This window comes from Oryx dammah, unplaced genomic scaffold (genome assembly GCF_014754425.2).
Source record: "Oryx dammah isolate SB20612 unplaced genomic scaffold, SCBI_Odam_1.1 HiC_scaffold_2, whole genome shotgun sequence".
In the NCBI taxonomy this organism is placed as follows: Eukaryota; Metazoa; Chordata; class Mammalia; order Artiodactyla; family Bovidae; genus Oryx; species Oryx dammah.
The window spans coordinates 80,981,580-81,053,668 of NW_024070186.1; the positions used below are offsets into that span (position 1 = coordinate 80,981,580).

At 36.9% G+C, this 72,089-nt stretch overlaps 1 protein-coding gene across 1 annotated transcript; it reads right to left on the bottom strand.

Moving 5' to 3' along the window:
- Nucleotides 1–35,827: 35,827 nt before the first annotated feature.
- On the bottom strand, nt 35,828–36,973 carry LOC120872736 (probable protein BRICK1). The gene has a single exon (XM_040253346.1). The coding sequence runs from the start codon at nt 36,958–36,960 to the stop codon at nt 36,508–36,510; it is 453 nt and encodes a 150-aa protein (XP_040109280.1). The 5' UTR covers nt 36,961–36,973; the 3' UTR covers nt 35,828–36,507.
- Nucleotides 36,974–72,089: the final 35,116 nt, after the last annotated feature.

A 72,089-nucleotide genomic window follows, 5' to 3' on the forward strand; every position in this document is an offset into this window, starting at 1 on the left:
TCTGAAATGCACTTTTCCACCATAATAAAATTTTGTTTCCTTTCCTTCTAGGAAGATGAAAATACTTCCTTTCTTCACGATTTGACAATTCCCTGAGGTAGAATTTGTAGCAGTCCTAATTCTTGAACATAATAAAATATTACTAGAAATGATAACAAAACAGTTACCAAAACAGCAAGAAGCTTATCCTCTTGGGATTTATAATATTCCCAATAATACTAGGGATTTAGTGATTCCTAATATGTAATTCAGAAAAAGTGAAATATGTAATTTGGGAATATTTACTTCTACCTATGACAGAATATTTTGCAACTGACCAACATTCACACTGAGAACGAATAGAAAAACATCATCAGCAACACTTCTGTGCACAGATTGGATAGTTTCAGAGGCACCAGTGTTTGAAGGGACATGAATCCTTAAAGAAAGGAATTCCACTAATGTGAGCTCAGTGTCATCACTTACACCTTAAATTGTAGATAGTGACAGCCTATAAAGCTGTAGAGAAGGAGTTTGATAAGGGACTACTGAAATAAGAGAGATGTATGTGATTTTATTAAACTGGAGACAATTAATGTTGACAGTTAGAATTTGAGGAACAAAGACTTTGGAGAGAAAGAAGTATGTAGAAGTAAGCCTACAGCTCTGAGCTCTATTTTTCTCTGGAGCTTTTGAAAATTCTTAAATTGTACTGGATACTAAAGTCATAGGAAAATAGAAAACTCAGAAGGACTTTTGGAAGCCTTAAAGTGTCAATGAGTTCTGGCTCTCCTAAAGTGAAGAATCATGATAAAAACCCCACTCATTCACTCTCACAATCCTAGGGAAATTAATCATTAAAAGTAGAGGATAAATCAAAGGTGACTTTCCTGGTGGTTCAGATGGTAAAAGCATCTGCCTACAATGTGAGAGACCCAGGTTCAAATCCTGGATCGGGAAGATCCCCTGGAAAAGGGAATGGCAATCCACTCCAGTACTCTTGCCTGGAAAATCCCATGGACGAGGAGCAAACCATTCCAAGGCAAACCATTCAATATCACAGTAATCCAAGCCTATGCCCCAACCAGTAATGCTGAAGAAGCTGATCTTGAACAGATCTATGAAGACCTACAAGACCTTCTAAAATTAACACTCAAAAAAAGATGTCCTTTTCATTATAGGGGACTGGAATGAAAAAGTAGGAAGTCAAGAAACACCTGGAGTAACAGGCAAATTTGGCCCTGGAGTACAGAATGAAGAAGGGCAAAGGCTAATAGAGTTCTGCCAAGAGAGTGCACTGGGCATAGCAAACATCCTCTTCCAACAACACAAGAGAAGACTCTACACATGGACATCACCATATGGTCAATATTGAAATCAGATTGATTATATTCTTTGCAGCCAAAGATAGAGAAGCTCTATTAGGTCAAGAAAAACAAGACTGGGAGCTGACTGAGGCTCAGATCATGAACTCCTTATTGCCAAATTCAGACTAAAATTGAAGAAGGTAGGGAAAACCACTAGACCATTCAGGTATGACCTAAATCAAATCCTTCATGACTATACAGTGGAAATGAGAAATAGATTTAAGGGACTAGATTTGATAGACAGAGTGTCTGATGAACTATGGAATGAGGTTCGTGACATTGTACAGGAGACAGGGATCAAGACCATCCCCATGGAAAAGAAATGCAAAAAAAGCAAAATGGCTGTCTGAGGAAACCTTACAAATAGCTGTGAAAAGAAGGGAAGCCAAAAGCAAAGGAGAAAAAGAAAGATATACTTATTTGGATGCAGAGTTCCAAAGAATAGCAATGATAGATAAGAAAGCCTTCCTTAGTGACCAATGTGAAGAAATAGAGGAAAGCAACAGAATGGGAAAGACTAGAGATCTCTTCAAGAAAATTAGAGATACCAAGGGAACACTTCATGCAAAGATGGGCTCAATGAAGGACAGAAATGGTAGGGACCTAAGAGAAGCAGAAGATATTAAGAAGAAGTGGCAAGAATACACAGAAGAATGGCACAAAAAAGATCTTCATGATCCAGATAATCACGATGGTGTGATCACTCACCTAGAGCCAGACATCTTGGAATGTGAAGTCAAGTGGGCCTTAGAAAGCATCACTACGAACAAATCTAGTGGAGGTGATGGAATTCCAGTTAAGCTATTTCAAATCCTGAAAGACGATGCTGGGAATATGCTTCACTCAATATGCCAGCAAATTTGGAAAATTCAGCAGTGGCCACAGGACTGGAAAAGGTTAGTTTTCATTCCAATTCCAAAGAAAGGCAATGCCAAAGAATGCTCAAAGTATGCACAATTGCACTCATCTCACACGCTAGTCAAGTAATGCTTAAAATTCTCCAAGCCAGGCTTCAGCAACACATGAACCATGAACTTCCAGATGTTCAAGCTGGCTTTAGAAAAGGCAGAGGAACCAGAGATCAAATTGCCAACATCCACTGGATCATGGAAAAAGCAAGAGTGTTCCAGAAACACATCTATTTGTGCTTTATTGACTATGCCAAAGCCTTTGACTGAGTGGATCACAATAAACTGTAGAAAATTCTTCAAGAAATGGGAATACCAGACCACCTGACCTGCCTTTCAGAAACCTGTATGCAGGTCAGGAAGCAACATTTAGAACTGGACATACAACAACAGACTGATTTCAAATAGGAAAAGGAGTACGTCAAGGCTGTATATTGTCACCCTGCTTATTTAACTTCTATGCAGAGTACATCATGAGAAACCTTGGGCTGGAGGAAGAAGAAGCTGGAATCAAGATTGCTGGCAGAAATACCAATAACCTCAGATATGCAGATGACACCACCCTTATGGCAGAAAGTGAAAAAGAACTAAAGAGCCTCTTGATGAAAGTGAAAGTGGAGAGTGAAAAAGTTGGCTTAAAGCTCAACATTCAGAAAACAAAGATCATGGCATCTGGTCCCATCGCTTCACGGGAAACAGATGGGGAAACAATGGAAACAGTGTCAGTCTTTATATTTGGGGGCTCCCAAATCACTGCATATGGTGATTGCAGCCATGAAATTAAAAGACGCTTACTCCTTGGAAGGAAAGTTATGACCAACCTAAACAGCATATTCAAAAGCAAAGACATTACTTTGTCAACAAAAGTCCATCTAGTCAAGGCTATGGTTTTCCCAGTGGTCATGTATGAATGTGAGACTTGGACTATAAAGAAAGATGAGCGCTGAAGAATTGATACTTTTGAACTGTGGTGTTGGAGAAGACTCTTGAAAGTCCCTTGGACTGCAAGAAGATCCAACCAGTCCATTCTAAAGGAGATCAGTCCTGGGTGTTCTTTGCAAGGACTGATGTTGAAGCTGAAACTCCAATACTTTGACCATCTGATGCGAAGAGCTGACTCATTTGAAAAGACCCTGATGCTGGGAAAGACTGAGGGCAGGAGGAGAAAGGGACGACTGAGGATGAGATGGTTGGATGGCATCACTTACTCAGTGGACATGGTTTGGGTGGACTCTGGGTATTGGTGATGAACAGGAAGGCCTGTTGTGCTGCAGTTCATGGGGTCGCAAAGAGTCAGACACGACTGAGCAACCGAACTGAACTGAAATCAAAGGTAGTTAGAATCTTAAAAACTAGAAGCAATACTTAAAGATACTCCTATTACAACAACCTGCCAGAAGACAGAGAAATTGACCGTGGAGGAGGCCTGTACAAATTTTATACATGTCTGAAATTCAGTAAAAAGTCACCAGGCATACCCAGAAAATGGATCAAAAATGATGAGAATGGAAAGAAGAAACAGATCTGCAGGTGACCTATAAAAGTTTTCAGATAACTATTTCAGAATAGCTGTGATAAATATATTCAAAGAAATAGATGTTTAGAACTTTTACCAGAAAACTGGAAGGTCTTAAGAATAAAATGGAAATTATGGAAGTAAAACTGCAATCATTGAAGGTAACAATTCAACAGTAGATACATTCTTAGTAAGACAATTCCTATTCTAGGACCTATTCTAGTTACTGTCAAAAACATTAGACACCTGAGTTAGAGATGTGACTACTTAGCCCTTGGAAATTGGCTATTTCAATTTGAGATGTGCTGTGAACAGAACGCACACATTGGATTTCAAAGACTTCATACAGAAAATAATGAAAAGTTTTAAATTAACTTTAGCTGCTTCTTTTTGGCTTTTTAAAATATAGCTGAAAGAGGATTTGAAATTACATATGTGGTTTGAATTATATTTCTATTGGAGAACACATTTAAAAGGTTGAGTTACAGAAAATAATTAGATTGATGTATACAGAGAGAAAAGAATGGAAAACCTGAGTTTAAGATACATGTAGGACATGAGGTAATGTCAAAATGTGTGTAACTGGAAATCCCAGAATGGTAAGTAAATAGAGAAAAAAAATGGTACAGAAACAATACTTGAACAGATAATGACTGAGAATTTTCCAAAACTAGTGAACGAAATTTATGGAATCAAGAGTTATAGGAAACCCCTAGCGAGAAATAAATTACTTAGGTGCATCATAGAAAAACTATTGATGACTGAAAATAAAGAAAAAAATTTAAAGAAACTAGAATTAAAATATTTTTAAAGGAGCGACAATGGACTGATGGCTTACTATTCAGTAGAAATAATGGAAGTTAGAAAACAATAAAATCATATCTTTAAAAATTGCTGAAAAGGTAACTGCAAACCAGATTTTTATATTAAGCAAAAATATTCTTTAAAAAAAGAGGGCAATGTAAGAACACTTTATCAACAGTTGCAAGCCAAGTTGTATTAAAAGAAGTACTATGGGGAACATTTCAAGTAACAGAAAATCACAGAAATGTAGAAAGTAATAAAGAACAACATAAAAGGAAAAAAATATGAGAAAACTAAACATTGACAGTTGAAAAAAACAAGCAGAATATCTTATGTGGTTTAGTTTCAATATATGCAAAATTAAAATGCATGGCTATAGTGATGAAAAATGGAAGTTGGTAAATAGAATTGGAAAGTGTGAAAAGTCCTAGCATTATTTTCAAAGTGTATTGTAAATTAATACTAAATGATCAGACCATGATAAGTCAAGGATGAGATTGTTATATCTTGGATAGTTGCTAAAAGTATAGCAAAATAATGTATAATTAACAATCTTATCTAAAATGAGATAATAAACAATACTTGATTAGTCCATCAGATGGAAAAAAATGAAAACACAATGAAGAACGTGTATGGTTAAAAGAAAAGTAATAAAATATTAGATATAAAATTAACATAGATCAGTAAATTCATTAAATGTTAATGGAATGCATACCTTAATTAAAAGACAAGAATTTTCAGATTAATTTTAAAAGTAGTCTGTGTATTTTTTCTTATAAGAGTAAACAAAAAGTTTGGAATGAACAGGTAGAAAAGATATACTTTAGGAACACCAACCTCAAGGAATCTGCTGGAACTATACTAACATATTGGGCTTCCTGTGGTGGCTCAGACAGTAAAGAATCTGCCTGCAATGCAGGAGACCTGAGCTCAGTCGCTGGGTCAGGAAGATCCTCTGGACAAGGGCATGGCTACCCACTCTAGTATTCTTGCCTGGAGAATTCCATTGACAGAAGAGCCAGGTGACCTACAGTCCATGGTGTTACAAAGAGTTGGACTCGACTGATTGACTAACACTTTCACTTTGTTTTATGGTAACAGTACAATGTAGCCTTTAGCCAAAAAAAAAAAAAAAAAGCATTAATTGGAATAAATAGAATGCTTCATAATGACAGAAGTTTAAGTACATAAGAATGATGTAAAATTTTATTTACTTAAAATGATGGCTGCTTAAAATGAACAGGAATAAAGTTGAAATAGACAGACCATCCATCAGTGGAAGATTTTAAGACCCCTAACTGCAGACAAAGAAGAAGGGGACAGCAGATGATGAGATGGTTAGATAGCATCACTGACTCGATGGACATGAATTTGAGCAAACTCCAGAAGATAGTGGACAGAGGAGCCTGGTGTGCTACACTCCATGAGGTTCCAAAGAGTCAGCCATGACTTTGTGACTGAATAACAACAATAAATTGCAGGAAAAATATAAATCCTAATAAAGGTATAGCATCATCATGCTATTTTCAAGTTTTAATCTTTAAAAAACTGAATTTGACCACTTATTAAAGTTCTGATAGGAATTTTACATGCAAAATCAAAACAATTATCTCCAGCAAAAAATTTCTGCTTACTAAACTCCATTTCACCTTTTAAAAGTTTCTCAAAAATTTACTTGTGGATACAAGAAATGAAGAAACTAATTTCCATGAATCAGGCACATGATTCCAGCTTCTTGGCAAAACTAACACAAAATATGAAGCAGGTAGATCTTAAAAATTCCTAGCAGAGCTTTAATAATATTTGGGTAATGACTAACTTTAGATATATTTTACATTTTAGAAATAAATTGTGATATAGATTTTTTTGTGATTTTTCACTATTATTATATGGTTACTTTTATTTTTACAGTTGCTCTGGATGCTTATATTGTATTGGCTGACTTGAAATTAATGTTCTTCTCTTCTAAAATTCTTCCTCCTGCCTATTGGTCTACAAAGACTTTGAATTTCTTGAGGCAAGAATTGCAATCATCTGAATCATCTGTTTTCTTCATTGCTTAGCATAGCGCCTAAAAATGGCAGATATTCAGGAACTTTTTGAAGAATAAATAAATTATATGCTGTAATAATTAACTGTGAAATAATTCATTGTTTTGATATTATAGGTATCTTAGTAAATTGTTGTTTAGTCACTAAGTCGTGTTTGACTCTTTTTGACCCCATGGACTGTGGTCTACCAGGGTTCTCTGTCCATGGGGTTTCCCAGGCAAAAATACTGAAGTGGGTTGCCATTTTCTTCTCCAGAAGATCTTCCCTACACAGGGATTGAACCCACATCTGAGCTACATTAATGCCATGGGCCTTCCCAGGTGACTCAGAAGACATGGGTTCAATCCGTGCATTGGGAAAATCCCCTGCAGAAGGATATAGTAACCCACTCCAGGATTCTTGCCTTGGAAATCCCATGGACTGAGAAGCTTGATGGGCTATAGTCTGTGGGGTTGCAAAGAGTGGGACACGATTTACAACTAAACAAAAACAACATTAATGACATATAACTTTTTGAAAAACTCTGATCCACTGGCATTAGTGTTACAAAAGAATTTTGCTCAAGCTGTGGATTGCTGATATTAAGATTAAACCTCAAATAACTGGTTTTTATTGATAGTCTTTGCTTTTTATTTATAGGCCTTTTAAGAAAGCATATTGATATCAAGAGGGAGAAAACTCACAAATTCCAAAACATTGGTCAACACCAAAGCAACTGGCTGCTTTGATAATAATATTTTAAGGCAATTATCCTAGTGGTAGCCTATTGTCATATTTTAGACTCTTTTCAAGGAAAACATCATTTAATTTACTCAGGAATCAAAGAGAATCTTTGCAGATACCAACAGATGTTTAAGTGCTAACAGAAAAAACAGTATGGAATATTTTTAGATGTAATTAACACAGCAAATGTTACAACTAATTTGTACTTTTAAAAATTTCTTGAGCAGGTTTCTTTTTTTATAAATAATTTGACCTTGAATAACACAATTCAGTTCAGTTCAGTTCAGTCGCTCAGTCATGTCCAACTCTTTGTGACCCCATGAATCGCAGCACGCCAGGCCTCCTTGTCCATCACCAACTCCCAGAGTTCACTCAGACTCACGTCTATTGAGTCAGGGATGCCATCCAGCCATCTCATTCTCTGTCGTCCCCTTCTCCTCCTGCCCCCAAACCCTCCCAGCTTCAGAGTCTTTTCCAATGAGTCGACTCTTCGCATGAGGTGACCAAAGTACTGGAGTTTCAGCTTTAGCATCATTCCTTCCAAAGAAATCCTAGGGATGATCTCCTTCAGAATAGACTGGTTGGATCTCCTTGCAGTCCAAGAGACTCTCAAGAGTCTTCTCCAACACCACAGTTCAAAAGCATCAATTCTTCGGTGCTCAGCTTTCTTCATAGTGCAACTCTCACATCCATACATGACCACAGGAAAAACCATAGCCTTGACTAGATGGACCTTAGTTGGGAAAGTAATGTCTCTGCTTTTGAATATGCTATCTAGGTTGGTCATAACTTTTTTTCCAAGGAGTAAGTGTTTTTTAATTTCATGGCTGAATTTTTGGGGTATAAAAACTTATAAATTAGGGGAAGATTTAACATTGGGTTTCTCTATGCGTTTTTGTTTGTTTGTTTTATTTGCTGTACAAAACAGCTACTCTCAAAAATGATGACAATTCATCACAAGAGCAATTTACAGCCAAGAAAAAGTTTCAGATATTTTAGGTAATTAAAGTTGATCAAACGCGGCCGAGAGGAGCTACCCCACATCTGAGGTCAGGGGCAGAAGCCGGGAGAACCCCATGCCTGAGGGGCGGTGGCCAAGAGGAGCTACCCCACGTCCAAGGTCAGGGGCAGCATCTGAGAGTGCCAGACTGCGATGGTGCAGGAATGGCTGAGAGGAGCTACCCCATGTCCGAGGTCAGGGGTGGTGGCTAAGAGGAACTACCACACGTCCAAGGAGCGGTGCCTGCGTGGGCACAGGAGGACCTAGAGGAGCGACTCCACCTTCAAGGTCAGGAGGGGTGGTGGTGAAGAGATACCCTTCATCCAAGGTAAGGAGCAGCGGCTGCACTTTGCTGGAACAGCCGTGAAGAGATATCCCACGTCCAAGGTAAGAGAAACCCAAATAAGATGGTAGGTGTTGCAAGAGGGCATCAGAGGGCAGACACACTGAAACCATAATCACAGAAAACTAGTCAGTCTAATCACACTAGGACCACAGCCTTGTCTAACTCAATGAAACCAAGCAATGCCTGCAGGGCAACCCAAGACAGGTGGGTCATGGTGGAGAGATCGGACAGAATGTGGTCCACTGGAGAAGGGAATGACAAACCATTTCAGTATTCTTGCCTTGAGAACCCCATGAACAGTATGAAAAAGCAAAATGATAGTATACTGAAAGAGGAACTCCCCGGGTTGGTAGGTGCCCAATATGCTACTGAAGATCACTGGAGCAATAACTCCAAAAAGAAGGAAGGGATGGAACCAAAGCAAAAAGAATACCCAGCTGTGGATGTGACTGGTGATACAAGCAAGGTTCGATGCTGTAAAGAGCAATATTGCATAGGAACCTGGAATGTCAGGTTCATGAATCAAGGCAAATTGGAAGTGGTCAAACAGGAGAGATGGCAAGAGTGAATGTCTACATTCTAGGAGTCAGCGAACTAAAATGGACTGGAATGGGTGAATTTAACTCAGATGACCATTATATCTACTACTGTGGGCAGGAATCCCTTAGAACAAATGGAGTAGCCATCGTGGTCAACAAAAGAGTCCAAAATGCAGTACTTGGATGCAATCTCAAAAACGACAGAATGATCTCCGTTTGTTTCCAAGGCAAACTATTCAATATCACAGTAATCCAAGTCTATGCCCCAACCAGTAACGCTGAAGAAGCTGAATGGTTCTATGAAGACCTACAAGACCTTTTAGAACTAACACCCAAAAAAGATGTCCTTTTCATTATAGGGGACTGGAATCCAAAAGTAGGAAGTCAAGAAACATCTGGAGTAACAGGGAAATTTGGCTTGGAATACAGAATAAAGCAGAGCAAAGACTAATAGAGTTTTGCCAAGAGAACACACTGGTCATAGGAAACACCCTCTTCCAACAACACAAGAGAAGACTCTACACATGGACACCACCAGATGGTCAACACAGAAATCAGATTCATTATATTGTTTGCAGCCAAAGATGGAAAAGCTCTATACAGTCAGCAAAAACAAGACCAGGAACTGACTGTGGCTCAGACCATGAGCTTCTTATTGCCAAATTCAGACTTAAATTGAAGAAAGTAGGGAAAACCATTAGACCATTCAGGTATGACCTAAATCAAATCCCTTATGACTATACAGTGAAAGTGAGAAATAGATTTGAGGGCCTAGATCTGATAAATAGAGTGCCTGATGAACTATGGAATGAGGTTCGTGACATTGTACAGGAGACAGGGATCAAGACCATCCCCATGGAAAAGAAATGCAAAAAAGCAAAATGGCTGTCTGGGGAGGCCTTACAAATAGCTGTGAAAAGAAGAGAGGTGAAAAGCCAAGGAGAAAAGGAAAGATATAAGCATCTGAATGCAGAGTTCCAAAGAATAGCAAGAAGAGATAAGAAAGCCTTCTTCAGTGATCAATGCAAAGAAATAGAGGGAAACAACAGAATGGGAAAGAATTAGAGATCTCTTCAAGAAAATTTATTTTACTTTGCAATACTGTGTTTGTTTTGCCATGTTGATGTATGGCAAAATGAATACAGTATTATAAAGTAAAATAAAATTTAAAAAAAAAGAAAATTAGAGATACCAAGGGAACAGAACATTTCATGCAAAGATGGGCTCGGTAAAGGACAGAAATAGTGGGGACTTGGTAGCTCAGAGGTTAAAGCATCTGCCCACAATGTGGGAGACCTGGGTTTGATCCCTGGTTCGGGAAGATCCCCTGGAAAAGGAAATGGCAACCCACTCCAGTATTTCTGCCTGGAGAATCCCATGGACGGAGGAGCCTGGTGGGCTACAGTCCACGGGGTCACAAAGAGTCAGACACGACTGAGCGACTTCACTTCACTTCAACAGAAGCAGAAGATATTAAGAAGAGGTGGCATGAATACACAGAAGAACTGCACAAAAAAGATCTTCATGACCCAGATAATCATGATGGTATGAGCACTTATCTAGAGCCAGATATCCTGGAATGTGAAGTCAGTCGGGCCTTAGAAAGCATCACTATGAACAAAGCTAGTGGAGGTGATGGAATTCCTGTTGAGCTATTTCAAATCCTGAAAGATGATGCTGGGAACATGCTGCACTCAATATGCCAGCAAATTTGGAAAACTCAGCAGTGGCCACAGGACTGGAAAACTTGTTTTCATTCCAATCCTAAAGAAAGGCAATGCCAAAGAATCCTCAAACTACCACACAATTGCACTCATCTCACACACTAGTAAAGTAATGTTCAAAATTCTCCAAGCCAGGCTTTAGCAATACATGAACTGTGAACTCCCTGATGTTCAAGCTGGTTTTAGAAAAGGCAGAGGAACCAGAGATCAAATCGCCAACATCTGGATCATGGAAAAAGCAAGAGAGTTCCAGAAAAACATCTATTTCTGCTTTACTGACTATGCCAAAGCCTTTGACTGTGTGGATCATAAGAATCTGTGGAAAATTCTGAAAGAGATAGGAATACCAGACCACCTGACCTGCCTCTTGAGAAACATATATGTAGGTCAGGAAGCAACAGTTAGAACTGGACATGGTACAACAGACTGTTTCCAAACAGGAAAAGGAGTACATCAAGGCTGTATATTGTCACCCTGCTTATTTAACTTATATTCAGGGTACATTATGAGAAACGTTTGGCTGGAAGAAGCACAGGCTGGAATCAAGATTGCTGGAAGAAATATCAATAACCTCAGATATGCAGATGACACCACCCTTATGGCACAAAGTGAAAAGGAACTTAGCCTCTTGATGAAAGTGAAAGAGGAGAGTGAAAAAGTTGGCTTAAAGCTCAACATTCAGAAAATGAAGATCATGGCATCCGGTCCCATCACTTCATGGCAAATAGATGGGGAAACAGTGGAAACAGTGTCAGACTTTATTTTTTTGGTGCTCCAATATCACTGCAGCCATGAAATTAAAAGATGCTTACTTATTGGAAGAAAACCGAGATAGCATATTAAAAAGCAGAGATATTACTTTGCCAATAAACGTCCGTCTAGTCAAGGCTATGGTTTTTCCAGTGGTCATGTATGGATGTGAGAGTTGGACTATGAAGAAAGCTGAGCAGCGAAGAACTGATCTTTTGAACTGGGGTGTTGGAGAAGACTCTTTGAGAGTCCCTTGGACTGCAAGGAGATCCAACCAGTCCATTCTGAAGGAGATAAGCCCTGGGATTTCTTTGGAAGCAATGATGCTAAAGCTGAAACTCCAGTACTAGGGCCACCTCTTGCGAACAGATGACTCATTGAAAAAACTCTGCTGCTAGATGGGATTGGGGGCGGGAGGAAGAGGGGACAACAGAGGATGAGATGGCTGGATGGCATCACCAACTCGATGGACATGGGTTTGAGTGAACTCCGGGAGATGGTGATGGACAGGGAGGCCTGGCATGCTGCGATTCACGGGGTCGCAAAGAGTCAGACACAACTGAGAGACTGAACTGAACTGAACTGAACTGAACTGAACTGAAAGTTGATAGATTATTGTTGTTGCTGTTCAGTTGCTAAGTCGTGTCTGTCTCTTTGCTAGCCCCAGGACTGTAGCCTGCCATTCTCCTCCATCTTTGACTTTTCCCAGGCAAGAATACTGAAGTGGGTTGCCATTTCCTTCTCCAGGGTATCTTGCCAACCAAGGGGTTGAAACCACATTTCCTCCATTGGTAGGCATGTTATTTACCACTACTCCACCTGGGAAGGTCCCAATTAATTATTAGTTTTAACCAAAGTAAGCATTGAAACTCTCACTGTTGCTCTCGTACATTAAAAAAAAAAAAAAAACTAAAATTTCTTATATAAGCATAGGTTAATTTTGCTGTTGTAGTTTATCATATGTATTTAAGTGTAATTGCTGCCTTTTGTTGTAATGGGAGGCTCTTCTTAGAACTCAGTGCATTCTTTGTTTCATCACAAATACCTGTCACTCTTTTTAGTGTTCTAATGAAGAGGGATTCATAAAATAGTATGTTAAGCAAATTGATTTCCCAAGCAGCTAACTGATGCTTTAAAAATACTCATTCATTCATTCATCCAGTCAATAAGCATTTACTGAGTACCTATTATGTGCCAAACACTATCCTAGGCACTGTGAGTATAAAACAAACAACCTTAAGTTTCCATCAATAGAGAGGTTGAGAGAAGCAAAAATAATGAGAGGATGATTGTACTACAACATGGAAAGTATAATCACAGGGATAATGGATAGAGTATTATGGCAGATTTAATAAATATTCTGCTAGTAAAATCCAAAAGACATGATTATCTGGAAAGAAAGGGGACAAAAATGAGTTTAAGACTGACATCTTTGGAAACTGAATGAATGATTATAAGTATCTGCTTTACTCCAAAATTAATTCAAGAATTAGAACCTAATATCACCAGCCAAATGAAGAGACTTGCTACTTCCAGAAATCAAGGCAATGATCACATGAGCCATTTAAAGTCAGAGGAAAGTTTCAGAAGTTGTAAGTAATTAGGCTTAAATATTTAAAAGTTCAGAAATTATCTTCATCAAAATAAACATCCAAGTCCTATCTGAAGCTCTAGTATACTGAAAATGCATTTTTCACTTTACCTACAAAATAAGTTATTGCTAAATATAACTTGAGGTCTGTCAGTGTGAACTTTTGTGTTATTCAGTGGCTAAGTTGTGTCCGACTCTGCGATCCCATGGACTGCAGCGCACGCCAGGCTTCCCTGTCATTCACTGTCCTGTGGAGTTTGTTCAGACTCATGTCTATTGCGCCGGTGATGCCATCCGACCATCTTATCCTCTGTCTCCCCCTTCTCCTCCTGCACCTAACATGAACTTAATAAATGAATAATAATTGTTTTGAAAGTTTATACTTTCCAGGACTTTTACTATTTAAAAGTTATCAATATAATTTCAGTATATACCATGTGTCAGAAATAGTGCTCTTATATACGCCAAAAAGGCACAGGAGAAATACACAATCCCTGATAACAAAGAGCTGTTTTGGCTGAATGATGGATTTTGAAATACTTGTTTTAACATTAAAAATATCTTTAATGGGATCTATGACTTTTGTCCCTTACATAAAATGCTATGTCTCAATTCATGAGTAATCTAAAATACAAATTCACCTTCAGAAGGAATATGCTGATGTTCAGTTATTAGTCTAAATTATACTGAAAGTTTTATTACATTTTGTAGTTGTAGACAATCATTTTTAAATCATTTGTGATAGATCAAAAGTATTTACTGCTGCTAGTAAACACAGTAAAGACTAATATGTGTGTTCTCTTTACCTACTTTCTCACTCAAAATATTTTTGAGGAAAAATCATAAAGATACAGATTTAGTCATGCTCTGGACAATTTCTATTCATGATACTGATGCAATTCAAACTCTGGAAAAATACATCTTTCTAGGATTCCCTGTTTGTTTTTGGATCTAGTTCTCAATATACCAGTTTTTCATATTCTAGTTGTTCCCAGTAATTGAGCAATCAGGGATGCAATCCAACCTGCTTATTTTACAGATGTCTTTGAAGTACAAAGGGATTGTGGACATTTGGGGTGAAAATATTTAATCAATGAGTTAAAAATCAATAAGATGTATTGAATTAATTTGGCTTATCTGCTGAGTAAGAGTTAATTTAATTCCCATAATAACTTAATCAGTTAGAAAGAGCACTACAAATTATTTAAGAAAAATTAAAACCATAATTTATTGGTGAGAAATACAAGGTTTGGGGACAATTTTTAAGTAATAGATGTCTCCGGGTCAAGCAGCTAGATAAAGGAAAATAACAACTTGAAACCATGTTTCTCTTTTATAGGTCATGTGTATTGAAGGTTGACCTAAAGTGAATAGACTGCCAATTATTTCTCTAGCCAAAAATGGGTTTATTCAAGATGCACAAAGAACTGCATCATAGGATCTGCCACTGCATGCATCTGAACTGCATGCAAATCTTCCTTCATGGCAGGGGAAGGAGAACTCTTTTACAAAGGGGAAAAATAAACTGAGAGGTCTGTAGTAAACCAAGAATCTGTGGCTTCATTGACTGAGTTGTTGCCAGGAAGAAGAGGTCTTTCTGTTGGGTTTGGCGATCCTTGCTGGGTGAGGCTTGTGAGGATTCCCCTTCTGGTCTCCCAATTCTCTTTTTACTAAGGTTTCTGCTTATTAATTTTTTGAGAGAAGGGAACCCTCCTACACTATTGGTGGGAATGCAAACTAGTACAGCCACTATGGAGAACAGTGTGGAGATTCCTTTAAAAATTGCAAATAGAACTGCCTTATGACCCAGCAATCCCACTGCTGGGCATACACACCGAGGAAACCAGAATTGAAAGAGACACATGTACCCCAATGTTCATCGCAGCACTGTTTACAATAGCCAGGACATGGAAACAACCTAGATGTCCATCAGCAGATGAATGGACAAGAAAGCTGTGTTACATATACACAATGGAGTATTACTCAGCCATTAAAAAGAATACATTTGAATCAGTTCTGATGAGATGGATGAAACTGGAGCCGATTATACAGAGTGAAGTAAGCCAGAAAGAAAAACACCAATACAGTATACTAACACATATATATGGAATTTAGAAAGATGGCGATGATGACCCTGTATGCAGGACAGCAAAAAGACACAGATGTGTATAGCGGACTTTTGGACTCAGGGGGAGAGGGAGAGGGTGAGATGATTTGGGAGAATGGCATTGAAACATGTATAATATCATGTAAGAATCGAATTGCCAGTCTATGTCCAATGCAGGATATGGCACGCTTGGGGCTGGTACACAGGGATGACCCAGAGAGATGTTGTGGGGTGGGGAGGGGGGTTCATGTTTGGGAACGCATGTACACCCGTGATGGATTCATGTCAATGTATGGCAAAACCCATACAGAATTGTAAAGTAAAATAAAAATATATATATATATATAAAATAAAAAAATAAAAAAGTATAATTTAAATGCAGTTAAATTCACTCTTTTTAGATATAAATGTTCAGTTCAGAGTTTTGACAAGTGTATTCAGTTATGTAGCCGTCACTGCCACTCAAGATACAGACTATATACCTCACTGCATAGTTCTATAATGCCACTTTAAATCAGTACTCGATCCCTCCATCCTCTCCTCTATGCAATCTCTGATCTTATTTCTGTGTCTGCATTTTTGCCTTTTTCAGAATGCCATGTAAATGGAATCATACATTATAGCCTTTCATGTCCAACTTTTTTCATTAAGCATAATTATTTTGTTATGAATGAATGTGTAGTTGCATGTATCAATATTCTTTTTTGATGATGAATGTTATTCCATTGTGAGCATGTACCACAATTTCTGTATCCATTTACCAGTTGATAAACCCCCCCTTTTTTTGCTCCTGTGAATAAAACTGCTATAAAAACTGTGTGGAGGTAACTTTGTATGGACATATGTTTTTATGTCTCCTGAATTTATGTTGAGGTTTGTGATTGTGGCATTTTAGGATTTAGCTTCATTAAAATAACTGCCAAATGGGTTTCCAAACTGGCTTTTGTATGTCACATCCTCACAAGCATGTATGAAATATTCAGCTGTCCTACATTTTTGCTAGTGCTTTGTATTGTCTTTTAAATTTTTCAGCTTTAGCCACTAAGTGTGTCTCTTGGTTCACTTTTAGTTTAACTTGCATTTTTTCAGGTGGCAAATGACATTATCTATTCATATGTAGTTGTCTTACATATCAATCTTCTTAAAGTACTCATTTAAATCTTAATCTGTGATCCATTTGTTTATTGGGTAACTTGTAACTTTGTAATTGAGTTGTAAGAATCATTTAAAAAATAACAAGCTCATTGTTAAATACATGTCTTGCAGATACTCTTCTGCAGTATGTAGATTGTCCTTATGTTTCTATATGTGTTTGGAGAACATTTAATTATGAAGCCAAATTCAATTTCTTTTTGCATACTTAGTACTTTTTATGTCCTAAGATACTTCGCCTAACCCTGTTTCATAAATATTTTCTTCTCTGTTTCCTTCAGGAATTTTGTAACTTTAGGTCTTACATTTAGACATAATATAGTTCAAGTTGTTTTTAATGTGGTGAGAGAAATGGTTCAAAAAATTTTATGATGTTGAATATGATGTCCAATTCTTCCAGAATCTTTATTGAAATGTTATCTTTTTTCTGTTTATTACTTGGACACATCTGTCAACAAAGCCAATTGACCACATATGTATGGGTTTATTTTTATGCTCTCTATTCTGTTTCATTGATACATTTTTTACAGTAATATCACATCTTGTTTTTGACTGTAGTTTTGACTACAGTAAATCTTTTCATCAGGCAATATGAATTTTCCAACTATGTTCTTCAATTTCAATATATTTTGCTTATTCAAGATAATTAGCATTTTTATATAAATTTTAGGCTAAACTTGTCAAATTCTACCAAAGAGAAGAAGAGTGGAATTATGATTTGGATTACAGTTGACTTTTAAACAACATGGTTTGAACTGCATGGGTCCACTTATACACAGATATTTTTAACTAAATATTAATATGCACTATAATACTACACATAGATAGTACTATGATCCACAGTTGGTTGAACATACTGATGAGGAACCATTGATAGAGAGGGTCATCTGTAAAGTTATACGTGTCTTTTTGACTATTTGGAGGGTTAGCATCCCTAAAACACCTACATTGTTCAAGGGTCAACTGTGTTTTGAATTCGTAGATCAATTTGGAGAGAACTGGAATTTTAACAATGATGAGCCTTATGATCTTTGATCATTGCATATCTCTGCACTAATGTATAACTTTTAAAGATTTCTCTCATCAGTGCTCTTTGTTGCTGTTGTTCACTCATTTGTGTCTGACTCTTTGCCACCCCATGGACTGCAGCATACCAGGCTTCCCTGTCCATCACTATCTACCAGAGTTTGCGAAAATTCATGTCTATTGAGCCAATGATACCATCGAACCATCTCCCCATACTCTGTCACTACCTTCTCCTCCTGTCCTCAATTTTTCCCAGTATCAGGGTCTTTTCTAACAAGTCAGCTCTTCACAAAAGGTGGCCAAAGTATTGGAGCTTCAGCTTCAGCATCAGTCCTTCTAATGAATATTTAGGGTTGATTTCCTTTAGGATTGATTGGTTTGATCTTGCAATCCAAAGGACTCCCAAGAGTCTTCTCCAGAAGCACAGTTCAAAAGCATCGGTTCTTCAGCATTCACCCTTCTTTATGGTGCAGCTCTCACATCCATACATGGCTACTGGAAAAACCAAGCTTTGACTATATGGACCTTTGTAGGCAAAGTGATGTCTCTACTTTCGAATATGCTATCTAGGTTGGTCATAGCTTTTCTTCCAAGGAGCAAGTATCTTTTAATTTCATGGCCGCATTCACCATCTGCAGTGATTTTGGAGTCCAAGAAAAAGTCTCTCATTGTTTCCGTTTTTTCCACATTTACTTGCCATGAAATGATGGGACCGGATGCCATGATCTTCTTTCTTTTGAATGTTAAGTTTTAAGCCAGCTTTTTCACTCTCTTCTTTCACCTTCATCAAGAGGTTTGTTTAGTTCCTCTTCCCTTTCTGCCATTTGTGTGGTGTCATCTGCATATCTGATGTTATTGATATTTCTCCCAGCAATTTTGATTGCAATTTGTGCTTTATCCAGCTCTACATTTCACATGATGTGCTTTGCATATAAGTTAAATAAACAGGGTGACAATATACAGCCTTGAGGTACTCCTTTCCAAATTTGGAACCAGTCCATTGTTCCATATCTCGTTCTAACTGTTGCTTCTTGACCTGCATACAGGTTTCCCAGGAGGCAGGTCAGGTGGTCTGGTATTCCCATCTCTTTAAGAATTTTCCACAGCTTGCTTGGATCCACACAGTCAAGGGCTGTAGTGTAGTCAATGAAGCAGAAGATGTTTTTCTGGAATTCCCTTCCTTTGTCTATGATCCAAAAGATGTTGGCAATTTGATCTCTGGTTCCTCTGCCTTTTCTAAATACAGCTTGAACATCTGGAAGTTCTTGGTTCATGTATTATTGAAGCCTAGCTTGAAGGAATTTGAGCATGAACTTGCTAGCATTTGAAATGGCTGTGATTGTGCAGTAACTTGAACATTCTTTGGCATTGCTCTTCTTTGGGACTGGAATGACAACTGACTTTTCCAGTCCTGTGGCCACTGGTGAGTTTTCCAAATTTGCTGGCATATTGAGTGCAGCACTTTCACAGCATCATCTTTTAGGATTTGAAATAGCTCAACTGGAATTTCATCACCTTCACTAGCTTTGTTTGTAGTGATGCTTCCTAAGGCCCACTTGGCTTCACATTCCAGAATTTCTAGCTCTAGGTGAGTGATCAGACCATAATGGTTAGTTACCCGGGTGGGTCAGAGGTTAAAGCGTCTGCCTGCAATGCAGGAGACCTGGGTTCGATCCCTGGGTCGGGAAGATCCCCTGGAGAAGGAAATGGCAACCCACTCCAGTATTCTTGCCTGGAGAATCCCATGGACGGAGGAACCTGGTGGGCTACAGTCCACGGGGTCGCAAAGAGTTGGACATGACTGAGCGACTTCACTTTCACCGGGTCATTGAGACATTCTTTTTATAGTTCTTTGTATTCTTGCCACTTCTTCTTAATCTCTTCTTCTTCTGCTAGGTCCATACCATTTCTGTCCTTTAATGTGCCTGCGTGGAATGTTCCCTTGGTTTCTCTAATTTTCTTGAAGATTCTATTTCCCATTCTACTGTTTTCCTCTATTTCTTTGCACTGATCATAGAGGAAGGCTTTCTTATCTCTCCTTGCTATTCTTTGGAACTCTGCATTCTGATGGGTATATCTTTCCTTTTCTCTTTTGCCTTTCTCTTCTCTTCTTAGCTATTTGTAAGACTCCTCAGACAACCATTTTGCCTTTTTGCATTTCTTTTTCTTGGGTATAGTTTTGATCACTGCCTCCTCTACAGTGTTACAAACCTCTGTCCATAGTTCTTTAGGTAATCTATCAGATCTAATTCCTTGAATCTATTTGTCACATGCACTGTATAATCATAAGGGACTTGATTTAGGTCATCCCTCAATGGCCAAGTGTTTTTCCCTACTTTCTTCAATTTATGTCTGAATTTTTCAATAAGGAGTTCATGATCTGAGCCACAGTCAGCTCCCGATCTTGTTTTTGCTGACTATATATAGCTTTTCCATCTTCAGCTGCAAAGAATATAATCAATTTGATTTTAGTATTGACCATCTGGTGATGTCCTTGTATAAAGTCATCTCTTGTGTTGTTTGAAGAGGGTGTTTACTCTAACTCTTGGCAAAACTATGCTAGATTTTGCCCTGCTTCATTTGGTACTCCAATGACAAACTTGCCTGTTACTCCAGGTATATCTTTACTTTCTACTCTTGCTTTCCAGTCCCCTGTGATGAAAAGGACCTTTTTGTGTGTGTTAGTTCTACAAGGTCTTGTATGTCTTCATATTGTAAATAGAATTTTAAATTTATTCTAATTTTTCAATGCTAATAATTAGAAAGACAATAAAATTTAGTATACTGATTTTATTCCACCAACTACTAAAGTCAGTTATTGGATCCAATAGGTGTTTTGGTGGAGATTTCTTAGAGGTTAATCATATGATTTGTGAATAAATTAAGTTCTATTTTTGTCTTATCTATCTATATACTACATTTATTAATTTATTTATGCCTTATTACTCTGGCTAAGATCCTAACTGTGATACCAAGTAGGAGTAATGAGAAGATATTGCCAGTCTTAGAAAGCATTCAGTCTTTTATAATTAGGTATGATATTAGTTGAAGGTTTTTAGTAGATAGTCTTTATCATGGAGACAGTTTCGTTCTACTCCTAACTTGCTGAAGGTTTTTATCAGTAATATATAGTGCATTTTAACAAATGCTTTTTTTGCATCTATTGATATGATCATGTAATTTTCTCTGCTAGCTTGTTAATATGGTGAATTTCATTTTTATGTTCTTGATATTATGGGTTGGATAAATGCAAAAGAATTCTGTCACCTTGATGTATTGACTTCTTTATGATATTAATATATCTGATAATATTCCTACTTTGTCTGACATTAATGTAATCTCTTCAGCCTTCTTTCACTAGTATTTGCACAATATATATATTCCAACCTTTTCCTTGCAACCTATTTATATCTTTATATTTAAAGTAATATAGGTTTACTGTATACAGTATAGACTTGAGTTTTGCTTTTTTTGGTACACTCTGATAATTGCTGTCTTCTAATTGAAGTGTATGCACCATTTACAGTGAGAATTATTATTTAGCATATTGGATGTATGTATTCATCTTCCATTTATTTATGTTGCTTGTTGCTTTCTATTTGTCCTATTTTTCATTATTTAAAAAAAATTTGTTCCTGCCTTTTGCTAAATTGAGTATTATTTATGGTATAATTTTATCTACGCTATTGATCTATTTTATTATATCTTTTATAAAAGTGTTTTAGAGGTTGCTCTCAAGTTTATGGTATATTTATTTAATATATCATAATCTAAAGTGAAGCAATATTTTTATTTTCTGAATAGTGTAAGTACTTTACAAGAAATGGTATTTCACTTCTCCCATTCTTTGTATGATTAGTTATACCTTTATTTCTATAAAGAAAGTTGATAGTGCAGTGTAAGAATTTTTACCTTATAGGCAAATATCTCTTAAAACAATTAGAACAATTTTTACTATTTCTGATTGTCTTCCCTCGTGTAGATCAAAATTTCTGTTGCTACTGTGTCAATACTTCTGACTGGAGAACTTTCTTTACCATTTTCTTTTCTTAAGGACGGCTGGTAATGAATAATCTCAGGTTTTGTTTTCCTGAACTTTCTCTGTTTTGCCAATTCCTGAAAAACATTTTGCCTGTTTATAAAATTGGTTTATTATTTTTTTTTCTTTCAATAATTTAAATATGTTGAACCATTGTCTTCTGGATTTCATAGATTTTGTGAAATGTCTATTTTAATTCTTGACTGTTTTTTTATATATAAAGTTAGAGAATTTTAATCTGAGGATCCCTAGAATCTGATTTTATAAGTTTTGTTCATTGTAAGAAAAAATTCTGTAACATAATTTAACCACTGTTCTGACCACCTTGCAATAATGACAGATTAGACTCTGAGTGTTAAAAGCATTGTATAATTCTAATACAGGATAATTCATTGTAATACAGGAAAGGGAAGATCTAGTAATCATGATTCATATGCAGTTCCTGCTGTCAAGATTACACTTATAATGGGTGGGTGGAAAGAAGTGTAAGATAAATTAATCAGAGAACACGAGTAAAACATATAGCAGTTAAGTTGTAGGTTGATTCATATTCTTTATGGAAGAGCAGAAGAAAGAAGAAACCCTTTCTTAAGGTTAAGGAGTAATTCCTATGTGTGGACTTTGCAGGAGCATTAGGAGAGCAATCTGAGGTGAAGCTTTATCAAGTCACAGGAGAAATGTATGTTTTTCTAATGTTTGCTCTTGTTTTCTTTAACCATTTCCCTCTGCTCTTAAACATTTGTCTCCTGATACTGAGACATTTCTCTATCACAGTGTGCTTTCAGAGTGGTTCGTACTCATCTATTGCTATAGTTTGTTATTCAATGACAAATTTGTACCTTCAAGATAAATTTCTCCTTTGAATACCAGTTCTCTATATCCAAATATCTATAAAAGAGTTTCACAACAAAGTGTCACAGGCACTTCAAACAACTCAAGCTCAGTGAGTTACAACCTGACCTAATTATCTCTCTACTAGTCTGTATTTCCATGAATGACATCACCATTCACCCAGGTTTGCAGGCCAGAAATATGAGCATCTTGTTAGTCTCCCCTATCATTTATTTCTCACCACCCAAATTCAGTCAGTCACGAAATCTGAATACCCCCTGAATCTCCCTCAATCTCTCTCCTCACCTTCCATTAGCATTTACCACAGTTACTGTTTTCATCACCTCTCACAAAAATTATGTAGCAGGCTCCCAACTAGTTTCTCTAGTTCTATTTTTGTTGTTTCTAACATGTTTTTCACTTTCTAGGTGGCTTCTTAAAAACTGCAAAACCAATTGTGATGAGATAAATATGAACAGTTCATATATATGGCCCTAGTCTTTTCAGAAGCCAATAAAGAGAATTCAAGCTTAAACACTCAGACTATATTCTTCTTCTATCCTCTATATTTAGAAATAAATGTTACTGATTTTTAAATTATAAATTAAAATTTTAATCTATAAAGACATTCTGACAATAAAAGCCAACAATACAAAGATGCCCCAAATTTTAGAATCATATCAAACTCCTAGGGAAAATAAAAGTCTAAAGATTAAAATTCTCTGAAAGTTAAAGACATCAAAATTTAAAACAAAGCCCTGAAATACAATTATTTGCCCTACAGAATTAAATGTCCAAAGAGATTTCAGTGCTTTTAAATATGTGATTGAACTCAGTCTCATCTAGAAGTGTTCTTGATGCCTTAAAAAAAAAAAAAAAAGATGAATGTTTTTCCATTTGCAGCTCCATTTAGGATATGCCTTTCATTAGCTTCAAGGTCTCAAAAGTTGTGCTGATTCAGTGTTTAGTCTCTGATGTGCCTAATTTTTCATAAGTCCTGAGAGTTAATGGGACATCAAATACTAGCAGGGTATTAACTCAGTAACTCTTCCAATCAGGCATTAAAGCCATTGGTAGGACCATGGCCACTTTATCAAGAAAAATTTTGTTCCTAATGTTATGGACCAGGATCGACTTCCTTACTCTTTAAAAAATTGATCAGAGGCCAGGCAGGAAATTTAGACAAGGCTTTTTTGGGGGCCCTGCTACAAAGCAGGGAGAGAGAACAAGCAACAATCTCCCTTGTCCACTCTCTGGCTCAGGGGAGGAGCAAGCTGGTTCCTTATATAGAGTGAGAGTAGGTAGGGGTGTGTCCAGGGGTCGGACCAGAGGGGTGGCTTAGGTGGTTTGTCCACCCCTTTAGGGTGCAGGAGGCATGCAGAGTACTCTGATTTTTCTCCCACCCCTTGCTTTTGCTCCCAGCTCTTCAGAAGTGGCAGTCAAGTTGTTTTGGTCTTTTTGTATCTTGTCTACAGTTTGCCCCAACTGTGAATGCTCACAGTTATTTTTAGTCTCTTATAGTTTATTTGTATTTTGCTGCTTGAGGAGACTTTTGTCTAAATGCAAGGACTGCAGCAAAGGATCGAAGTTCCAGCTTGTCTTACTAGAACCCATTACTTGAGGAAAAAGAGTAGATGAAGAGATGTTGCTTCCAGCTCCATGGATGCTAATTGACTTCAGTGGTCTGGTAAATATGAACCTGAGAACACAAACTCATCCAGGAGAAATTCACCTAGTCACTTCAGTGTTGATTTGGGAAGACCATCCTGTAATATGATTACTTAGCCTAACCCCTGGAGAAGATTCCTCCACATTAAGAAAGTACAGTAATCCTATTTAACAACATACCAAAAGAAAAAATGATTGTCAAATAAAATTTTATTTTTGTCTTGTCCCTGCATTAAAAACTCCAGCAAAGTCATGAATTTTCTGCCATGTGTTTGATAATAAACAGTACTGCTGTCCCTTTGAGCCACAGACATCCTCACTTGTGTTAAGTCTTCCCCCTTTTCCAGTTTAAGGCACTGCAGACTGTGGTGGGAAATTAGAACACAGTAAGTGTCTCTTTGTTCTCTGTGCTCATCTCTTTCCTTACTCACTCCCTGCTGTTTAGCTCTCCCATCAAGGTTAAAATGGGGAAAGGTAGAGGAGACAGTTCTTACTTGAACTTCTACTTTTGTGTGCCAGCTTTGAGTTCTATGTGAGTGCCAGATGTTTAAAGATGACTCTTTCTCTCCTGAAGCCTTTTAGTGACTTTCCAAAAGTTTCCTGCTGAGCTCTTTTGCCTTCGGTTCCTTGATGCTTCTTTCTTCACAGCAGTAGCTTGTAGTGGTTCCCTCTGAAATTGGGTACATAGTGGGGAATAATTTCAGTTACTTTCTTCTTACGTTTCCTAGACTCTCCCAGCCAACCCATTGGATAGGACTCTAAGGCAATGAAGATTTGGAGACAGTCTCCAAATCTTCATTCCTTACTCAACAACCTCTGGTGTGAAGAGCAATCCCTACACCATCACACTTTCCTGCTTTGTCTCCAAAGCAGGCAGTTAGCCTTTCTCTTGCCCTCAAGATTCCCCAAAATACATTACAGCCCACTGTATTCTGTTTTAGCTTTTTCTTACTTAACTTATATACAACTCATTTGTCTGTATTATGAGTTTAGGGACTCAAAGTCCTTTCCTTCTGACAAATGTCCACGCAGATTGTCAAATGGCAGATTGTCCTTAAGTACCAAGTCTCTATGGAGAAAACCCAAACCCAAGAACAGCTTTTAGTTCCTTCTATCTTTTCCCTCATACTGCCATGTCTAATCTTGTACTGCTCGCCAAATGACAGGGCAGTAAATCAAGAGACAAGTTGTTGGAGCAAGAAATAGTGACTATATTTGGAAAGCCAGCAGATGAATAAGATGGTGGACTAGTGTCCCCCAAAAACATCATACCCAAGTGAGAATTCAAGCTTTCTTTATACTAAAAGGTGAAGGGGTATGGTTGGTAGTTGCAAACTTCTTGATGTCAGAATCCTTTGTTCTTGCAGCTGTTCTGGTAGGTCAAGTTATAATGTTCCTGTAAACCTCCAACAAGACAAATATTATTCTCTGTTCTGCAAATTTTTATCTCTGTATGAATGGCAGAATATTATACACTGAGAATGGGCTATAATGTATATTTCAGGTATAGGCAACACTCTTAACTTGTAGCAAAAGCAACAGAATCCAAAGGTTAAAGTAAAAGAAATAGATCTATATGTAATCAGATTTATTCTTTCCTTTTATGCTCTTTACCCAGGCCATCTTCTAATTTCCACTTAGTAAGAGGTACACTTCACTTCTCTCTCCTTTTCTCTAATTCTAGGCTTATATGGAACATTCCTTTTAGGAAATCATATATATATAGTTGAGGTGAGGGATTAGTGCTTTATTGTTTTTGCTTTCCAGTGACTTAAATAATAGAGAAGGCTCTTCACAGAAGAGAGAAAGAAAGAAGGGAATATGCAGAGAAAAATTAGATCTATAATTTGAATTATAACCTTGTTACATAATCTCCCATTTAAATTTTGCATCCTTCCAAAGAAAGTTCCTTTCTATCTAGGAGCTTCTCTTCTCCCAAGAATGTAGGAGTCAGGGTCCTCTGGACTATGTTTTAAGAGTAATTTCTAAGTGACTCTTTGCAAACCAATGAGCTATGTGAGAGAGAAACTTTCTCCAGGCAAATACACACACCAAAATTCCTATTTAAAAAAAAAATATTGGACTATAGTTGATTTACTATGTGTGTTAGTTTCAGGTATACAGCAAAGTGATTATATATATATAGATAGATAGATAGATAGATAGATAGATAGATAGATAGATATAGATAGATAGATAGATAGATATATTCTTCTTTAGGTTCTTTTCCATTATAGGTTATTACAAGATATTGAGTATATTTCCCTGTGCTATACAATAGGTCCTTGTTAACTTTCTATATGATATATATATATATATATAGTATATATATTTTAATCCAAAACTCCTAATTTATCCCTCCCCTCCTTTCCCCTTTGATATTCATGTTTGTTTTCTATGTCTGTGAGTCTATTTCTGTTCATTCTTTTCATGGCTGTTTATGTTTAAACCTGCCTTCTCTCTCAGGAAGGGGCACAGTGACCTATCTTGCCAGGTAGAGTCCCTTCCAAAAGAACTGAGATCATTCACCTTTCTGAATCCCACCCCACCTCTACTTCTTTTTTTTTTAATTTATTTTTTATTTTACAATTCTGTATTGGTTTTGCCATATTGACATGAATCCACCACGTGTGTACATGCGTTCCCAAACATGAACCCTCCTCCCACCCCCCTCCCCACAACATCTCTCTGGGTCATCCCCGTGTACCAGCCCCAAGCGTGCCGTATCCTGCATCGGACATAGACTGGCAATTCGATTCTTACATGATATTATACATGTTTTGTAATTTCCAAAATGTCATCTTCTTTTTCTTTAAGTGAAAAATCCAACTGTACAAAATTTCCTTGATTCTAAGGTACACTTAATTTTTTAGCTCTTAATATCTCTAAGGTTGGAATATAGCTCACAGTTGATGATGGTCATAGTTTAATTCTTGCCTGTTCTTTAGTGGTGCGTTGGCTAGTATCTAAGATTTGATAATGTACAATACACAAAATTAGAGAGAATAGACTATGTTCAGTAATGACCCTCTGTGTTTAACAAGTACCAGTGTCTCACTGTGTATCTTTGTCTTTTTAAACTCTTTTTATTACTGTGAAAACTTTTTAATAACTATCTTAATAATTTCACTGCATGTTGACCCTAAATAATATAGTTTCATCTTTAAAAATCTGAGTACAGTTTCTTATGTAACAACTTTATTATAACACCAGCAAAACTTATTTTTAACATATTTTTATGTGTTAATGTATTCTAATACTAAATCCTTTTTTAATTTTTCCCATGTGCCCTCTAACAACTTTTTATATGTAGTTCATTTGAATCAAATTTCAAGCAAATTCTCTTTTAATCATGTTCACTGTTGCCATTCTTTTTTTTTCTGTCATTGACTTTTGAGGAAACCACATCATTTGACAGAAGGAGCCAATTCAAGCTTTGTCTGATTTCCTCCTTATGGTACAATTATTATTCTGTCCACTCTGTTTCCTGTGAATTAGAAATTAGAGACAAAAGCTTGATGATACTCAGTTCCAATATTTTTGGCCAGTATACTTCAGAACTGGTACTGTGTACTTTGTATTGTAGCATGTCAGGGGGAACACCATGCCTGGTTGTACTGCATGTAGAGATGATAAATTTTAGAACTGATCTCTTTCCTTAGCAGTCTATTTTTGTTTTCAATGAATGAAATTGACTCTCAAATCTTTCCAAGGATATGAGACACATGTTAATATTCATCTCTTCCTTTGTTTGAGTTCTTCTCTTTCAAACTCTTTTTCACAAATCATGGCCATCCACCCACATAATGTATGAGTGCCTATTCTACAGAATGATGGGTCAGTAGCAAAGGACTTCTTCCTTAAAACAGAAAGACTGATTAGAATTCCTGTATAAATGTGTGAGTTATGGTCATATATATGTTTCTATTTTAGGTCCACATAGGCAAACTGGAATATGCTAATGTCAAAATGAACCTGGGAATGGAGCACTTTAAAATATTTCCTCCAAGCTAGAGATGTTCTTTATCTTTCCTTGTATGAGGAAGAACAATTAAATGACTCTGGCCTGAGATATCTAGATAAATTACTTCAATGAATATAGCCAGAAATTAAACAGAAATAAATTTATTTAATCTCTTCTGAAGTTAAATAGGAAGTTACTTGATATTTGGAATTTTCTGCACTCATAATAACTTTCATAACTCCACATTTCTTAATTGATAATTAGCTAAAATATATTTCCTATCTTTATAAACTAAGTGCCTTTTTTTCTTTCATAGAAATATCTAATTTTGTTTGCTTACTTGTTCTTGTTTATATTTTAGAAGTTTGAGTTAGAGAGGCACTCAGAATTAATCTTCAAAATTCATATGCATGGTCCCCAAAGCTTTATAAACAGCAAAAAAAAAAAAAAAAAAGTTTCAGAGGAACATAATGTTCTCCATGGTAGGAGGAAGTAATAATGAAATTAGGCATGAAGATGCAAAACAGAGCAGTTAGTAGCTCTCTGAGGAACCCTTGTTTAAAATTCAATGATCATTTTATTTTAAACATGATTAACATTGTATCACTAATGTAGTACTCTGAGGTGTTTAACATTTTGGAAAGTTCAGATACATTTCAGAGATATAAACACAAAATCTTTGGGTTAGAAATTAATAAGCGAAACAGAAAATATGTGGGAAATCAGAGTACTTTTTGATGGAAATGATTCAGTAGATGTGCCCATGGCAGGAGACTCAAAAGGCAGGGTCACCCATTTGCATATGATGTTTCTGGGAGGACGCTGCTAACTTGATATATTTTTAAATATTTTTTGGAGAGACACTGCAAACTTACATCTTTTACTAAAACATATTACCCAACTAGAATGATTATTATATTTTTTAATTCATGAGAGCTTTTTTCTCAAAGTATTCTTCAGAATATTGTTTCCCTGATGATTTTTTTTAATCACGAAATAAGTTTGGGAAATACTGAATTAAACAACATTAAGCAGATTTTTGTAAATTTCAGAGAGCTTTTGGCATGTTTTACATATTATGATTCCTCAAAAATGGAGTATAGCAGGTGGTGATTTTGAAAGTTACTTGATCACATTCCTCCATATTTTTCTTATTCCTCACATAAATAGTAGTTTTTTTTTATTGTATGCTGGGCATTATCAGTGGTAAGGGTTAGGAACTGAATTCTGTTTATTAAAGGTATTGCATTTTATAAGTTTTACTCCAACAAAGAGTTAAATGACTGGTACATCATATTGTTCTTGTGGAAGACTGGCTTTAGACATTATTGTAGTAATCTATTTTTGTTAGTGTTTTTTAACCACTTGTTCTAATGTTTTTAACTCTTGGGTATGGTTTTTGTTATTAAAATATGACTCCTCCGTGGAGGACTTTCACTGAAGTTTGAAAGGCTTCAGTTCGGTTCAGTTCAGTCACTCAATTGTATCCGACTCTTTGCAACCCCATGAATTGCAGCACGCCAAGCCTCCCTGCCCATCACCAACTCCCGGAGTTCACCCAAACTCACCTCCATCGAGTCAGTGATGCCATCCAGCCATCTCATCCTCTGTCGTCCCCTTCTCCTTCTGCCCCCAATCCCTCCCAGCATCAGAGTCTTTTCCAATGAGTCAACTCTTCGCATGAGGTGGCCAAAGGACTGTAGTTTCAGCTTTAGCATCATTCCTTCCAAAGAAATCCCAGGGTTGATCTCCTTCAGAATGGACTGGTTGGATCCCTTGCAGTCCAAGGGACTCTCAGGAGTCTTCTCCAACACCACAGTTCAAAAGCATCCATTCTTCGGCACTCAGCTTTCTTCACAGTCCAACTCTCACATCCATACATGACCACTGGAAAAGCCATAGCCTTGACTAGACAGACCTTTGTTGGCAAAGTAATGTCTCTGCTTTTTAATATTCTATCTAGATTGGACATAACTTTCCTTCCAAGGAGTAAGCATCTTTTAATTTGATGGCTGCAATGACCATCTGCAGAGATTTGGCAGCCCCCCAAAAACTAAGTCAGCCACTGTTTCCACTCTTTCCCCATCTATTTCCTATGAAGTGATGGGACCAGATGCTATGATCTTAGTTTCTGAATGTTGAGCTTTAAGCCAACTTTTTCACTCTCCTCTTTCACTTTCATCAAGAGGCTTTTTAGTTCCTCTTCACTTTCTGCCATAAGGGTGGTGTCATCTGCATATCTAAGGCTATTGACATTTCTCCTGGCAATCTTGATGCCAGCTTGTGCTTCCTCCAGCCCAGCGTTTCTCATGATGTACTCTGCATAGAAGTTAAATAAGCAGGATGACAATATACAGTACTCCCTTTCCTATTTGGAACCAGTCTGTTGTTCCATGTCCAGTTCTAACTGTTGCTTCCTGACCTGTATACAGGTTTCTCAAGAGGCAGGTCAGGTGGTCTGGTATTCCCATCTCTTTCAGAATTTTCCACAGTTTATTGTGATCTACACAGTCAAAGGCTTTGGCATAGTCAATAAAGCAGAAATAGGTGTTTTTTTTTCTGGAATTCTCTTGCTTTTTCCATGATCCACCAGATGTTGGCAACTTTATCTCTGGTTCCTCTGCCTTTTCTGAAACCAACTTGAACATCTGGAAGTTTACAGTTCACGTATTGCTGAAGCCTGGCTTGGAGAATTTTGAACATTACTTTACTAGCATGTGAGATGAATGCAATTGTGCAGTAGTTTGAGCATTCTTTGGAATTGCCTTTCTTTGGTATTGGAATGAAAACTGACATTTTCCAGTCCTGTGGCCACTGGTGAGTTTTCCAAATTTGCTGGCATATTGAGTGCAGCACTTTCACAGCATCATCTTTCAGGATTTGAAATAGCTCAACAGGAATTCCATCACCTCCACTAGCTTTGTTCATAGTGATGCTTTCTAAGGCCCACTTGACCTCACATTCCAGGATGTCTGGCTCTAGATGAGTGATCATACCATCGTGATTATCTTGTTTGTGAATATCTTTTTTGTACAGTTCTTCTGTGTATTCTTGCCACCTCTTCTTAATATCTTCTGCTTCTGTTAGGTCCATACCATTTCTGTCCTTTATTGAGCCCATCTTTGCATGAAATGTTCCCTTGATATCTCTAATTTTCTTGAAGAGATCTCTAGCCTTTCCCATTCTGTTGTTTTCCTCTATTTTTTGCATTGATCACTGAGGAAGGCTTTCTTATCTCTCCTTGCTATTCTTTGGAACTCTGCATTCAGATGCTTATATCTTTCCTTTTCTCCTTTGCTTTTGGCTTCTCTTCTTTTTACAGCTATTTGTAAGTCCTTCCCAGACAGCCATTTCGCTTTTTTGCATTTCTTTCCATGGGAATGGTCTTGATCCCTGTCTCCTGTACAATATCACGAACCTCCACCCATAGTTCATCAGCTATTCTGTCTATTAGATCTAGTCCCTTAAATCTATTTCTCACTTCCACTGTGTAATCATAAGGAATTTGTTTAGGTCATACTTGAATGTCTAGTGGTTTTCCCTACTTTCTTCAATTTAAGTCTGAATTTGGCAATAAGGAGTTCTTGATCTGAGCCACAGTCAACTCCCAGTCTTTTTTTGCTGACTGTATAGAGCTCCCCATCTTTGACTGCAAAGATTATAATCAATCTGATATCAGTGTTGACCATCTGGTGAAGTACATGTGTAGAGTTTTCTCTTGTGTTGTTGGAAGAGGGTGTTTGCTATGACCAGCGTGTTCTTTTTGCAAAACTCTATTAGCCTTTGCCCTGCTTCATTCCATATTCCAAGGCCAAATTTGCCTGTTACTCCAGGTGTTTCTTGACTTCTTACTTTTGAATTCTAGTCCCCTATAATGAAAAGGACATCTTTTGGGGTGTTAGTCCAAAAGGTCTTGTAGGTCTTACTGGAGAAGGGAATGGCTAACCACTTCAGTATTCTTGCCTTGAGAACCCCATGAACAGTATCAAAAGGCAAAATGATAGGATACTGAAAGAGGAACTCCCCAGGTCAGTAGGTGTCCAATATGCTACTGGAGATCAGTGGAGAAATAACTCCAGAAAGAATGAAGGAATGGAGCCTAAGCAAAAACAATACCCAGTTGTGGATGTGACTGGTGATAGAAGCAAGGTCCGATGCTGTAAAGAGCAATATTGCATAGGAACCTGGACTGTGAGGTCCACGAATGAAGGCAAATTGGAAGTGGTCCAACAGGAGATGGCAAGAGTGAACGTTGACATTCTAGGAATCAGCGAACTAAAATGGACTTGAATGGGTGAATTTAACTCAGATGACCATTATATCTACTACTGTGGGCAGGAATCCCTTAGAACAAATGGAGTAGCCATCATGGTCAACAAAAAGAGTCCAAAATGCAGTACTTTGATGCAATCTCAAAAACTTGAAAGGCTTACCAAGCTCCTATTTCCAGTTTCTAGGTATTGCTCTCCTTGGGAACTTCACTCACGCATAGTATTTTAGATGTTACCCCGATATGTATCTTATGCATATTTTAATGTACACAGTTTATAAAGACTTCCTTTCCTGAATTTCACCACTAAGTTTTATAGCCTCACTGGCAGCCTTGAACTCAGATCTCTTATTCAACAGTCCAGTAAAACAGATACTTTCTCCTTGAGTTGGTCTCCTATGTGCAACCCAATGGGTTCTAACTCCCTTTTTAATAGTGCTCTTTGTGTTCTATTGAGCGCACTTTAGTGATTGCTACTAAATAATGCAATTCATTGAATTTAACATAATCTAAAAACACCTGTACTCAAATATATGTCCTTATTAAAGATAATGTGAAATTTTAAGAAAACAAAGAAAAAAGTACATATTTACCTGAGATAAATATCACCAACATTAATATTTTGTTATATTTTCTTCTAGTATATTTCTATATCTATAGCACTTTTAAATACATGGTTTTTATTACATCTTATGTTAAATATTATAACATGCCCCTCACACTTAGAAATACTATAAGTAGTTTTCTACATAAAGCAGTAGATTTCTTAATTGTTTCATAAATATTCCAGCCAGTTTATTTGGCCATTCCCTATTTTTTTAATTGGCTTTTTAAAAGTCTCTCTAAGTTTTGTATTTTTATAAATTCTGAGACAATTTAGGTTATAAGCATATTTTAAATTATTTTTTCCATAAGGTATTTTCTAAGAGTTATGCTTTCTAGGTCAAAGGATATAAACCTATCTAGGCCTAATAAAAACACATTAAAATAGCAATATATGTAAAACTTCTCCCACAGGACCCTATTATATTTGTGCATTGGTGTTTTGAAAAATAAAAATGTTAACACAATAAGTAATCAGGGTTGTTACAGTGTTTCCATTTGCATTTTTGTGGTTGCCAGTAAGTATGCATATTTTCAGATTTGTTTAATTAGTATAATCTCTTTTCTGTTAATTAACTTTTAATAACTAAAATATTGTGGTGGTCACAGTAGTATTCTCATTAATTTATATGAAGTTTTACAAGTTTAAACCTTACCCATTTATAAATACAAGTATTTTCTCCAGGTTTTCATTGCTGAATCATATATCTAATCTATTAGAGTAATACATATTTTATTAAAAAAATCCCTAACTAATACAATATTCTGCTTGTGATATTCTTTTTTAATTGCTCTTATTTCTTCTTTCTTCACCTCCTGTCTCACTTGGCATGGGTCTCTATTAAGCCGCCAAGAGAATAATTTTAAAACATAAATCATATCACATCATCCCCTAATCAAAACCGTCCCACCCCAGAGGAAAATCCAGAATCCTTTACATAATTCCTAAGGCCCTGTATGATGTCAAACATCTATAACTCTTCTTCTTATTCAATCCACTCAATCCCCTTACTTCAATCCCCTTGAGGGAGGAAACAGACAGAACAGGCTCCATCTTGAAAGCAGGACTCCATCTTGGGTCATACTGTGGACTTTGAGCTAAATGCCCAGTATCTATGGAAACGACATACCAACTGGCAAACCAGACCCCCAGGATGGAAAAGCCCCAGGGCTCATACCTAGACTCTCCGTTGCCTAAAAGAATACCTTAATTTCTGTGTAACCAAATAGAATCATAAATTCTATTATGCTTATTGGGGTATGATCACAGGCCTATTGATAATTGTTCAGTGTTAACTACCTAGGCCTAAGGCATATGAATCACAGGTTAACTTTGATTGTATCTTTCTTTTCCTTTGTTCAAACTAGTTTCGGAGAATTTGGGGAGGTGGGTTTGAGCACATACACTTAGGGTTTATAAGGTTTTTACAAAAACTGGTCTTGGCTAAGAGGAGATTCTACCTTGGGCCCGCCTGTGTAATAAACTGCACTCCACTATCTGCATTGTCCTGAGTGAGTTCGTTTCCTGGAACGCGTGGCTACAACACCCTTATCTGGCCTCTTACCTTTCCTGGAACCTCAGTGCATATTTCCACCTTGGGGCCTTGTATTAATATTCTTTTAAACTGATCAACCTGCCCAAATATTCATATGGCTCAATTCCTTTTCTTTATTTAGATCTCCTCTTAAATAACAAATCCTCAGAGAAGTTTTATCTGTGATGATAGCTTCACATCATTCTTCATCCCAATCTCTTTTTTCAGGAGTCATAGTATATCCTGTATTTTCAGACACACAGACACACACACCTTTATTTCACTCATTAGATTAGAAGCTCTGAGAGGTTGAGGGTTTTTTGTTCGTTTTTCTCTCTCTCCCTCCCTCCCTATTTCCTCTTCTTTCTTTCTTCTTTTCTTTCTTTCTTTTTATTGTTGAAATCATTGGACCTAGAATAATACCTGCATCAAAGAACTATAAGAAGCTTAAAAATATATGAAAGATATGAAATTACAATCATTGTTAACATTTGGACATAATTTTGTCTTTAGAATTTATTATAGATCTTATAGAATTTATAGTAAATTTTTTAATTTAACATTTAGAGTAACTATGGAAATATTTATTCAACGTTTCACTTGATTTTCTTCTAAGCATTTTTTATGTCATTACAGAGTCCATAGTCTTCATACTGAAGACTATTTCTCAATTATAACTGAACATCACACCAAAGTTATACTATTTAATTAAAAATTTAGCTTAAATATTTTGTTAATTTTTTATTTTTATTAACGTCTAAATTCATTCATAAAATTATGTCACTTTAAGTTAGTTTAAAGTAAATTCACATTTTCTTTTTCTTTAAAACTTTACGTTTTTGAAAACCATTTGTTTTTAAAAATCATTAAAAGTAAACTGTTTCTAAAGTGTATTATATTTGCTCAAATCCAATATATTGCTATAGTTTCTTTCTCTTGCAAAAGCCTATTTCTGTGTATATTTTTCTTGACTCAGTTTTCCAGTTATTTTCTAGTGTTACTTTAAAACAATACAACCTTTATATTTTTGAATGCTGCTATTTTTTAGCATGTTAATTTACTTAGATTACTTTTTTCCTCTACCATTTGATTTATTCAACTCAGCTAATTTTTTTCCTTTCTATTTTCAGATAATGAGAGCATTTAGATTTATAAAGTTACCTTTGTTCAACTAATTTTTGTCTGTGTTTACTTTTAAATATTGACTTAACAGTATATTAAATACCACCTTGATACAATATTTATTAAAAGGATGATTTTGAATATTCAAAGAGTAGAAAATTTTTACTTACTTATTTGATGAAAGTTTTAATTAGAAAGTTTCTTTTTTTTTTTAGCACTGTATATTTTATTGAGCATAAAGTCCCTACATAGTAAGTACTTGGTAAATGTCTGCTGAATGACCAAAGGATTCCCAGGATGAATGAGCTCAAAGTCCAAATATGGGGGCTCCAGCTTGCAAGCCACCTAGGCTTTGATCACACGGCTACATCTGAAAGTTTTGTTAGATTAAGAATCCCACACATCAGATTTCTGTGGAAGAGGTGCACCCCGTCTCTAGCTCCTCTCCCCACCACAATCACAGCAGTCAGATAAAGCTGAGGAGTTTATTATGGAAATATGAGAGGTAAAGACACCCCAAGTGACAGACAGAAAACTCTGAAAATGTCCTTTTTCAAGCCAAGTGGGGGCCTGGCCTTGACCTCCCCCAAAGGACAAGAAACTAGTGCGTTAGCAACAACATTCTCTGGCAGCCACCTCACCAGGGCATCTCAGCCCAGACTGCTTCCCACCCCCAGCCAAAGGTGGGAAGCAGACAAGGACTGTTTATAGAATCAATGCACAGGCAATGAGAGCTATAAGGAAAGACTGAGAGAGAGAGAGAGAGAGAGAGAGAGAGAGAGAGAGAGAGAGAGGTGGGGAGGACCTTGACAGAGTCCCAGGCTTTTGGCTCTCAGTGCCTCAAATGTGTTGACATGTACTTCTACAGAACGTTACTGAAGAGGTAAAATGCCTAACAATGTTTCCAAGAGGTCCCCGGACTCCTCCCCACACGCCACATCACACTTCTGGGTGTGCATGGCAGAGCCCAAAGGCCACACTTTTGAAAAAAAGAAAAACAAGAATAAGCCCTCTTGTTCTTTAAGGAGAGGGGAAGGAGTTGAAGGCTGCTGGGGCCTTTCCCACGAGAGGCTGCCTGCTGAAAGAGTAAGCTTCCCAGCAGCAGCATGGCACAGTCGTAGGTGAGGGGTTCACCTTTTGTCACCCTGGCTTGTATGTACTCTATTCTCAGTTCAAGAGCTGTCAGTTTCTGTTTTATTGTTGCGAGTCTTGAGCGACAAGACATATCGAATGACTTGAGAAAGTTTGCGATTTTCTTGATGCTGCTGGTGATGACCTCAATGTACTCCCGGTTCGCCCAGTCCTGGTGAATTTCCCGCTGCACCGGATCCTCTTGTTCCGCCATGGCTGCTGCCTGAGGAAGCACGACTCAATTAGAAAGTTTCTAATTAAACTATTCTAGAAACTAAAAAGTAGTCTCTAAAAACTATTCAGTTTTAATTAGAAAGTGCACCTACTAAATTCCCTTTTACTATTTTCTAGGTATTTATGGAGCTAAATCTGATCATTTTTATTGTTTCCTTTGGTATAATTATTTTTATTTTAGTACTATTTTATTGACTTTATTAATGCTAGAATGGTTGTTTTTAAATTGTCTGTTTCTTTACCATAAAGTGAAGCTTTATATCTTTTGTGTTTTCCTCTTTAAATCTTACATATCGATCTATTAATTGTTTGTGTCTCCATGACTATTATTTTTCTTTTTGCTTTAACTTTACTATGTCATATTGTCTTAAATCACATGGGCAAATTATGGATTTTTTTAATATAAAATTTTTTTAAATGACTTTTCATAAAGAGGTATAATTAATGTCAAACATTTTCTTTTTTTTATTTAAATTTTTTTTTTTTTTTTACAATACTGTATTGGTTTTGCCGTACATTGACATGAATCCATCATAGGTGTACATGAGTTCCCAACCCTGAACCCCCCTCCCACCACCCTCCCCATATCATCTCTCTGGGTCATCCCAGTGCACCAGCCCCAATGATTATATATATATATGCCTATATATGTATAAGGCTTTTTGAAACCAGAAAAACAAGTGTGGTACCCATTATCAAAGATGAAGAAGAATATTTGTTTTGCTAGTCAATTTTCTTCACTGAAAATCTAAGATTTTAACATCTAGAGTTAATGTGTGTATATATACATATATAGTCAATCTAAAATTGTATACTGTCATTTTTCCATCTATTGTGATCACTAGAGATCAAATTGCCAACATCCGCTAGATCACCGAAAAAGCAAGAGAATTCCAAAAAAAACATCTATTTCTGCTTTATTGACTATGCCAAAGCCTTTGACTGTGTGGATCATAAGAAACTGTGGAAAATTCTGAATCAGATGGGAATACCAGACCACCTGACCTGCCTCTTGAGAAACCTATATGCAGGTCAGGAAGCCACAGTTAGAACTGACCATGGTACAACAGACTGGTTCCAAATAGGAAAAGGAGTACATCAAGGCTGTATATTGTCACCCTGCTTATTTAACTTACATGCAGCGTACATCATGAGAAACGCTGGGCTGGAAGAAGGACAAGCTGGAATCAAGATTGCCGGGAGGAATATCAATAACTTCAGATATGCAGATGACACCACCCTTATGGCAGAAAGTGAAGAGGAGCTGAAAAGCCTCTTGATGAAAGTGAAAGAGGAGAGTGAAAAAGTTGGCTTAAAGCTCAACATTCAGAAACTAAGATCATAGCATCTGGTCCCATCACTTCATGGGAAATAGATGGGGAAAGAGTGGAAACTGTGGCTGACTTTGTTTTTTTTTTTTTTTGCTCCAAAATCACTGCAGGTGGTACTGCAGCCATGAAATTAAAAGATGCTTACTCCTGGGAAGGAAAGTTATGACCAACCTAGGTAGCATATTCAAAAGCAGAGACATTACTCTGCCAACAAATCTCCATCTAGTCAAGGCTATGTATGGATGTGAGAGTTGCACTGTGAAGAAAGCTGAGTGCCGAAGAATTGATGCTTTTGAACTGTGGTGTTGGAGAAGACTCTTGAGAGTCCTTTCAACTGCAAGGAGATCCAACCAGTCCATCCTAAAGGAGACCAGTCCTGGGTGTTCATTAGAAGGACTGATGCTGAGGCTGAAACTCCAGTACTTTGGCCACCTCATGCGAAGAGTTGACTCATTGGAAAAGACCCTGATGCTGGGAGGGATTGGGGCAGGAGGAGAAGGGGACGACAGAGGATGAGATGGCTGGATGGCATCACTGACTTGATGCACATGAGTTTGGATGGACTCTGGGGTTGGTGATGGACAGGAAGGCCTGGCGTGCTGCAATTTGTGTGGTCACAAAGAATCGGACATGACGGAGTGACTGAAATGAACTGAACAGATTGTGATCACAATTTCTATAGTTATTTAGACACATCCCCACACATTCAACAATTTCATTGATCACAAATACTAGTACCTTTCTATCTTGTTTTTCATACTTTTTGGTTTATTTATTAGGAGTCATTCATACAGCTTATGTATTTGAATAATTTTTTCTGAAATAATGCACATTAATAATATGTTTTTTATAGACCTTGAATGTATAAAAGTTATTCCTTTTATCTGCAACTTGATTGAGAATAGAATTCTGAGTTATGGCCTCTATCCCTTAATTCACATATTACACTAGTAGTCTCTTATATTTGTGTGTGTGTTAGTCGCTCAGTCGTTCCCAACTCTTTGGGACTCCATGGACTATAGTCTGCCAGGCTCCTCTGTTCATGAAATTTTCCAGGCAAGAATACTGGAATGGATTACCATTTCCTACTCCAGGGGACCTTCTCCACCCAGGCATCTAATCCATGTCTCTTGCATCACCTGCCTGAGAAGGCAGATTCTTTACCACTCCACCACCAAGGTCCACTTTCTGAGATAAAGCATATTCTCCTCATCTAGGCTGATGGTTCCCAAACCCAAAGTAGTGAAAGACAATAAGGTGGCCCACGATGATCTGAGCCTTCATGTAATTCTTTCCCCTGGCCTGTCAGTGGAGTTCATGATTTGCTTCTAACTAGTTTTTATATAATACATGGCAAGATAATGGGATGCTCCCCCCAAAATTATATTTTGTTGTGCTAAGATTGTGTCTGAGGAGACTGGAAAAAGAAATTCTACTGATCTTGATGAAATATATAACAATGTTATGAATGTTATACCTGTGAAGACAGTCATACACTGGGGATCTTGTGAGCAATATTTAGGGACCTAAATGGGCCTCCAACAAATATGTTTGGGTATTTCAATAGACAGCTCCATGGATGAGGATTCTACCAGTAATCTGGATGTACTTGAGAACAGGTTCTTTCTTACTTGAACCTTTAGATGAAAATAAAGCACAACCGAAAAACTTGAGTACAGCCTTGTGAGATCTTGAGCTCATAATACAGCTAAATCATGGCTGACCCATATATATTGTGAGATAATCCTGTATTTTTATGACTACTAAATTTATGATAATTTGTTATGCAGCAGTAGAAAACTAATATACATGATATTTACATAATTAACTTAGGGGATGTGGTTAAAGACACATATTCTGTACATTTTTAAAGTATTTTTAAACTCAATCATGATATCTTGAGATAGGAACCCACTTAATTTTTTTTTCCATAGAGCATGCTTGAGAATAACTCTCAGAATAGTATTTGAAAATGAGTGCTCTTGACACTGCAATAAAGAAAATATCTGTTAGTAAAGCACAAGTTAGAATGTGGGGTATAGGAAAAATCTGAAGTGTATTCATGTGAATGGCTTAAATCTGAGCCTCTATCTGTGGGGCAAATACATCTAAAGGGATAATCTTTTTCATTCTGAACTAAATAAACTGAAAGTAGTAGAAGACAAGACAAGACTGGAAGTCTGAGAAATTTATTGAAGGAAATGCTTGCAAATCATAAAAGAAGCTGGAGTTGTCAGTGAGAGGCTTTAGACAGTGATGCAGGATCTTAACATTAGGGAAAGAAAAAGAAGTGAACTCAGGTAAAGGAAAGGAAATGTGGTGCTCATCCTATCTTCTCAGGCCTCAGCCCGATACTAAGGGTGCCAAAAGTTTCTTATTCATGCAGTAGAGGCCCAGCAACAAAGGCCACCATGTTATTATCTGGGAATAACCCGAGTGTGGCTTCCATGTTCCTATCTAGGTGAATCCAGTGATAAAGCAATGGTATGGTCAGTCAGCTCTGATCCTTAGAGCAATCCATCTTAAGAGTGTCTGAGAGACACAACTTCATGGCCACATTTTAAGTTAAGTTCTGCCACATCCTCCTTAGATATGTGTAGCCCAACATCCCTAAGTTAGGGTTTTTTTCTTTTGCCTATAATCTACTGAGAGACATGCTTCTTCTCTCCAGCAAAAAAAATAAAATGAATGTTCTATTCAAGTAAAATCACCTGCGTATTCCAAATGGAAATTTTCCAAATTGGCTTTATCAGTTCAGACTTTGGATTACTATACCATTTGCAAAGAAGCTTCGACTCACACTCATATTGATAAGCCTGTGATAATATTGTACACCATTCAATTCATTTCACATAAATTAAAACAGGTTCTATCACCTCATTCCTACAGAATTTTGTTTAGTTCTTATCTTCTTCTTTCCATGCTACTTTCTTCCTCCACATTTTTCTTCAAATCTGTTTCTGTGTTTAAGGTAAAATGACAAGTAAAATTATGAAATTAGAACATTTTAGAAATTCCAAAAAATAATGTTGAATCCATAGTAGGACCAAGTTTTATTTTCAAATGAACTTATACTAATAGAATTTTAAAATAGAACTATCTATTCTCATGAACAGATGTGTTGTCCTTTCTATGTTACTTTAAGAATTTCTTAATTTGCTCTGCATTAGACACATATCAGATGCTTTGAAGATATCAATTTAGCAATGTATATAAAACATATTTTGGGATCAAAAAATTTGAAATCCTGTAGAATGAGATGATACATATAACTATACTGTGTTAAAAGTAGTGATATATTTAAAAATTGTGGAATAGAAAGTGTTAAAGAAGTTCAAAGAAAGACTTCCCCTTATTCTGAGAAAATCAAGGATGGCATTCAGAAGTTGATGTTTGAAATGCACCTTAAAAAATGGGCTACATTTGAGATACTAGACATGGTTAGAATGTGTAGCACCTGCAATCCAGGAAAAAAGACAACTTATCAGGTTAAATATTATTTCCATTCAAAGAGATCTATATTGCCCTTTTAATGTTCTCATTTAGGGCTCAGATTAGCCGGTTAATAGAGTAGTGGCCACTCTCAGACTTTGCAGTCTTGGTAAACACTATATTCAATTCCAATCCTCAGAGCAGCATAGTATGTTTAATTGAGGATATGGTAATTCTGGGTTATTTTGCTGCAGATTTTAGAAGATTTTTAAAAGGCAAAACCCATTAGACTAGTTGCACTATATCAAAGAAGAAAAAGATAGGGGTTTTATGAAACATATTGCCCCTTAGGCGGAGCTAAATTCCTCTCTCATGGCACGCGTGAGGGTGATTATTTGAGCTTTCAGAACTCTATTTCAGTATTAATTTTGAACTGAATGCTTCAGCTAATTCTGTGTGCTGTTTGAGCTTTGCTGGAAGGATGAATTTGCAAATGTGAACACAGAGAATGCTCTTTATTTTATGGTTTTTAAAAAGCTTAGATTGATGATGTCTTTTCAACTTATTTTGTCTGCCAAGTGTAGATTTTCAGGATGGCTGTTAAAGTTTTGTCTGCATCATAAATGGGCTACTAGCTGGAATATTTCTTTGTTACTGCATCTTTTTAGGAAAGCATTTGCTTTAGAGTTACTTCCATGTATGGCTGTTTTCCCCTTTATATTTAAATTTCCTTTGATATGGATTTTTGTCTGATTCATCTTTGTAGCTAAGTAATGTTTAAAATATAACTAAGAGTTCAAAAATGCCTTCTGTATCCCACTTCTATCAATATATCTCAGTGAAGCATAAAATAGCTATGGAATGACCCTTAAAAATATTTGTTATAAGAGATTAGAGACTCTTTTTTAGGTTGTTTCATATCAGTATCATGATTATGTAGGCATGTGGCTGAACTCGTATAAGAAATGACCCTTGTGAGAGTTTCATTTTAATTGTCCTTCCTTAGACAGAGCAGACTTTGAGTGGGGGAAGGGGGCTCAATCTGTCAATAAGCACATTGATTCTATTTATACAAACTGTAAATATAGTGACAGAGCAGGTCAGTGGTTGCTTACTGATGTTACAGAGGCAAGGGAAATTACTATGTTCATTCTCTTGGTTGTGGTAATGGTTTCATAAGTGTATACATATATCAAATGGTCAAATTGTCTACCTTAAATTATACACATTTTCAATCAGATTGCAATAAAGCTGTTTAAAATATTTTTTTAAATTCTGCTGCCTTGTTGCTTTACTTTATATGTTGGTTTTGAAAATTCTGCCAATCTTCTTTTGACTTTTTAATTTACTTTCCTGGAAGCCTTGAAAAAAAAATTGTATTAAAATGTTTCAGAGCTAATTATTCTGGGTTAATTTTTCCAGGTAATTTGAGAGTTTTTTCAATATGCAGATTCACATCTTTTTCTATTTCTGGTTGGCATAGGGGTTTTAAAGATTTAGAACTTTAAAAATTTTGAAGTTGGTCCCTTGTTTGAGTTTTCCTCATCAAAAATTTCAATAATATGAAAATTATTCCTTTTCTCTGTCTTCCATTTCCACTACTTTCCCAATCATTTTCATTTTTTCTTTATGTTATTTACATTTTCATTTTCATTTTTTAATTGCATTTTCATTTGAGCTTACTTTCATTTTTCCTGAACTTTAGTCTCTTTCCTTGTCTCAGATCCAGTTGCTAGCACTGAATTCCTCTTTGCTGCACTGAGCTCTCTTAAATTCTCAGAAACCCAGAGCATTTGTGAGGCTAAATTGTTTATTTTTCTTCCTTTTTGTGGTTACATTGTTTTGTACTTCTTCTTGTATGATGTCTGAAATTTTTTTTTTTGGTCTAGTTTTTCAATTTTTTATCATGGAAGTGTAATGATAATGTTTTTGTAATACAATAAAAAAAGACCTTTGTTGATAATTTCCCAAGGTTGTGGCTTATTAAATCTTCTCTAATATATTTTTCAGTGCTTCTAATCCTTTTGATTTCACTTCCTTATTGATAATTGGGGGTACATCCTCAGACTATTTATTATTTATGAATGCTATGTGTTCTAACATTCAAATGTACTGCCTCCATTCTTGCAATGTGCCTTTACATTCAACTGAATTCACCAAAGACTATAATAAAAGCATAAAGTCCTCTGGTTTTTATTTAAGGAGTAGCAAGCTGGGAAGAGTGTAACCTTTATCATTAAAGCCATAAAAAATTCAGATAACAACTTTTCTTGCACATATCAAAAATCTTAGGGTAATTAAACTAGCATAAAATCTAATGAAAAAAGGGTTTCTCAAAGGAGAGATATGCCAAAGAAAGCATGCACTAGTCAAAGTTAAACAAGCAATAAAGATTTTAATCAAGGCTATTCCAATAGGAGAGAGTCCAGAGCTCAACTCCATAGAAGCAAAGGGCAAGAAGGTTTTTAAGTCCTGGGGTGAGCTAGTAGAAAATTAGTGAGGGTGATGAGAGCAGTCATGGGCTATCTGTATTTGCTAACTGACATTATCTGTTGGTTCAGAAGGTAAAGAATCTTACTGCAATATGGGAGATCCCTGGTTCAGGAAATCCCCTGGAGAAGGGGGTGGCTACCCACTGCAGTATTTTTGCCTGGAGAATCCCATGGACAGAGAAGAATCTCATGGATGCTAATCCATGGGGTTGCAGAGTTAGACACTACTGAGTGACTAACACTTTCACAAAGGAAAAATAAACTTCACATAGTTTTGTGACAGGAAGTAATTTTGCAACTTGGAGCAAAACATCCACTGAAGATAGGCTAATTCCTACTCTTCCATATATATTGGGGGAAAAGGACACTATCTTTCTTTCAAGATGAATACATTTCAGAAGGAGCACTCTGATTTCCTTGAGAAAGGCTTTCCTGGGTTGTAAAATTGGCAAGAGGCTTTTTAAAAGATTCGCATCTCAAAGGGATGGAATAGTTTATAGCTAAAAGTTTTCTAAAGTAAACACTATAAGAAATGCAAGGTCAGGGACCTAGAGTTAACAGAAAACCTGCCTAAGTTTGGTCATGCTTGTCAGATGGGATATAAGCACTTGTTTACCTGGGGCAGATAGAGTGTCACAAAAACTAGGAAGAATTCAGATCAGGTTTTCTGTAAGTTGATGGAAGTCAAGTAGCGTATGGTCTAGAACAAAGATAATACTGCTGGGAGCCACAGATAGAGTGGAAATTATCACCAGTTAGCAGGTTCTTCTCCACGAATCTCAACAGATGCACATGGGAAGGATTGAGGGCATAGCAGGAGACCACAGAAAACCTCCTTGTGTCCAGGCTTGAGGCAGAGAAGCCACGGTGCTATGCACAAGGCAGGATAGTGCCAGGATCCTTTGCCCTTTCTTACTTATGGGACCAAAGCTATAAACCACTGAGGAAAGGGAGCAAGATCTCTTTCTCTTAGGCCCAGAAGAAGACCCAGTATAGCTGTAGAGAAAGATCGGAAATTAACTGTCTTCTTCCAGGGGAGAGGCAAGCTACCATCCTGAACCTGTATCATTGGAAATCCCCCTCCTGCTAGGAAAGGGGCAGGAGCTTTGTGAAGACCCCACTTCTAAGAGCTAGTAATTCAAATGTTGTATCACCTCTTCTGACTGACTGTCTGTCTGAATAACAATCCCATTTTAAGAATTTATTTGTGTATGATTTTCATTTTCTTCCTCAAAACAGCCTAATATACGTGAAGAATCTAGCATACAGGGCATCTTGTGTGTGACCAGTCACATCCAACTCTGCAACCTCATGGGCTATGGCCTGCCAAGCTCCTGTTGTCCATGAGATTTCCCAGGCAAAAATACTGGAGTGGATTACCATTTCCTTCTCCAGGGAATCTTCCAAACTTAGGGATTGAACCTGCATCTCTTGCGTCTCCTGCACAGACAGGCAGATTCTTCACCGCTGCATCTTACCAATAAGTATAGTGGGGGGGGGGGGCCGGGGAGGAACTAGCAACTGTTGTAGATATGAGAGACTTGGGCATTCTCTTTCTTTTCCTGACCCCACTTCTGAATAAAGGATGTGAAAAACAATGATATAGAATCCTATTATTCCAGTTTTGTTGAAATTTCTTAGTCCATGAACCCACCCCCACAGCATGGCCCCAAGATCATTTTTGTGCTGTCAACAATGATTAATATTGCTCAGCAAATGTTATTGTCCCATCACATAGCTTCAGTTTAATTTCTTCTTGCACAATTGCATTGTTCTTTTTGTTTTAATGCTGCTTATTATTAAAATATGAAAAGAGGCTTTGTTAGTATGAGTATACCATAGGGATCCAGCAAGAGTTTTCTAATCATTTGGTTTAGAGATGTTTAAAACTAGTAAGTTGTGCCCTTGGGCCCTGGTAATTTAGAGACACCACTGTAAGCACTTCAGGGAGGATATAATAGTGATTACAATGACAAAAACAACTAGAATAGGTAAAACGTTAATCCCTACCACACTTGCATTATTTACAATGATGATCATTTTACAGATGAAATTTCTAAGACAGTAAGTTTTAATAACTTATTCAAGATCACACAGTAAATAAGATGTTGGAATTGTTAAAATTCACACGCAGACTATTGTGAAAAGACATGACTTAAGTGGGTTTTTTTTGGTGGGGGGGGGCAAACGTTGTTCCTCATATGAGTTAAGAAAAATAATATAAATGTTTTGATTAGTTATTCTATTTCAGAATTTCATGGATAATTTATTAAAAGATACAGATTTCTAGGTTTCGTACTTCCCTTTCCCCTAGACCTTCTAAACCAGAATTTCTCAGGGTGTACTTGGAGTATGTATTTTTAACAGGTAATCCTAGATAATTTTTATGCACAGAAAGTTGGTGAGCCCCACTGCCTCTAGCTAACTCTCCAGCACTTCATTAATAAGCTTGTTGGACAGTAGGTTTGGGGTAGCTTCTGAGGTTCTCTGTGATCTTCCAAGGTGGCACAGTGGTAAAGAATCAGCCTGGCAATGCAGGAGATGGGAGAGTAGCCAGTACAGGGAATTTCTCCAGCAGATTGTTGCAAGCTCAGCCACCTCACATCAGTGTTGTAGCATCTGATACCCTTGTCTGGCCTTGAATCATCTCACCTATTAGGAAGGCTTTTTGCAGCAGGACACTTCTAGGCAAATGTAAAACAAATGTAAAACTAAAGTTCTGTATAGCCAATGGGCAAACAAGGAGGAATATGGATGAAGGAAGAAGTGATAAACAGGAATTACTTTGATTTTCTAGAGAAAAATTTTATGGTTAAAAAGAAATGCAATATAATGCATGTATTTACTTATTGATGGCAGTGGTCAGTCTTTTTGAGCATCTGTTACATGATTTGCTTTCTACTGGATGATGTAGGTGTAGAAACTGCATATAAGAATCTACACAAATAATTTTAATAATTCATGTTTGAATTGGTTCCAAATAGGAAAAGGAGTATGTCAAGGCAGTATATCGTCACACTGCTTATTTAACTTATATGCAGAGTACATCATAAGAAATACTGGACTCGAGGAAGAACAAGCTGGAATCAAGATTACCGGGAGAAATATCAATAATCTCAGATAGGCAGATGACACTACCCTTATGGCAGAAAGTGAAGAACTAAAGAGCCTCTTGATAAAGGTGAAAGAGAAGAGTGAAAAAGTTGGCTTAAAGCTCAACATTCAGAAAACGAAGATCATGGCATCTGGTCCCATCACTTCATGGGAAATAGATGGGGAAACAGTGGAAACAGTGGCAGACTATTTTTCTGGGCTCCAAGATTGCTGCAGATGGTGATTGCAGTCATGAAATTAAAAGACGCTTACTCCTTGGAAGGAAAGTTATGACCAGCCTAGACAGCCTATTAAAAAGCAGAGGTATTACTTTGCCAACAAAGGTTTGTCTAGTCAAGGCTATGGTTTTTCCAGTGGTCATGTATGGATGTGAGACTTGGACTATAAAGAAAGATGAGCGCCAAAGAATTGATGCTTTTGAACTGTGGTGTTGGAGAAGACCCTTGAGATTTCCTTGGACTGCAAGGAGATCCAACTAGTCCATCCTAAAGGATATCAGTCCTGGGTGTTCATTGGAAGGACTGATGTTGAAGCTGAAACTCCAATACTTTGGCCACCTGATGCAAAGAGCTGATTCATTTGAAAAGACTCTGATGCTGGGAAAGATTGAGAGCAGGAGGAGAAGGGGACGGCAGAGGATGAGATGGTTGGATGGCATCACCGACTCGATGGACATGGGTTTGGGTAGACTCTGGGAGTTGGTGATGGACAGGCAGGCTGGCATACTGAGGTTCATGGGGTCGCAAAGAGTCGGATATGACTAACCGACTGAACTGAACAAAAATAATTTTAATAATTCATGTTTGAATAGAATTCAATACTTTATTATAAATATTTTGGCTTCAGTAATTTCTTTTGACTCTAAGAAAACTCTTGATAATAGGCTAATAGTATTTTTTTCTTCCATTTTAGCACATAGTTAGTGTTCATTGAATATACTTTTTTTTAATATACTTTTGATGCATTCAGAGATAGCTAAACTTAATTAAAGATTCTTACTCCATAATCACTTTGCCTTTAGATCATATAAGCACTATATCTGTATCAATAGGTTTTTTGTATTCTTCAAATTTGTCTGAACTTCTCCCAATTCTTCCTAATATTATTCCATTATACTATTTCTTGACAACCTATTTATTTCTGTATCCTTAGCTCTAACAATGCCAGTTAATGAAATAATACAGCATGTTATTCTTGTCCTTAGGAGTTTCCTGTTTAATTGAAAACGTGTCTCCTTAAAAAAAATACATCAGAATACAGGGCAGTGTATAAGCAAGCCACATAAGTAAATCCATGTCATTTAAATATATGGAAAATTAAAGAAGCAATTGAATAGTTGTAGTAGGCAAAATTTCTAAAATGAGACCCCAAATATGTCCCATTGTGGAGGTTTAGTCACTAAGTTTGTGTCTGACTCTTGTGACCCCAAGGACTGTACCGTGCCAGGCTTCTCTGTCCCTGGGATTCTCTAGGCAAGAATACTGGAGTGGGCTGCCGTTTCCTTCTCCAGGGGATCTCCCCGACCCAGGAATCAAACCTGTATCTCCTGCATTGCAGGTAGACTCTTTACCATCTGAGGCACAGGGAAGCCCTTATGTCCCACTATGATCTCCCAAAACCCATGAATATGGTGTGATATCATTCCCATGATTATATTATGTGACTGTAAAACAGGGAGATTATCCAAATGGATCTGACTTAATCACAGGAGGCATTACTTTCTCCAGCTTATGACAGAAGGGGAAGTGAGAGAGATTTGAAACATGAAAAGGATTTGAAGTGCCATTACTAGACTGAAGTGGGCCATATGTGAAATTGCTGAGAGAGGCCCCAAGGTGATAGCCAACAAAGAAATGGATCCCCCAGTCTATTGCTGCAAGGAAGAAGTATGTCTACTGAGAAGCTGAAATGAGCTCACTTGGAGAAGAATCTTCCTGCAACACAGGAAACCACCTGAAATGCATAAGACCTGAGTTCAATCTCTGGGTTGCATCAGGAAGATCCCCTGGAGAAGGAAATAGCAACCCACTCCATACTATTGCCTGGAAAATTCCATGGACAGAGGAGCCTGGCAGGCTACAGTTCATGGGGTTGCACAGAGTTGGACATGACTTAGTGTCTAAACCACTGCACCACAGATTATTTCTCAGAATTTCCAGATAAGGACCCAGGTTGACCAACCCTTAATTTTGGCCATGTGTGATCCTGACCATAGAACCCAGTGGAGCCTGCCCGTATGTCTGAGCTACAAAACCTGCCATAATGAATGGGTGTTGTTTTAAGCCACCACAGTTGCAGTAAATTGCAGGAATAGAAAACTATAACAGAGGTGGCTGAGGTTTTCAATAAAGGATCATGGAACTTGTTTTTTTGAGGATGAAATGTGTTCACTGTAATAGTTTCCTACTCCTGTTGTAACAAACAGCAACAAATTTTAAAGCAAAAAACAACGCAAATTTATTATCTTAACAGTTCAGAAGTCAGATGTCAAAATTCAGTCTCACTGAGCTAAAATCAGGCAGAGCTACTTACTTTCTGAAAGCTCCAGAGGAGAATTCACTTCTTTGCCTTTTCTAGTTCTAGAAGTGACTGTATTCTTTGCCTTGTGTACCCCACCTTCATCTTCAAAGCCAGACATGGCACTTCAAATCTTTTTCACACTGTATTGTAACATTCTGACTCTAACATTTCTGTCTCCCTCTCCCACGTTTAAGGTCCCAAGTGATTTTAATGGTCCCACCTAGATAGATAACAAACAATAAGCTCTACATCTCAGTTCAGTTCAGTTCACTCACTCAGTCTTGTCCGACTATGCAACCCCATGACTGCAGCACACCAGGCCTCCCTATCAATAATTAACTCCTGAAGTTCACTCAAACTCTTGTCCATTGAGTCGGTGATGTCATCCGACCATCTCATCCTCTGTCATCCCCTTCTCTTCCTTTCTTTAATCTTTGCCAGCATCAGGGTCCTTTCCAATGAGTCAGTTCTTCACATTAGGTAGCCAAAATATTGGAGTTTCAGCTTCAACATCAGTCTTTCCAATGAATATTCAGGACTGATCTCCTTTAGGATGGACTTTTTGGATACCCTTGAAGTCCAAGGGACTCTCAAGAGTCTTCTCCAACACCACAGTTCAAAAGCATCAATTCTTCGGTGCTCAGTTTTCTTGATAGTCCAACCCACATCCATACATGACTACTGTAAAAACCATAGCCTTGACTAGACAGACCTTTGTTGGCAAAGTAATGTATCTGCTTTTTAATATGCTGTCTAGGCTGGTCATAACTTTTCTTCCAAGGAGTATGTGTCTTTTAATTTCATGGCTACAGTCACCACGTGCAGTGATTTTGGAGCCCAAAAAATAACGTCTGTCACTGTTTCCACTGTTTCCCCATCTATTTCCCATAAAGTGATGGGGCCAGATGCCATGATCTTAATTTTCTGAATGTTGAGCTTTAAGCCAACTTTTTTCACTCTCCTCTTTGACTTTCATCAAGACGCTTTTTAGTTCCTCTTCACTTTCTGCCATAAGGGTGGTGTCATCTGCATATCTGAGGTTATTGATATTTCTCCCAGCAATCTTGATTCCAGCTTGTGCTTCATCCAGCCCAGGGTTTCTCATTGTGTACACTGCATACACCTCAAGCAACTCATTAAAAAATTCGATCTGCTAATTTAATTATGTAACCTGTCATATTCATAGGTTACTGGGATTAGAATGTGGACATATTTATGAGGCCATTATTTTACCTACTGATAACATTTCAAAAAAATGATATGCTGGTCTTGCAATGAATTGTGCAAAAATTGCTCCTGGTAAATTGTTAATTGCACTTATTTTCACTTATGTGTGAGATGTTTACTTATAAGTAGATTTTTTTTTTTTTCCTTTCTGGAAAAAAAAAATGTTTAGGAAGATAGTAAGCCTTGGCAGTCCATGAAATATTTGAATGCTTACATCTCCAAAGTTCTATCATGCTGTGAAATGTCCTCTTTATTGAGAACTCAGACGGAAGAATTTATAATAATAATTTCTTAAATAGTATAAGTCTTTAGTGTTAAGAAGATACTTTTCCAGATATTATTCCATTTATTTATAATGACATCTTTGAAACTTTTCCTGACTTGTCTGATCTGTGTTTCCTTCCTTTCTCAGAAGCAATTTAAAAATACTCCTGTCATAGTCTTCATAAGAGTGTATTTTAATAAGTCTTTTAATATTTGTCATTGTGCTTAGTCACTCAGTTGTGTCCGACCTTGCGACACCATGGATTGTAGCCCTCCAGGCTCCTCTGTCCATGAGGATTCTCCAGGCAAGAATACTAGAGTGAGTTGCCATACCCTCTTCCAGGGATCTTCCCAACCCAGGGATCATATCTGCATCTCATGTCTCCTGCACTGCAGGATGACTCTTTACCATCTGAGCCACCAGGTAAGCCCAATATTTGTCATTAAGTGCACAGATATCTCTATATCACCAATATTTGGGTAGTACCTGCCACCTACCTATGCTGGTATACATTTACTGATAAGGAATGCATGTTGAATAAATCATTATTGCATAGAGAAGGAATAAATAGACTAGTAATGGTTTAGTCAGCATTACAGAACACTTTCCTCTGATTATGGTCCTAATATATTCAATTGAGATTTAACTAAAGTTTAACATAAATTATCAAGTAGGACATTCTCTCCCATAACATTTGTGTGAAAATCTTAATTTGTTCAACCAAAGATAATGCTTAGCTATATAATGTATATGTTCTATGTTACAGCTTTTTGTCTTATATTAATTAATGTTATGGACAAGCAACTCTGCAGATGTATGAATGAATAAATGTATGTCTTGATATGTTTAGTTTGTTAGGGCCACATATAAGTGCATTTTAGCAAATAACACTAAAACTTTTAAGGTATGGACTTAAGAAATTACTTCATTTTTTGCATCAGCATAAAGGCAGTGTTTTTTTACATGAATCTTTCTGTTATCTAGTCATTAAAAATCTCTCCACATAATGACATGGAAGTCCTTTGCTTAAATATGTCTTTTCTCATTTTTATTTTATTTTTATTCACCAAATATCTTTTTTACCTATGTGTCCCTTATTACTTCTTTCTGCTCCCACAAACTCCTGACAGTTCAGATTTTCATAGATTTAGCTGCTTCATTCTCCTTACAATATCCAGGCACCAGAGTATGCTTTTGAATGCCCTTTTATCTCTATTACATATATTTTGCTAAGTAGACACTTTAATGCCTTATGGTAACAAAAGATTAACATCTTTCTGTGATCTCATATACAAGTAATTTCTTATTTTCTGTTTTTAAAAATCAAATTAAAACAGTGGTGTAAACAAACCAGAAGAAAGACAATTTAGATCCTAGGTGAATTTTCTATTCACTAGTTATGTGACATTGGGAAAACTCCAAAGCCTTTCTGATTCTAAATTTTTCATGTCTTTAAATTAATAGACTAGCTCCTACATATGTTAGAGATATGTCAAAAATAAAGAAGCTTTTTTCCCCTCTCCTCTTTCACTTTCATCACAGGCTCATTAGTTCCTCTTCACTTTGAGAATAATATAATAGGTACCAATTTACTTACTTAAGAATTAAGAACTTATAAATAGTGAAGATTCTATACCATCTTCCCCAATCACATTCTCACTCATTTTTCCCCAAGGATAATCTTTAAAACTTCTTTTTATGAAGATCATTCCCATTGAGTTTTAGAACTTGTGTTTATATATATTGTTTATTCTGAATGTTGCATTTTATCTTAAATTTGTTATTACAATGTGGAATTAAATGTTTTTGTACATCTTATCTCCCTGTGCACATGTACAAAAATTTTGACAGGCAATATCATTAGAAGTGGAATTGATGGACTCCAGGTTATACATGACTTGCAACTTTAGTGAAATTTGCCAGATTGCTCTCCACATTTGCTGCAACAATTTATACTCCTCCTGTAATATATGAGAACTCCCACTACTCCACATACCACCACTACTTGTTTGGGGTTTAAAATGATCCCTCAATATTGTGCTTTACATTTTTAACATACTTACTGAGCATTGTTGACTTGTAGTGTACTGCATATATTTAAAGGATACAATTTGATATGTTTTGACAAATATATTTATATTCCTGTCTCTTAAAGATTTCCTTATGCCTCTTTGTAAGCCCTTCCTCCTTATTTCCCTGCCCCTCACCTTTGTCCCCAGGCTTCCCTGGTGGCTCAGACAGTAAAGAGTCTGTCTACAATGCGGGAGACCTGGGTTCCATCCCTGGGTCAGGAAGATCCGCTGGAGAAGGAAATGGCAATCCACTCCAGTACTATTGCCTGGAAAGTCCCATGGACAGAGGAGCCTGGCAGGGGTCGCAAAAAGTCGGACACGACTGAGCGACTTCACTTTCACTTTACCTTCTGACTTGTTTTATGCCACAAACAGATTCTAAATTCTAAAGAATTAGTTAGAAATGTCTAAAATTTTAAATAACTGGAATAACATTGCACATGGTTGGTGGCAGTTGAGGTGGGGGTTGGCAAGCTTTTTTCACTGTTTGATTATTTGAAGATTCGCCCATGTTGTAATCTGAGTAATTCACTTATTTTTATTGTTGAAAGATATTCCATTGCATGGGGAGACCACAATTTGTTTATGCCTTCAACTTTTGATGGACATTTGGGTTGTTTCGAGTTTGGAATTATTATATTAAATTTGTGATAAGCTTCGTTTACATATCTTTGTATAGGTATGTACTTGCAGTTTGTTTTGGTTCTCTATTTCATTTCTCAGAAGTTAGATGGCTGAATAATATGGTTGATGTCTGTTTACCTTCATTTTGCAAAGCTGTTTTACCATTTTACAACCTAATCAGAAGTGAATGAGAGTTTTGAAGTTTCCTTATATATTCTGAATACAAGTTCTTTATTAATTACATGATTTGAAGATTACTTTGTCCCAGTCTTTCACTTGCTTTATCATTCACTTAATGGTGACTTTCAGAGAGGTAGAGTTTTTAATTTTGATGAAATCAAATTCTTTAGTTTGCACCTTTATGGATCCTGCTTCTCATTTCTCAGGTTAAAAATTATCTTTTCTAGCAGAAAATTGCCAAGTTTTCTCAAATATTTTCTTCTAGTTATTTTACATTTTTAGAATTGACATTTAGATCTGTGATTCATTTTAGATTAGTTTTTGTATGATCTGAAAAGTAGATCAAGGTTTCTTTTTTCTTAAATATAGACACCTAGCAGGTGTAACACTATTGTTGAGCAGATTCTTTTTTCCCCATTGAATTACTTTTGCACCTTTATGAAAATTAAGTTCTCTCTCTCTCTCTCTCTCTTTCTCTCTCTCTCTCTCTCTATATATATATATATATATGTATGTATATATATATATGAGTCTATTTATGGGCTTTCCTTTTAGTTTAGTAGTACTATTAGTCTATTTTTATACCAATGTAAAACTGTATTTACTATTATAACTTAATAATAAGCATGAAAATGAGGAAGTAATAGTACAATTTCATGCTTTTTCAAGGGTTTTTTTTAGGGGAGTATGCTAGATCCTTTGCATTTCTTCATACATTTAAAAAGAGTTTGTAAATTCACATGTAACTTTTTAGAAAGACTATTGTCATCTTAATAGACAATGTATTTAATCTATAAGTAAATTTTAGGGGAATTGATATTTAACAGTAGTAAATATTTCAGCTTATGACTGCTGTTCATTTCTTCATTTATTTAGGTCTTTAATTTTTCTCAGCACTAGTTTGTAGTTTTCCATGTACAGGTTTTGCCTACTTTATCAGATTCATTTTTTAGTGCTTTATAATATTTATATTATATTTATATTGAAATGTTTCAATTTCAATTTTCAATTGTTGCTAGTATTTTGAAAAACGATTCATATATATAGGAATATATATCTAATTTTGAAAACTCACTAGTTTTAATAGCATTTTGGGATAGATTCTATTAAGTTCTAAACAGACAATCATGCCTGTGAATTAAGAAAGTTTTTACTTCTTTTACAACCTAGAAACAAAGAAAGTGAAAGTCATTCAATCATGTCTGACTCTTTGAGACCCCATGGACTATACAGTCCATCGAATTCTCCAGGTCAGAATACTGGAGCGGGTAGCCATTCTCTTCTCCAGGGCATCTTCCCAACCTAGGGATTGAACCCAGGTCTCCTGCATTGCAGGGGAATCCTTTACCTGCTGAGCCACCAGGGAAGCCCTTTACAACCTAATTGTTTTAAATTAGTTTTTCCTGCCTTATTACACTAGCCAGAATTTCCTTTACACTTTTGACTTGAAGAGTCTTGTATCTGATCTTAGGGATAGATTGCTCAGTTTTTCATCATTTGGTCCAGTGTTACCTATAAGGTTTTTATCAGGTTGTATTACTTACCCTCTGTATCAGGAGTCCTCAAGACAACTCCCAAGATCAGTGACTGACTGGATAGTCATTATACTCACTATTACAAATTATCACAGTATACTAGCTAGTCTAGATACTTTGTGAAAACAATGTGACTTATGTGAACACATGCTTTTCTTCTAGGGGTCACACAGAAAAATCATCAGACATAGAAAAATCATCAAAGAGAAAAGTCTGAATGAAATCAGATAGAGCTTCTGAGTAAACTACCAGTAAACTTTCATAAGACACATTTGATTTCTCCAGCAAGGAGTTGTGATGACACACATGAAGTGCCATTGAATAGGGAAACTTGCCTGAGCCCAGGTGTCTGAAGTTTTTATTGGGGATCTGTGGTGTAGGCACATAACCACATGACTGATTGCAGTTAATGAACTCCAGACCCCTAGAAGAAAAGTAGGTGTTCACATAAATCACATTGTTTGCACAAGGTTTTTAGACTAGCTAGTATATTATGTTTCTAGGCTGTAAACATTCAAAACACTCTTATCAGTTAGATCATTCCAAGGGTTTGATTTCCAAGAATTGGTCAAGTGCCAGTCATAAAAACTGTAAAATGCAAGACTTAAGGAGTGGTGGCTGTGCAGTGCAGGAGCAGCTGAGAGGAGCTACCCCGTGTCTGAGGTAAGGAGCAGTGGCTGCGATTTTCTGGAGCAGCCGTGAAGAAATACCCCATGTCCAAGGTAAGAGAAACCAAAGTAAGATGGTAGGCACTGAGAGAGTGCATCAGAGGGCAGACAGACTGAAAGCACGATCACAGACAACTAGCCAATCTGATCACATGGACCACAGCTTGTCTAACTCAGTGAAACTATGAGCCATGCCATATGGGGCCACCCAAGACAGATGGGTTATAATGGAGAGTTCTGACAAAATGTGGTCCACTGGAGAAGGGACTGGCAAACCACTTCAGTGTTCTTGGCTTGAGAACCCCATGAATAGTATGAAAAAGCAAAAAGATAAGACACTGAAAGATGAACTCCCCAGGTCAGTAGGTGCCCAATATGCTACTGGATATCAGTGGAGAACTAACTCCAGAAAGAATGAAGGAACGGAACCAAAGCAAAAACAAGACCCAGTTGTGGATGCACTGGTGATAGAAGCAAGGTCCGATGCTGTAAAGAGCAGCATTGCATAGGAACCTGGAATGTTAGGTCCATGAATCAAGGCAAATTGGAAGTGTTCAAACAGGAAATGGCAAGAGGGAATGTCGACATTCTAGGAATCAGTAAACTAAGATGGACTGGAATGGGTGAATTTAACTCAGATGACCATTATATCTACTTCTGTGAGCAGGAATCCCTTAGAAAAAAATGGAGTAGCCACCATAGTCAACAAAAGAATCAAAAATGCAGTACTTGGATGCAATCTCAAAAATGACAGAATGATCTCTGTTCGTTTCCAAGGCAAACCATTCAATATCACGGTAATCCAGGTCTATGCACTGACTAGTAATGCCAAAGAAGCTGAAGTTGAACGGTTCTATGAAGACCTGCTGCTGCAGTTGCTAAGCTGCTTCAGTAGTGTCCGACTCTGTGCGACCCCATAGACGACAGCCCATTGGCTCCACCGTCCCTGGAATTCTCCAGGCAAGAACGTTGGAGTGGGTTGCCAGAAACACCTGGAGTAACAAGAAAATTTGCCCTTGGAATACAGAATGAAGCAGGGCAAAGGCTAATAGAGTTTTGCCAAGAGAACACACTGGTCATAGCAAACACTCTCTTCCAACAACACAAGAGAAGACTCTACACATGGACATCACCAGATGGTCAACACCAAAATCAGATTGATTATATTCTTTGCAGCCAAAGATGGAGAAGCTCTATACAATCAGCAAAAACAAGACCAGGAACTGACTGTGGCTCAGATCATGAACTCCTTATTGCCAAATTCAGACTTAAATTGAAAAAAGTGGGAAACCAATACACCATTCCGGTATGACCTGAATCAAATCCCTTATGACTATACAATAGAAGTGAGAAATAGATTTAAGGGACTAGATCTGATAGACAGAGTGCCTGATGAACTATTGACAGAGGTTTGTGACATTGCACAGGAGACAGGGATCAAGAACATCCCCAAGAAAAAGAAATGCAAAACAGTAAAATGGCTGTCTGAGGAGGCCTTACAAATAGCTGTGAAAAGAAAAGTGAAAAGCAAAGGAGAAAAGGAATGATATATCCATTTGAATGTAGAGTACTAAAGAATAGCAAGGAGAGATAAGAAAGCCTTCCTCAGAGATCAATGCTAAGAAATAGAGGAAAACAACAGAATGGAAAAGACTAGAGTTCTCTTCAAGAAAATTAGAGATACCAAGGGAACATTTCATGCAAAGATGGGCTCAGTAAAGGACAGAAATGGTAAGTACCTAACAGAAGCAGAAGATATTAAGAAGAGGTGGCAAGAATACACAGAACTGTACAAAAAAACATCTTCATGACCCAGATAATCACGATGGTGTGATCACTTACCTAGAGCCAGACATCCTGGAATGTGAAGTCAAGTGGGCCTTAGGAAGCATCACTAAGAACAAAGCTAGTGGAGGTGATGGAGAGCTATTTCAAATCCTGAATGATGACGCTGGGAAAGTGCTGCACTCAATATGCCAGCAAATTTGGAAACCTCAGCAGTGGCCACAGGACTGGAAAAGGTCAGTTTTCATTCCAATCCCAAAGAAAGGCAATGACAAAGAATGCTCAAATGACTGCATGATTGCACTCATCTCACATGTTAGTAAATTAAGGCTCAAAATTCTCAAGCCTGGCTTCAGCAATACGTGTACTGTGAACTTCCAGATGTTCAAGTTGGTTTTAGAAAAGGCAGAGGAACCAGAGATCAAATTGCCAAAATCCGCTGGGTCATTGAAAAAGGAGGAAAGTTCCAGAAAAATATCTATTTCTGCTTTATTGACTATGCCAAAACCTTTGACTGTGTGGATGACAAGAAACTGTGGAAAATTCTGGAAGAGATGGGAATACCAGAAAACCGTACCTGCCTCTTGAGAAATCTATATGCAGGTCAGGAAGCCACAGTTAGAACTGGACATGGAACAACAGACTGGTTCTAAATAGGCAAAGGAGTACGTCGAGGCTGTATATTGTCACCCTGCTTATTTAACTTATATGCAGAGTACATTATGAGAAACGCTGGGCTGCAGGAAGCACAGACTGGAATCAAGATTGCCCAATAACCTCAGATATGCAGATGACACCACCATTATGGCAGAAAGCAAAGAAGAACTAAGGAGTCTCTTGATGAAAGTGAAAGAGGAGAGAGAAAAAGTTGGCTTAACGCTCAACATGCAGAAAACAAAGATCATGGCATCTGGTCCCATCACTTCATGGGAAATAGATGGGGAAACAGTGGAAACAGTGTCCGACTTTATTTTTCTGGGCTCCAAAATCACTGCAGATGGTGACTGTAGCCATGAAATTAAAAGACACTTACTCCTTGGAAGGAAAGTTATGACCAACCCAGACAACATATTAAAAAGCAGAGACATTACTTTCTCAACAAAGTTCCATCTAGTCAAGGCTATGGTTTTTCCTGTGGTCATGGATGGATGTGAGAGTTGGACTGTGAAGAAAGCTGAGCTCTGAAGAATTGATGCTTTTGAACTGTGGTGTTGGAGAAGACTCTTGAGAGTCCCTTGAACTAAAAGGAAATCTGACCAGTCCTTCCTAAAAGAGATCAGTCCTGGTTGTTCATTAGAAGGAGTGATGTTGAAGCTGTAACTCCAATACTTTGGCCACCTCATGTGAAGAGCTGACTACATTTGAAAAGACCCTGATGCTGGGAAAGATTGAGGGCAGGAGGAGAAGGAGACAGAAAAAGTTGGATGGTTGGATGGCATCACAGGTTCAATGGGCATGAGTTTTGGTAGACTCTGGGAGTTGTTGATGGACAGGGAGGCCTGGCGTGCTGCAGTTCATGGGGCTGCAAGGAGTCAGACATGACTGAGCAACTGAACTGAATTGAGATGAACTGAGCAACTAAGACCCATTGAGTTAGCTCTTTGCTATATACTTTTATTCCAAAATTATAGAATGCTTTTGTCAGGAATGATAGTTGAATTTGTTAAATACTTTTTCTGCATTTTTTGAGATATCAAGATTGTTTTATTATTTAAGCTACAAATATGGTTTTAAACATAGATTCATTTTCAAATATTAAACAAACTGCATTTTGGCACAAAACCATTTGGTTGTTATGTGTTTTAACTTATATTTGTTTTTGTATTTGATTTGCTAAAATTTTGTTCCAAATTTTTAGTCAAGTTGTTTCAGGAACTTTTTTTGACCTATATGATTATTTGTTCCTTGTGTATTTGTGAGTTATTTAGAGGGGTATTGAAATCTTTAACTATAACTGTGGATTTGTATGTTTCTCCTTGTAATTCTGTCAGATGCTTCCTTTATCTGGAAGCTCTATTAATGATATTCAGATTTATTATCTTGATAAATTTGCTTACTTATTATTATTGAATAATTTTCTATTCCTGGTAATATACTTTTATATATAATCCAGTTTTATATTAATATAGCCATCCCAGCTTTCTCTTGATTAGTGCCATCATATCTTTTTCTAACTTTTTGCTTGTGTCTTTAAATGTGAAATATACCACTCCAGTGTTCTTGCCTGGAGAACCCCAGGGACGGGGGAACCTGGTGGGCTGCCGTCTATGGGGTCGCACAGAGTCAGACACAACTGAAGCAACTTAGCATACTTCTTGTAGGTAGTTTATGGTTGGATTCTGCTTTTTCTTTGAATCTGACAGTTTTTGCCTTTTAGTTGAGGCTTTTGGTCCATTTTCATTTAATGTGTTCATTTATATAATTACACTTAAATCAATAAACTGATCCTTGTTTTCTCTTTGTCCCATCTCTTTCTCTCTCTCTCTCTCTCTCTTTTTTTTTTTACCATTTGCTCATTTCAACCTTCTTCTCAATTAATTATTTCTTTATAATTCCATTTTCTCTCCACTTTCTTATATATTCTGCATCTCTTAAATTAAGTATTGCTTATGGATTTATAGTTTACATCTTTAACTTATCACTGTCTAACTTCAAGTGATATTATACCACTCTGGGCAGCACTCATTTTATCTATTAATTACCCATCATTAAAGTAAGATCCATCTGTGTGTTCTACCTAATGTCCTATAGATTTTCCATTCTAGCTGGTGACAAATAGCAGTATTCACAGCTGTGTTGAATGCTGGATATTATTTCCTTTAATCCTGTGGCTGTTTCCTCAACCTCAGATATTTTTCTTAAATACATGCACAGATCAATTCTAAGCTGAATGCATAAGGGGACTCTCTGCAGAGATCTGTAAACTTTTATGTGTGCAGCTTTCTCCTATTTAGGAAGTTTAGCTACCTTGGTCTTCCTAGACTCTGAGGAAATCTGAGAGGCTCCTTCTGGCTTATTGATTTCCTGTTGCTACTATGGGCTTCCCAGGCACTAGTGGTAAAAAACCTGCCTGCCAATGCAGGTGACATGAGAGCCAGTTCAATCCCTGGGTCAGGAAGATCTCCTGGAAGAGGGTGCAGCAGTCTACTCCAGTATTCTTGCCTGGAGAATCCTGTGGACAGAGGAGCCTGGCAGGCTACAGTCCACAGGGTAGCAAAGAGTCGGACACAACTGAAGCAATTTAGCTAAAAAAAAAAAAAAAGCTACTAAAGTAAATATCCACAAACTTGGTAACTTAAAGCAACACAAATTTATGATCTTACAGTTCTGTAGGTTAAAAGTCCAACATGAGTGTTACTGTGCTAAAGCCAAGGACTCAGCAAGGCTGAGTTCCTTTCAGGTTGCTCCAAGGAGAACCCTCTCCTTGACTTCCAGTTTGTAGAGGATGCCCAGATTCCTTGGATTATGTCCCATTCTTCCATCTTTAAAGCCAACAATATTACATCTCTATTTCTTTAGTCATTTTTCCATAGTTACATCTCCTTCTATCTCAGAACTGAACTGGGAAATTTTCTGATTTTAAGACTCATGTGATTAGATTTGGCTCAGGCAGATAATCCAGGATTATCTCCCCATATTAAAGTTCTTTATTTAATCAACATCTACAAAGATCCTTTTCTTGTAAGTTAATATATTCACACAGATTCAGTGGATTAGGAAATGGACATCTTTGAGGACAACTACTCAGAGATTAAAGCGTCTGCCTGCAATGCAGGAGACCTGGGTTCAATCCCTGGGTCAGGAAGATCCCCTGGAGAAGGAAATAGCAACCCACTCCAGTATTTTTGCCTGGAGAATCCCATGGACAGGGGAGCCTGGTGGACTACAGTCCACGGGGTGGCAGAGTCGAACACGACTGAGCGACTTCACTTTCACTTTCATTCTACTACTACACCTAGGTTTTCCATCACTACAAGAAGACCTAGAAACTTTCTCAAGTCAATACACTCAAGAAGTAGTTCCTGTGGCACCCATCTCTAAAGATTTAACGTCCTTCATTGGTTATATTCAGTCTTTACACTGAAGTATCTTGTGCTTTGTCTGTTTTTTTCACTTGTTGCATGAGAAAGTAAACCCAACCTTTATTATTCCATCTTGAGCAGAAGCAGAAGTCCTTCATACCTTACTGTTTTAAACTAAATTTTCTTGATTTCTCATTAACTTGGGTATTTTTTAGTTCTCTTTTTCTTTTGTCTATTTGCTTTAGTGAACTCAGATATCTTTGTTTTTGAATTGCTTTTCTATGTATTCTTTTGATTTTTCTACTGAGAAGTTTTTCTTTTTTTCCTATAGCTTTATAGAAATTATTGATATGCATTGAATAATAATTTTATCAGTTATGTGGAATATACATATTTTCTTCCAATATATGATTTATTGTAGCCTTATTTGTTTATGGAGAATTTTTATTCAGAGAAAGGGTTACTATTATTATAAACATATTTATCTTATTTTGAGGATCTGTACTTGAGACATCTTTCCCTGTCATGCAGTTGCAGAGAAATGCTGCCACAAATTTCTCCTAAAAAATTAAAGATTTTTTTTCACATTAGGTCTTTAATCATCTGAAATTTATTTCTGTGGTATGAAGTAGAGAGTCCCATAAATTTTATATGAATAACAAACTATACCATTTATTGACTAATCCATTCTTTTCATAATGATTTATGAATCGTATTGCCATTTCCTTTAGTGTAGACTTTTGGTGATGAATTCTTGCTTGTTTGAAAAATACCTTTGATATCACCTTCATTTTTTAAAGGATTTTCCATCAGGTAAATAATTGTAGTTTGACAGGTATTTTCTTTTAGCCATTAAATATGTCATTCCACTGATTTCTGATTTTCATTGTTACTGTTTAAAATCATTTATAAAATTCTGCAGTTCTTTTGATTCCAACTTTCTTGTCCCTGGCTACTTTAAGGTTTTATTTTTGTATTTAGTTTTCAGAAGTTTTGCTATGATATACTTAAGTGTGATTTTCTTTGTATATATTCTGCTAAGCTTAATATAATTTTTATTAATTTTGAAAAATTCATGGCTCTGGCCTAGTCTCTCTTTTTTTCCTCTCTTAATCTTCAATCTTATATGAACCTCTTCCCCATATCTCATTTATCTTTGGATTTGTTTTGTATTTTGCATCATTTCCTTTGTCTCTCCATGCTTTAGTCCAGATATTTCTACAATCCTATCTTCTGCATCCCAAATTCTTTTTATCGACTGGGCCTAAAACATTAGTATGTCCATGCATGGAGCATCAAATCATTATATTTTAAGTAATGACTTCCCTGGTGGCTCAGACGGTAAAGCGTCTGTCTACAATGTGGGAGATCTGGGTTCGATCCCTGGGTTGGGAAGTTCCCTGGAGAAGGAAATGGCAACCCACTCCAGTATTCTTGCCTGGAGAATCCCATGGACGGAGAAGCCTGGTGTCCATGGGGTTGCAAAGAGTCAGACACAACTGAGCGACTTCAATGCGTACAACAGAATTTCTGAATAATTCATTTTTTTATAATTTTTACTCAACTCTCATGACTAGCTCTTTAATTTATGAAATAATTTGTAAACATTATTTAACATATAATTAATTTTAAAGTATAGTTCTGAATTTAAAATCTAAATTTCTCGTGCATTTCTTATTGTTATTTTCTCTTGATTTTCAGTCAGTTCTGTGTGGCTGATTATTTTTGATAGAGTGTTAGAAAATGTGGATAAAATTTTAAAAATTAATAAGGCTCTGAATGATGCTGTCTTCCTCCATGTATAATTTACTTTTCTTTCTGGAAGATAGTTTAAGCCATTCGGGAACTAAATTAGCTACTAATTGAGCTTCAATTCCAGTTATTCATTATAGAAGAAGATGGCAAAATGCACCCCTCAAAACTCAGAGTTGAAAGGCAATAAGCATTCACAGGAAGTATATACCTATTGGAGCTAAAAAATCAAGAACAAACTTTTTCATGAAAGAGGTGGGCTCTGAATAGGATCTGTATGAATGGTTAGGAGTTTGACATACATAGCTTAGAACCATAGATTGAGCAAGGGGAAAAGAGATAAATGGTCAGAAAAAGTGACTTTAAAAACATACTTAGGAGATTAATCTAATGTATTAAAACACATAGATTCCTTTGTTGTGCAGAAGCTTTTAATTTTAATTAGATCCCATTTGTTTATTTTTGCTTTTATTTCCAGTATCTGGGAGGTGGGTCATAGAGGATCCTGCTGTGATTTATGTCAGAAAGTGTTTTGCCTATGTTCTCCTCTAGGAATTTTATAGTTACTGGTCTTATATTTAGATCTTTAATCCATTCTGAGTTTATTTTTGTGTACGGTGTTAGAAAGTGTTCTAGTTTCTTTTACAAGTGGTTGACCAGTTTTCCCAGCACCACTTGTTAAAGAGATTGTCTTTAATCCATTGTATATTCTTGCCTCCTTTGTCGAAGATAAGGTGTCCATAGGTGTGTGGATTTATCTCTGGGCTTTCTATTTTGTTCCACTGATCTATATTTCTGTCTTTGTGCCAGTACCATACTGTCTTGATGACTGTGGCTTTGTAGTAGAGCCTGAAGTCAGGCAGGTTGATTCCTCCAGTACCAGTCTTCTTTCTCAAGATTGCTTTGGCTATTCGTGGTTTTTTGTATTTCCATACAAATTGTGCCTTTGGAATGGGAGAAAATAATAGCAAATGAAGCAACTGACAAACAACTAATCTCAAAAATATGCAAGCAACTCCTGCAGCTCAATTCCAGAAAAATAAACAACCCAATCAAAAAATGAGCCAAAGAACTAAACAGACATTTCTCCAAAGAAGATATACAGATGGCTAACAAACACATGAAAAGATGCTCAACATCACTCATTATCAGAGAAATGCAAATCAAAACCACAATGAGGTACCATTTCACGCCAGTCAGAATGGCTGCGATCCAAAAGTCTACAAGCAATAAATGCTGGAGAGGGTGTGGAGAAAAGGGAACCCTCTTACACTGTTGGTGGGAATGCAAACTAGTACAGCCACTATGGAGAACAGTGTGGAGATTCCTTAAAAAACTGGAAATAGAACTGCCTTATGACCCAGCAATCCCATTGCTGGGCATACACACCGAGGAAACCAGAATTGAAAGAGACACATGTACCACAATGTTCATCGCAGCACTGTTTCTAATAGCCAGGACATGGAAGCAACCTAGATGTCCATCAGCAGATGAATGGATAAGAAAGCTGTGGTACATATACACAATGGAGTATTACTCAGCCATTAAAAAGAATACATTTGAATCAGTTCTAATGAGGTGGATGAAAGTGGAGTCTGTTATACAGAGTGAAGTAAGCCAGAAAGAAAAACATCAGTACAGTATACTAATGCATATATATGGAATTTAGAAAGATGATAATAACCCTGTATGTGAGACAACAAAAGAGACACAGATGTATAGAACAGTCATTTGGACTCTGTGGGAAAGGGAGAGAGTGGGATGATTTGGGAGAATGGCATTGAAACATGTATAATATCATATAAGAAATGAATCACCAGTCTAGGTTCAATACAGGATACAGGATGCTTGAGGCTGGTGCACTGGGATGACCCAGAGAGATGGTATGGGGAGGGATGTGGGAGGAGGATTCAGGATTGAGAACTCATGTACACCCTTGGTGGATTCATGTTGATGTATGGCAAAACAAATACAGTATTGTAAAGTAAAATAAATTAAAATTTAAAAAATAAAAAAAAAATAAAGTGAACTTTTCTTAAAAACAACACACATAGAGACAAATAAGTTTTTATTGTCATCCTCCTTTTTTCTGTTCAGTTCAGTTCAGTTCAGTCACTCAGTCGTGTCCGACTCTTTGCGACCCCATAAATCACAGCATGCCAGGCCTCCCTGTCCATCACCAACTCCCGGAGTTCACTCAGACTCACGTTCATTGAGTCCACGATGCCATCCAGCCATCTCATCCTCGGTCCTCCCCTTCTCCTCCTGCCCCCAATCCTTCCAGCATCAGAGTCTTTTCCAAGGAGTCAACTCTTTGCATGAGGTGGCCAAAGTACTGGAGTTTCAGCTTTAGCATCATTCCTTCCAAAGAAATCCCAGGACTGATCTCCTTCAGAATGGACTGGTTGGATCTCCTTGCAGTCCAGGGGACTCTCAAGAGTCTTCTCCAACACCACAGTTCAAAAGCATCAATTCTTTGGCGCTCAGCCTTCTTCACAGTCCAACTCTCACATCCATACATGACCACAGGAAAAACCATGGATAAGCTAAAATCATTCTTGGAAATAGACATGGCTTGCCTTAATCAAGTGAGGAATAAGATGCAGTGGTTTTCTTACTATACTGGTTGTCTTTCTATACTGAACATACTGAATACTTTATAATACTGCATTCTTAATGTGAAGACCATTGCTACTACTCTTCTGCAACACATTTCCTCAAAGAAGGAAAACTTTCTTTCTACAGTGAACATGTGATTTTAAACATTAACTATTTAAATCATACCAAACCTTCATCTCAGAACCTGATAATTGTTTTTCTTTAAACAGAACCTAAATCCTGAGAACACGTTGAATAATAGAACATGGAGCAACTTTTCCTTCATAGCTTAGAATATCATCTGTAAAATTGGAATTTAGTGATTTGTCTATTTATTAATTATTAACACAATATCTTTATGCATCAGATATTTTCCTTATAACATAATAGTACTTTCATCATGGGGATGTTGTGAAAAATAAATAATTTTATATAGGACTTGCCTTAAATGACTAGCATTAAAGGCTTCATAAATGTTCAGTTATTTTATTGCTAGCCAATTTTGTATGTAGAGATTTGATTATTTATTTGTAAAGTACATGGAAGTTCAGGAAAGAGAAATAAAGATGTTTTCTGTGTTGATCTTATTGAAGAATTTAGGAATATTAATGTATGAAATCACAATACTTCAGTACCAAATATTTACCATACATATGTGCACATACACAAGTTTTTTCTCACTTTGTTTTCTTCTCTTTCTTTTTTTCTGAATGCCTAAGATGGCAAATATATCATATGCTTTGCCATAATAAATGGTACTTTATAGGAAATCTCTCTCATGCTCTGTTTAAATATGGAGAAGTATTTTTTTATCAAAAGATACAATTATGGAGGTTTAATTTACTTAGATCTCTTGTTCTTTAGATGATAATCCCCATCTCAATTCCATGTTATCTACAATGTCTTATTAGCCCAGATTAGCTCCTGAGGTATAAGATTAATGTCATTTCTAGAGATGTATGTGCATGCATGCAAAGTCACTTCACTCATGTCTGACTCTTTCTGACCCTATGGATGGTAGCCCACCAGAATACTCTGTCCATCAGATTCTCCAACTAAGAATACTGGAGTGGGTGAGTAGGTTGCCATGCCCTCCTCCAGAGGATCTTCCTGACCCAGGACTACAACCCATATCTACTGCAATTCCTGCCTTGCAGGCAGATTCTTTACCACTGAGAAACCGGGGAAGCCCAGAAATGTGTACTTAAGATATTTTATCTACTTCATCCCACCTTCTAAATATCTGATTCTTATTTGCTCAGAATTATTATCTTTATTTCATTTAAGAGACATCTCTTTTATTTTTCCATACCCAGAACAGCTGAAATTTTTTCATACTTATAAAAGATTGCAGACAGTATCAAGAAAAAGGCCTAGTAACACAGTGGAATGCTCTTCTAATCTTTTCCCCCTGGAAAATCAGTGTATCCTTAACACTAGGAAAGATCTATTGTATTTATCTGCAATGGTCTCCTGACTATAGCATAACAGAAAATGGAAGTGTAAAATTTCATTAAAAATTCTCAATTCTTTACATAATTTATTTTATATCATTCTACCTTTTAGTTCTAGAAGGTACTGCGTTTTTAAAGTTTTACATTTGAGGTATCTGTGACTCTCAGATAATCAAGAACTTATATAGATTTCAAATAAAATATTTATTGATTTTCTACTATATGGTAAGTACTATGATATGCTCAACAGGGGACATAAGGACAGCCAGACATGATTTGGTCCTGCGGGAATGCAAAGTCTTGTGGAAATGTGTTGGTTTATGATACTCTGCCTTATATGCTTTCTTTGTGATGTTTTCACTGGGCTGTGCAAGTCATGTCTCTGCTTTGCCTAGGTGTCTCCCTGATAGGTCTGCTAATGAGGAGTGCTAGAGAAAAATGAGGAGCTGGGTCCCACAGCGTGCTGTTCTTTGCTCTTGTCCACACATGCCAGCAGCATCTGTTTAATTCTGGCAGTGGCAGTTGATACCCACATTCTAGTTTTCTCTCTTCACTCTAGAATTGATTTCATTGTGCTCCCTTAGAAACAGCACCAGTAGTTTGAGTGCCAGCTTCACATTCTCTCTTCTGAGATGTTGAGGTCCCAGCACAACTGAGCAGCAACTTCTCAAAAGAGGGCTAGGCCCCACCTCTGAAGAGCCTCCTCCAAGTTGTAGGGTTTTAAAAACATCTACCTCTTCCCTTTCTTTAACCTAATTTCCAAGAACGGTTGCTTCCTCCAGAAAGAAATAGCTCTTTATTATCCCAATGTTTTTTGTTTTTGTTTTTTTTTTAATCAATAACCGAATAATTATGTACATTTTTTCTGTTAAATATTTGGTGTGTTTTACATTTTCTTGACTGGACACTAATTGATAGAGAGCCAGAAATACTTACATTGTTGCTGTTCAGTCGCTCAGTCATGTCCAACTCTCTGACCCCATGAACTGCAGTATGCCAGGCTTTCCTGTCCTTCACTATCTCTTGGAGTTTGCTCAAACTCATGTCCATTGTTGGAGAAGGTAATGGCAACCCACTCCAGTGTTCTTGGCCTGGAGAATCCCAGGGGCAGGGAGCCTGATGGGCTGCTGTCTATGGGGTCGCACAGAGTTGGACACGGCTGAAGCGACTTAGCAGCAGCAGCAGCATGTCCATTGAGTCAGTGACATTTGTATAGATGATTCTAAAACAAAATAATCAGTAGTAGATGTTCTATGATACTGATTATAACATATAATGGAAATAAAAGGAAGAAAGACAATTTCATGGCTACTTAATGGTTTGTGGACAGTTTACAAGAAGACTTTAGATTTGAATCAAGCTTGAAGCATAGAGAAGAAATTGGTGAAGCATATATGAAGCTTGTAGTGTGAAAATATAGGGCTTTCAGAAAAAATATATTTAAAATAACTATTTTAAATGGGTATTAAGTGCCCTCATATAACTGTACTATGAAGGCATAAGAAGGTATAAGAAATTACTGGAAGAAAAGATTTTTTTTTATGTGCACAAATTAGCAGCATACAATTTAATTCAAAATTAGCAAGTGATGATTCTGGAAAAATAAAAGATTTTTTTAAAGGTATTTTGGTACCAACTTGTTGAGCTTAATGTTAAGCTAAGGAGTTTGGACTTACCTTGTATTTAGTAGGAGCTTTGTATTTAGCAGAAGGGCATTCAAGCTTCTTGGACAAAGTCACATATCCAAGTCTATAATTTGGAATGTTTCTCCAGGCAACCACTCATGGATTGAATATTGAAGGGTCTGACTTGTTTCTTTAAGAAAGTATTGCAATAGTTCAGGGGATAGCTGATGCTTTAAACTAGGTTAGCAGCAGCAGAAGTTGAAAACTCAGCAGAAGCAAAGCTAGTTGCATAAAAATAAAAATGCTACACAAGCTCCCTGAACTTCTGAAATAAACGTGAGTTAAAAACTTTTTGAAAAAGCTGTTTAGTATTATAGAATAACAAAGCAAAGATGATGTCTTTAATCAATATTCTATATATGACAAAGACTTTTTTTGTTGTTGGGAAGTTCCAATTTCTGTTTTCTTTAAAAATTTTCTTTCCCTGGACAGTGAAAGTTGTCTTTATTTTTGTTTTCTTTAGTTTGAAGCTTCAGGCCAATAATTCTGAACTCATAGTTTAAAATAACACTAATCAACATAAAAGTCACACTTTTAGGATTCAGCTGCTATGAGGACTCAGAACACCAAAACAGAGTCAAAGGTGAGATATTTTCTCTTTCCTCCACTGACTTGGTGTCTTGCCTTAAGCAAATAGTTTTACGCTTTATATCCTGTCTATAAAGTAGATATATTAATAACTTCCTTCACCTCGATTTCTTAGGAGTTTTAGAACTAAGTAAATGCCTGTAGGAATATCTCTACTCTCTACAGAAAATATATTTTTTCTCTCTTAAGTAAGGATTAAGTAACAGATTATAGTGTCTAATGTCATTAAAGTAGGTTGATTTATATTGGATCATCTTTGCACAAACTTTTAAAGGAGTAAAAAGAAAAATCAAACAAAACAAAACACTTGTTCCATAAAAGAGAAATATGACCCAGCACATCTGCGTTATTTTTAAGGCCTGCATGAATTTTGTTTTTGTTGTATTTTTGTCATGAAGTGATAATTTTAAGATTTGAAGGAAGCTTAAAGCGTTTATAACTATCTGTACTCTAATATCCATCTCCCCTCTCTGCTGCATTCCTTCCAAATGGTCAACTGGAATTTGCCTGCAATCTTCTGCTTAACAAGAGTGTAAGTTTTCTCCCAAGGCTTCCCTCTATCTTTGAAGCACAAAGAGAAGTTTGTTTGTAAAACAACCTACTCAATTCCTCTAAATTTCCACTGTTTCTTGGTGGCTCTACCTTTTGCATTCCAAAGAGCAAATGTAGTTCCTCTTCTACACAAGAGCTTTCAAGTCTTTAAAAACACAATTTGCATGTTCCCTTCCATTTCACTCATCAGTAACCCACTATACACCTGGTTTTGTTTCTTATCTCGTGATAACTATCTCTTTCATGAGAAGGATGTGTGATGTTTTCCATGAATCTCTTACTGTTAGTTGTAAGGGCTTCCCTGGTAGCTCAGATGGTAAAGCGTCTGCCTACAATATGGGAGACCCGGGTTCAATCCCTGGGTCGGGAAGATCCCCTGGAGAAGGAAATGGCAACTCACTCCAGGACTCTTGCCTGGAAAATCCCATGGACTGAGGAGCCTGGTAGGCTATAGTCCATGGAGTCGCAGAGTTGGACACAACTGAGTGATTTCACTTCACTACACTTCATAGGCATCATAAAAAAGAGTCATATCCTTTATTTTCATGTCAAACATATCTTCAAAGCACCCTTGGCACAGAGTCATCCTAACAAGTTTATTGTATAGTAAAGAATATATTAAATAGCAATTCTCTTACCCAAATATGACCTTTGTAAAATTCTTTGTCTTTGTCACCGAGTTCCAAACTCTTATTGTCCTTCACTTCTTTTGTAATGGTGAAAATTTAAGATCTCCCTTTTTAGATCTCATTGCCTTTGCAGCATGTGTACATCTTGAAGCTCCCATACAGATACTCTTTCCAGTTTCATGAAGCCTCATGTAGGTGTACTGCTTCTAGTTCTTTTGAGGTCTGTGCCCACCTGTGGCCCTGGAATTTATTTAGGATTCTTGACTATTCCTCTGTTATTGTGAAATATTACAAAATCTTAGCACAAGCAGAAAAATTTAGGTTTCCTAAAATATGTGAGAAAATCCTAGTACCTTCCTCTTCCTTCTATCTTTTCTTCTCTCTGCTACCACCATTGAACTCACTCTTGTCCTTCTACCTATACACACCCTCTACTCAACAACCTCATAGATTTGTGCTATTATAAAAAACAGTACTTTTGGCCTATCCTGGAGGCATATGTTTGAACATGACCCTGAGGCAGAGACAGTCATTGGTTCTAAATATTTAACTGCACACCTTCCACAGCACCTGTCATTTTCCAA

What these genes read in the sequence shown, in the direction of transcription:
- LOC120872736 (XM_040253346.1), bottom strand. Translation starts at nt 36,960, where the DNA reads ATGGCGGAACAAGAGGATCCGGTGCAGCGGGAAATTCACCAGGACTGG.